The sequence below is a fragment of the Pygocentrus nattereri genome, chromosome 6, assembly GCF_015220715.1.
Source record: "Pygocentrus nattereri isolate fPygNat1 chromosome 6, fPygNat1.pri, whole genome shotgun sequence".
Lineage (NCBI taxonomy): Eukaryota > Metazoa > Chordata > Actinopteri > Characiformes > Serrasalmidae > Pygocentrus > Pygocentrus nattereri.
This window is the reverse complement of record NC_051216.1, coordinates 26,810,216-26,864,605: the sequence shown is the minus strand read 5'-3', so window position 1 is coordinate 26,864,605 and position 54,390 is coordinate 26,810,216. Positions and strand designations below refer to the sequence as shown.

The 54,390-nt window shown below is 39.5% G+C and overlaps 3 protein-coding genes across 4 annotated transcripts; 1 reads left to right on the top strand and 2 right to left on the bottom strand.

Moving 5' to 3' along the window:
* The first annotated feature begins 1,319 nt into the window (after window positions 1-1,319).
* Window positions 1,320-4,580, top strand: si:dkey-4e7.3 (uncharacterized protein LOC402865 homolog). 2 transcript variants are annotated; one of them, XM_017704656.2, is made up of 7 exons: window positions 1,320-1,443; window positions 1,716-1,819; window positions 2,060-2,253; window positions 2,844-3,023; window positions 3,146-3,257; window positions 3,418-3,554; window positions 4,035-4,580. In XM_017704656.2, exons 1-7 carry the CDS (start codon window positions 1,361-1,363, stop codon window positions 4,380-4,382), a joined length of 1,158 nt encoding a protein of 385 aa, XP_017560145.1. In that variant the 5' UTR covers window positions 1,320-1,360; the 3' UTR covers window positions 4,383-4,580. The 2 variants fall into 2 exon arrangements, with proteins under 2 accessions (XP_017560145.1, XP_017560146.1); XM_017704657.2 differs by having other exon boundaries at window positions 1,321-1,443; window positions 2,008-2,253; window positions 4,035-4,382.
* A 623-nt stretch (window positions 4,581-5,203) lies between these two features.
* LOC108431472 (cytochrome c oxidase assembly factor 5) lies at window positions 5,204-6,608 on the bottom strand. Its single transcript, XM_017704658.2, has 3 exons — window positions 6,063-6,608; window positions 5,569-5,652; window positions 5,204-5,411 (listed from the first exon to the last, which is right to left on the bottom strand). The coding sequence occupies exons 1-3, from the start codon at window positions 6,162-6,164 to the stop codon at window positions 5,370-5,372; spliced, it is 228 nt and encodes a 75-aa protein (XP_017560147.1). The 5' UTR covers window positions 6,165-6,608; the 3' UTR covers window positions 5,204-5,369.
* Window positions 6,609-8,374: 1,766 nt separating this feature from the next.
* mgat4a (alpha-1,3-mannosyl-glycoprotein 4-beta-N-acetylglucosaminyltransferase A) lies at window positions 8,375-53,588 on the bottom strand. Its single transcript, XM_017704655.2, has 16 exons — window positions 53,384-53,588; window positions 52,251-52,676; window positions 37,325-37,492; window positions 35,686-35,826; window positions 29,346-29,479; window positions 27,850-27,896; window positions 26,502-26,615; window positions 21,757-21,832; window positions 20,914-21,028; window positions 18,955-19,085; window positions 17,989-18,096; window positions 16,752-16,945; window positions 15,303-15,381; window positions 14,863-14,923; window positions 13,185-13,297; window positions 8,375-11,917 (listed from the first exon to the last, which is right to left on the bottom strand). Exons 2-16 carry the CDS (start codon window positions 52,342-52,344, stop codon window positions 11,891-11,893), a joined length of 1,602 nt encoding a protein of 533 aa, XP_017560144.1. The 5' UTR covers window positions 52,345-52,676; window positions 53,384-53,588; the 3' UTR covers window positions 8,375-11,890.
* Between the last annotated feature and the right edge of the window lie 802 nt (window positions 53,589-54,390).

Below are 54,390 nucleotides of genomic sequence, written 5' to 3'. Positions count from 1 at the left end.
GTGTGCCAATTATCGGGGTATCACACTGCTCAGCCTCCCTGGGAAAGTCTATGCAAAGGTGCTGGAAAGGAGACTCCGACCGATAGTTGAACCTCAGATTGAGGAGGAACAATGTGGATTCCGTCCCGGCCATGGAACAATGGATCAGCTTTTCACCCTCTCACAGATTGTTGAGGGGGCATGGGAGTTTGCTAACCCAGTCTACATGTGTTTTGTGGACTTGAAGAAGGCTTATGACCGTGTTCCTTGAGATATCTTGTGGGAGGTCCTCCGGGAGTATGGGGTGCCGGGACTACTACTCCGGGCCATCCAATCTCTATACTTCCGGAGTGAGAGCTGTGTCCGTATACTCGGCATTAAGTCAGGCTCTTTCAGTGTTAGCGTTGTACTCCGCCAGGGTTGTGCTCTGTCTCCACTCTTGTTCGTGATATTCATGGACAGAGTGTCAGGGCGTAGCCGGGGTCAGGAGGGTATTATGTGTGGAGGCCGGAGGGTGGCGTCTCTGCTATTTGCAAATGATGTTGTTCTTTTGGCGGAATCACATGGATGCCTCCAGCGCATGAGCTGTGGGTAATGACCGAAAGAACGAGAACACGAATACAAGCGGCAGAAATGAGCTTTCTTCATCGGGTGGCGGGCTACACGCTATGCGATAGAGTGAGGAGCTTGGTCATCCGGAAGGAGCTCAGAGTAGAGCCGCTACTCCTCCGCATTGAGAGGAGCCAGCTGAGGTGGTTCGGGCATCTGATCCAGATGCCCCCTGTACGCCTCCCGGTGGGGGTGTTCCAGGCACGGCCTACCGGGACAAGACCCCAGGGTCGCCCTAGGACCCGCTGGAAGGATTACGTCTCCAAGTTGGCCTGGGAGCGGCTTGGGGTCCCCGGGAATGAGCTGGAGGAAGTTACGGGGGACAGGGTCATCTGGGATTCTCTGCTCTCCCAACTGCTACCGCGACCCTGTCTGGACTAGCGGTCAACGATGATGGACTTTGTCTGACCTGTCACCTAGGACCAGTTTGCCATGGGAGACCCTACCAGGAGCTTTTGCTCCAGACAACATAGCTCCTAGGATCATTCAAGCACGCAAACCCCTCCACCACAATAAGGTGGAGATCCATGGAAATAATATTTTCTTATTATTTTTTAAAATTTTTATTTTTATACTGAAAATGCCGAAATAACTGAGTGTCTCTGGTCCCGAATGAACAAGCTGTTTCAATATTATGTTGTTATGTAATTTAAATTAAGTAATTTTTAACTGGCTAGATGTTATGTATAAATTTGACACACTAAAAGCCCCCGCCCCCGCTGTCTACGTCATCTGCTCCTCTGTGATAGGTTGCAGGGCTGAGATCTTTTCAATGGCCGCTGCTCCTCTGTTCAGAAAGAAGTCAAGGATACTGTTCGCATTACTGAAAACTAGTCATACAGCGAGGAAATCAAGGTATCTTATTTTACCGCAGAGCATTTTATAGCGGGATTATTAAAGCGACAGGATTGCAGTTCAGTCAGGTTAAACGCTAATGGAGGCGCTGTGAGCTTAAAATCTTACTGCCAACGGGAGACACAATCACAAGATCCTCTACACCGAGCGCCTATGCGCTTTTCTGTATGTCTCTCGAAGGTGTGTCGGTCAAAGGTCAAATAAACAACTTAACGGTTCTTTTCGTTTGTCCTCTCTGACTCCTCCTCCTGAAAACTGGAACGCCTGCGCAGCGCGCGGAGGGCAGCGTTAGCCTGTAGCTCGCAGCCTGCGCTGCCACTGAGAGGGAAGCAGAAGTGTTTCGGCCGCTTTTACACAAACCAGAACTTCAGCAAAGGTAAGCAGAAAATCATAGTGGCGTCCAGCAAGGGCGCTAACAGTTATGGAGCTTTGTTCTCTTTCTTCTACTGTTTATTTTACTTATGTAAGTATCTTGGTGCTCTGACTTTCTGTTACAAAAGTTTTTTGTAAACAAAGGCTTTTTTTCTTTTTAACTCTTCTTGGAATATCGCTTTCCGCCCGATGACCCCTGGATGTGTGTGTGTGTTGGAATATCTGTCCCCACATCACCGGTCAGGACCTATCTCTACCATGGTGAAGAAAGTGCTGGTTGATGTGGACTGTGGAGTAGACGATGCCCAGGCCATTATGATGGCTTTGGCTGCCCCTGACGTCCAGATCCTCGGCATCACCTGTGTTCATGGCAACACGTGTGTAGAAAACGTGTGCAAAAACGTCTTGCGCGTCCTGAAAGTCTGTGGCCGGCTGGAGGTACGGCAGGCAGTTATTTTCAGCCACAGCAGTTCAAAATAGAGCAGCGCTCATGGCAGTGAAGTAGAACCACGGAGTAGCTTCCTTGGCTTTGACAGTCAAGTCCAATCCAAATACCAAGACACCTGGGGCTGGATTCATAAAAGTTTTCTTAAGAAAGATTTGGTGCGTCTCATTTCAGGATGCCAAACAGTGCTTTGTTTTAATCATTTCAGCATAGTGTGCAGTGTAGGTTTTAGCAGGCTGAGACACATTCACTGTTAATATGGAACATTTATACACACAAATAGTGATAAATTAATGGATTCCTGAAAGTGCGTCTGAGCCTAAAACAATGTTTTTTCATTTAAAAAAAATCAAAAAGCAGCTCATAGTGTATATATAAAGAAAAGCTGAGGGAAAGACGTCTCAAATTTAACTGAGCGCTGTGCTGAGATCTAGCAGAAGAGAAAAATCTGATAATAGTGATTCTGATCAAGTGGCTGGTTGCCTTTAGTAATTGACTCACAAGACCTGAATTTAAGTCAAAATTTCTGGTTTATGTTCTCTTGTGCTCTCTTGCCAGTGGCATGTTTTGATGTATGCTCCAGATTCCTGTGTTCAAAGGGGTATCAAAACCACTTCTGGGGAACGTACTGGACGCTGGACACTTTCATGGAGCGGATGGGCTTGGTGATGCTCCAGACCCTGACGCACCTGGCCTGGAACTAGTTCAAGAGGAGGGAGCAGTGTCAGCCATTATCCGCATAGTCAGTGAGCATCCTGGAGAGGTTAGGTACATTTTGTGGTCGGAGCATAATTAGTGTTTTTTTTTTTCTGTATGCTTCTATACAAACTTCTAGTTTGAAAAGCTTTTCAATGGAGGGTTTAAGAAAGCTGTTGGTTCTTTCAGGTGTCTTTAGTGGCTACAGCTCCACTGACAAACTTGGCAGTGGCAGTAAAATTGGACCCTACCTTACCACAGAAGCTCAAAGGCCTGTACATCATGGGAGGCAACACAGACTGTGGGTACACTACCTGTTCCTTTGTTGTTACATCATTATCTTTGGTTAACACAAGTGCTATGTGTTTAGCTTGGTTTTGAATGTAAAGAATGCCTGTATAAACTGAGTATTATGACTGATGCTTGGTTTTGAATGAATGACTGTCTAAACCTGTCTCTAGCTAGAGGTAACACTACCATTTGCGGAGAATTCAACTTTGCAGCAGACCCTGAAGCAGCGTATATTGTGCTGAACGACTACCTGTGCCCCACTTACATTGCCAGTTGGGAGTTCACATGTCACAATAAACTAACCTGGGTAAAGTTCACATTTTCTCATCATAATATACATGTATCCTTTGTGTGGCCAGCAGACCTCACTGGAAATTATTTGGAATTTGAACCATGAAATCAGGTTTTTCAGAAGAAAAAAAATTAACACATCTCCATTAAACTATAAGCATAAGCAGAAGAAATTATCATAATATTGATGTTAACTTAATAAAAATGTATCAACAATGTGAATTACTTGGTTGCAACAGTTCACTGCACTTATGTCCCAGCTTACTGCAACACAGATCCTGTTTTGGAGGAGCACAGTGCTGCAAAACTTTCCTTTTATCCCACATACTCAAGTCAAGAAGAGCAAAATTAATGAGTTTAGCATGAAAAACACATTTTGCAGTGCTGGGACCCTCCAAGATCAATGAGCACCTCTGATTCATCTGATATTGTAGAACTGTCAAGCAGTGATTCTGACTGTAGCAGAGAACATTAATGTTTTACACTCCCTTTACAGGAGTTCTGTGACTACTGGCTGGCTCAAGATACACATAAAGCTCAGTTCATGAAGAGGATCTTCCAACATAGCATTGACTCCTGCTACAGTGAGAGAATTGAAAAAGAGCTGGTGGCAGGAAATGGATTCATTTCCTGTGATTCTTATGCCATGGCAGCAGCCATTGATGACAAGTTTATCATTGAGAGCGACCATAAGGCTGTCACTGTGGAACTCGCAGGTGTACATTCCCGAGCAATGATGATTGTAGATCACCTGGAGATGCTCCCGAAATCTCATAAAGCTTACATCTTGAAGAAAGTGGACTTAGAAAGGTTTAAGGAGCTTATGATGAATGCCTTGAAGTAACTTTATAATGACAAGATTCCACAGTGTGACTGTGACTGAATCCCTTCAACAAATCAAATCTGTTTAGAAAAGAGAAATGTGCGTTTTGTAGTACTCCTTTGTAACTTGCAAGTGGGTTTTTTTTTTTTCCTCTCAATGTAATTATTTTGCAAAATCTTTTAATTAACACATCTTTAAATAAAGCTATGCTAAAAGTTGTGTTATTTTAAAAAACATTATTTTTACAAATTACAATGTCATAAAAATGACCTAAAAATATAAGCCTGCTTATGAGTAGTGGGAATGACATTTGCTAATCGTGCTGGCAGCACTTGGTGGCTTGGGTAAAATTTGTTGTTCTGCTGTGGTTGGCCAAAACATGAATGTTACTTTCTACTTTGGGGCTAGAAAGTGTCTACTGCAGACTTTCCTGGAGAACTTGTGATATGCAGGCCCAGCAGTACAGCACAGTTTTGTGTTTTCCCTGCTGATTCAGATTCAGACAATAATTATGTAACAATATAAAACAAAACAGTGAGTGTGCAGAACAGCTGGGCCTCTCTGCCCAGTAAATGTAGGTTTTACAGTGCAATCAGTAGCAAATATGATATTCAGAAAACTGCTTGCTCTCCAACAACATTGCAACTCTAACTGTGGTAAGCTAATGATTGGTAGGAGTATTAGTAGCATTGGTAATGGCTCTCTTTTTAATAACTAACTGTTTGAATCGTGATAATTACAGCCCTTTCTGATGTCCTCACAGTACAAATAGCCCATGTCAAATTTTAATATAGTAACCATTGTCTCATTACCATAGTCCATGTTTTAAAGCACTGTACACATTTAATTTACAATAGTATATTTAATGTTGACAAAAGCATAACAATTATTAGATGAAGTCCATGACAAAAGCATGTTGAGCAAGTTTGTTATTTACAACTTAGGAGAACATCCTCATAGTTCAAATCCATGTACTGGCACCAAATAAAATTATATGACAGGATCCAATTAGTAGCCTTTTCTGCCTCTGAATCGAGATCTTGTGTCCAGCTACAAAAAGAAACGCACAGTCAACTTATATTGATCAACAACATGAACTTTCCACACACATCTATAATGTTGCCTTCATTACTTAAATCAACAAGGCGTGATAGACACTGCAAGTAGATGACAACACTGCACTTTCAGATTAGACTACTTAACCTACCATTGATCTTTTGCATTCAAAGAAAGTAACTTGCAAGTGTTTGCAGTGACCCTCCTTCAGACACTCGCTGGGCTTCTTGCCTTCCTGAAATCAAGCATAAATAAAAGGTCGCTAGTCCTTGGCAGCACGAATACAGTCACAATAATTTAATACAAAAATAACACCACACCTGGCTCAACTAACTAACCCAGCTCATTATAAATAGTGTATCACAGAAGAGAAGATTAATCAGGGAGCGGTGTGAAGCGACACGGAGTGACAGACTGGGAGTTATTTAACTGAAACACATCAGGGCACCACAGTACGACCTGGGAACAGCATTAACATGCCCGTTACGATGACTTCAGGCTTCAGAATCAGCCGTCAATGGGCTAAATCACTACACAAATGAATAAATCTATAACAATTACATTTAAAAGACAGTGGCTCGTTTGAAGTGGATGGAAACGGGCCATTATTTGCGTTCACCGAATGCTCTCAGTTCAGAAAGTTACCTTCACTACGCAGTCGTGCTGCAGCAGACAGGCTTTGAAATCTTCTTTGATTCCAGCACAAGCGCGACCGTCCTCCTCTTTCTCTTCGTAGTATTTGGGCATTGTGTTCAATCTGCACTGGACCGAGTATAACTCGCTGACAGGACCGAGTCGACAGCAGAATCACCGACCACTAAAGCGGGTACGCCAAGTGACATGACTAGCGTCACACCGCGGCTCTGAAAGAGGCCATGTTTTCTGAGCAGTGCATTCTGGGAGTTTCCGTAGCAAGGCTCTCAGTCGCGCGCGCAAAATGATCGATGACCACAAGATGGCCCTGCATCACCGGTCATCCTTCAGCGTAGCGGCTGCGTTAAGGCTTTACCCTGAACCGGGTTAAGCCTGTTAAACGCCAGAGGGCGCCAGCGAACGAGTCCTCAATGAATGGAGATGAACGAAGCTAAACGGCTAAAAATAAAGTTAAAAAGCAAAAATAGATTCTAAGCACTAATCCAAGACCTTCTCTTCATTTTAGGACGTGGAAGAGAGTCTTTCACTAAAAAGCCGAGAAAATGTATCTGTATTTGTAGGTTTTTTCTACAGAAAACGGGTTAGAGGCAGTAGGACCCTGGCGTTACTGCTACTGAGTGCTGGTGGGCGGGCATTTACCTACTTGTACTGAGAGCTGATTGGCTGGTCTTACTGCTATTGGGTGCTGATTGGCTGTCTTTCCTGCTCCTGAGTGCTGATTGGCTGGCAAGTAGAGCCGCTCACTGGCTGAGTGATGCCTTTTGTGCTAACACGTCATGAACGTACATGAGGCGCCGTTATGAAGCGACTGCAGCTGCTAAGACACACAATTAGTAATAAAATTAAAGAAGTGTCACATAATCTTATACATAAAATGTACCCAGCTAAAAATGACTTTAGAAAATGTAAACATCACACTGAAACGACCTGTTCATTCTGTAGCAACTGAAGACAGACGTGAACTTATTGGGGCATTTTGTCAGTATATAAAAACTATTTAGCAAAACCTGTGCCTTTATTGTTCATAATGTTGAAGTATTGTTTATTATGGATTCATGTATTACTTAGTCTTTTGGAAAATCACTGAGGTAAATGTATACATGATACATTTATACTTTTAATGGCTTAGTTGTGAATTCTCAGGTGAAAGGGCATTTTGGTTGCCAAGGAGATGGAAGATTATATTGAATTAATCTAGCCCTCTTTAAAACAAAAAAAGCTATTAAAACACTGTTCAAGCATGTATATACTTCAGGATTTTGTGTAGTTATGTATATCCACCTTGCACATTTACTCATGTATGTGTTTACTGTTTTATGTAGACTGCTTATATGCATCTGATGTTGTGCACAATGTTTTGCTTCAACAACAAAAATAATTTAAAAATCAAGCAGCTTTCAGAAGTGCTCTAAAATATAAAATGCTTTACGCTGTTCAGGGTATGAATGTATTCTTCCATATAAAAATAATTTTCAAACTGATTTTGCTCAAATGCTCCATACCCATTTTGGACTCACTCGGGAGCGCCCTCTAGCGTTTAACAAACCCAGAACACATTAATGAGCAGCAATATTCCTCTGCAAATTCTCTGGTTTACCTTATAATCTTTGCCTTCAACATCAGCAGATGATAAATTGTGGTGACTGTAATGAAACCGGTCATCAGGTACAACGTCAAGTTCTGCCCAATTCTCCGCTGTTAGCTCTATCAGTTTGGACCATCAGTGCGCATTTTGTCGCATGAGGTATTTTTCAGCCAAGATGTGAAGTGAGTGGAACGTCAGTGTGGAATCGAGTTGACTAAATTGTCAGATGCTAGAAATCGAGGAATCGATTCGGTGTCTTGCCTGAAGGTCCCGCTCATAATAAATTCACACTGGCACTGTTACGATCTACATATAAAACAATGTTAGCTAGCTAGCTAAATGCTGCTGTCTGAACTGTGTTTTGTCCAAATGGCCACCCCCATCCAACAATTCAAAGTAGCTATAATGCAAGCTAGCAAGCGTTTTATAAAGAGCAGTACTTCAGCCAGCCAAAAAGCACTTTCTTAGTAGTCACGTAAATGTTTTTCAATCCAGTTCATTTGTGAGGCATCTGAGTAGCGTTGGTAACCAAGTGTGTATTTCAGCCGATGGAACCGCTCAATACCTGCCGAATCAAAAAAGTTACAAAACAGTCATAGATCTGGTTGCACGTGTGAATTTAGAGTGTCCAGTCTAAAATGTGTCTGAAATGTCTGTGACATGAGTAAAACAAACTGATTCATGTTAAGACGGACAGAAAACTGAAAACGGCAAACCATGAATGTCAAATTTGATTTATTTCTGTACTCTCCATTCAAATCAATGTCAGCTGGAAACAGATGCACAGATGAAGGCACATGAAAGGCTGGGATGCACTAGACAGGGGGAATCTTACTATGGGGAGGAGGGGGTTTAAAAAGACTAAAGGGCAGATAGTTCAGAAAGAAATGGTCAGCTTTCTGAAGATTTAAGCCTCATCCTCTTCTGTCATGATGCATAATTCAGGCATTATGGAGGATAAAAATAGTATGAACTCTAACCTCTGCTAGCCAGTTGGATTTCATACCATGTCTCCGCTAGTCCAGTTTGTTCATAGCAGAATTCATGTCAAAAATGGAAACAAAATGATCAGCCATTCTCAGAGTATGCCAATACAGGTAGCAATACAGGTGCTCGTTTGAAGATCTGAGTGTTGTTCTGAATTCAAAATCAGAATCTTTAAGAACATGTAAACATATATCTTGACATTTATTCAACAAACATTTCTAGATTTCCCCTGTTCAAATTCATCCCCTCATAGATGATATGTAATTGAAAGTGATATGCACAGAATGTCTTTCTCTGCTTGACATGCTAAATGTGCATACAGTAAATGGTCATATAATGGCATGATTTTGCAAGGTCAACTCACATTTCTAGGAACCTTCTAAAAGATATATACAATCAAATGAGATGAGTGCACTTGGGAAATATGTACAGTAGTTACCCAGCCTCCTTCTCAGCCAGTTACACTGACAAACCTGAAAGTCAAAAACCATAGAATTCAAACAGACCAAAAATTTCTAAAGATATTCTAATTAAAATGGCACAAAATTGTGCTGCTACTCACTTCACTACAGTCACTCAGTGCTCACACACACACACAACAGTAGATTAATTCATTTTTCACTGTGAAGTACCAAAAGTCATTTATCAGCTATTCAGAATTCTATGGTTTTTGCATTATGTCCTGTCCATAGCCAGCCTAATATAATAAATTTAAAGGCAGGTCACACCCAGAGCCAGCTATTGTACAGCACTGAACACAGTAAGGAGACATCAAATAGCAATGATACAGGAGTATTTGACAGACAACATGCCAGTGGACTGTTCAAAATGGACAATGAAAATGTATTTCAATAGCCAGTTCTTGGAGCAAACAGACACATGTATTCCTTTGACCTGTTGGGCCGTAAGGGGAATTCCACAGATTTTTCAAAATGTCTGCATAATTAAATCATTAAGATGTAATTAAAGGAATTCAGAGTAGTTTGATGAGAAATGCACCATCCTAGAGAAACTTAAGAGTCCCAGATGTTTAAGTGGCAGTGAAAGGAACCAGATCTCTAAAGTGTTTAATGATTCTGAAAGTACTTTTAAAAAAACATTCATGGAGCGATTTATGCAGGGTGTTGTAAAGCAAAGTAGTCTCAAAAGACGTGTTGGTTCACGGGTACTTGTGTTGTAGACATCACAATCTCTGCTTCCTATCAGCACCACTGAGTCAGTATGTTTCTCTACAACAAACTACTCTAAGTGACTGTTTACATCAACAATTGAATTTTGCAGAATTTTTGAAAAATCTTTGGAATTCCCCTTTAGGAAAAACATAGCATGCTCTGAACAGGAACTTGTCAACCAAATTAAAAAGAAGTTTAGTTAGCAGTTTCCAATCTCAATCTGGATTTTCACCAGTCTCCACAGTTTAACTGCCCCTGATTCAACACAGCCTTTCATCTTCAAGCGGAATCAAGCTGTTAAAGCCAGAAACAGCTCATCTATGGCCAAGTTAAAAGCTGAACAGTGGGTTACCAGTACTGGGGCTGGGAACTACACTCTTAAAAATGTGGTTCTTTAATGGTTCTTTAGTAAAGAAAATGGTTCTATATAGAACCTTGAACACTCACTCAAAGAACACCTTTTGGTACTCTTTTCAAAAAAGTTCTATATAGAACCATCTACAGCACATTCTCCATCAATCTGATGACCCTTTGATGATGCAAAGAACCCTTTTATCATGGAAAGAGATTTTGCGAGTTCGTGGTTCTATATAGAATGATTTTCTTTTTTAAAGAGCCCTTGAAGAACCATCTTTTCAAGTGTGCTGCTTATAGATTCAGTCTTTAGGAATCCTCAGCTCATCTAGGTCATTGTTATAGTTCACAACAAACCTGGGCCATGTAACCAGCATATTATAGCCATGGATTATCTGGTTGAGGTTTGATGGTGAGCAAAAAAAGTGGTCTGAATATGAATCCTTAAAGACTGCCCTGGAAACTTCTTATATAAGTTAGTCCTGTGTGACACAGGGGCTTTGACACGTAGAGGCAGTCCCTTTCCAGTCCCCTAGGGGATACTGGACATTAAGGCACAAATGTGGGGGACCTGCACCCATTGGAACTATACACACACACACACACACACACACACACACACACACACACACACACACACACACACACACACACACACACACACACACACACAAAAAAAAAAAACTTGAACCAGATTCTTTAAGCCACAATCACTAAAAAGCAAGTATTTACTCCAAATATTTATCAAATCAAATATTTACTTCTCCTGCACTTTTTTACTTTTCACAGCATAAAAAATAAAAAATTCTCTCTTGTACAAATTAAAGATTTATTTCAAATAAGTTAAATTCACCTTCATAGATCGTCTAAATAATAATAGTAATATATACGTATATCCCTTCGGTTGAAAGGCCATGGTTGATTGGTTTACGTCAAAAGACACTGAAGGGAAGAAAGGCCTTTCCTGTTATAGAAGGAGGGTTCTGCAGTACGGTTTCTATTCTTTAGAAAGTTGTTTCAAGAAATATTTTGGCAAAGTAGTCTTTACAACAAACTGTTTCATGGACATAAATAAGTTTAAACAGCGTGCCATGCCCTGGCACTTAAACGTGAGAGGTGAAAAACAAGACCAACCGAAGTAACTTTTTCTTTAACACAAAATATTTCAAATGATTTCTCTTCTGATAACTTTGTGTAAAGTATAAAGCACTTATTTGACCCACGGTCAAAGTCATTTATAGTCCATAATGATACAGTACTCATAACATTCTCGTTCGGTAAGGGCCGTCACCTTCTCTCCAGCATTAGCACACAATCCTGATGTCAAACCTTCGTGATGGCACTGATTGCAAATCCTCAAGGCATTAAATTCAGTTTCCTTGTTCCTTCTGAAAACCTTTTCTTATACAGTAGTATTCACATTGACAGACAGAAGACAAAAAGATGACCTAACAAAATGAAATCCTCAAAGGGAAAAGAACAGAGTGGACAGTAACAAAAGAGAACATGCGAGCGAGAAACAGGAGGGAGAAAAGGAGGCAACGAAAAAGAGAAAGAAAAAGGGATGAAGAGTTTGTAAAAACCAGCAATCCTTAGAGTGACACTGTGATTGGTAGCGTCCATGCGCTGTGATGGTGTCACTGTTATTTTGGAATGCTGCAAGAGCTTATACAGCACAGCTGGGCCTTGTGGGACCACCACCAGTGCAGGTTTACACACCTTTATCCAGCAACTCTCTTTATGTGGATCTGAGAGGAGACATAAGAGCACAAAATGCAGGCATCAGGAGCATGTTTTGCAGTATTTCTTAAATGCATGATGAATCTACATAAAATCTACATGCTAATATGTTGTCACTGTCAGGACAAGACCTCACATTTTGCTTTCAAAGTTGTGTGAAAATTTTACAATGAATGTACAGACAGAAATGCTCTATGAGGATGTTATATTAACTTCCATAAGTTAAAATGTTTTTTCCTTATAATGAAAAGCAACCATTTCAAAGATATGGGGTTTTCAGGCAGCCTAAGAATGATCTGTCCATGCACAAATACATGTTCCACACTATTCATAATAAAACCATACATATGTTTTTCATTAATCAGATGTATGTTTGTTTTTTTTTGACTGCCAAAATTTACTAAATCAGCTAAAGCTTCCACAATAAGCTCAAATTGATCAAACTTAACAGGGAACTCAAGATAAAGGTAATTCCCTTTTAAATATAAAAATAAAACCAAATAAAAGCTTTCTTTTCCCTCCTCCCTGGTGGAAACAGGCTTTCATACAAAATGCGCGTGAGCCAAAGAGTTATATTGCACTGGTCTTATCTTAAAGCTAAACTAATATATTTGGAAGCACTCTTAAAGAGTATTCAAAGAGAACTTGGTGAAAGATGTGCCGTCTGAGGATGAGAGTGAATTATCTATAGTTATCATACCTTCATCAGTATAATGTTCATTTGGCATTTGGGACCTAAATATCAACCTGGATTTTCTTTGTGAGTCTGTGTGAGATGTAAATATATAATTTCTAATTATTAAATTGCTTTCTAATCATTATCTCAGCTATTTACAGGATGATTTAGTCCAGACACCATATTTTAGCAATTTTTCCACCTCTTGACTTAGTGTCACCTGTATTAATTTTCTTAATAGATGACTGGCTAAATCACCCACCCCCACCAGTGTTAAGTGTCTGCAAACTGTCAGTAACTAACACTTAGTAAATCTGTCCCCAAGACCAAATGTAGCTACAAAATTGCTACATCTGGTGACCCGTTTTTGTTTCTCCCTCTAAGGTTTAAACTGAAAAACTACACTATTCAAATCATAGTGTATACAATGCAGTCAAAGTGTTATTTTGTCATTTGTCAATTAAAAATATGAATAAGCCTGTGTAAAAGTCTGATTTTGGCTTATGTACAGTACACAGAACCTTTGAAGAGAGGATCATGATGCATCTAAGAATCTATTGTTTTTGCCATTTCTAAGTAAGAAGATGCACAAGACTAACCTCACTGATAATAGCCCACACAGCAGAGTCCTTTAGGACAGTGAGACGTACAGCAGCCACTGGGTTAAAGGCAGGGTCAACTGTGCCCTCAGCTGTTCCTTTTTCAAACTCAGCTAGGGAGGGACGGAGAGAGAGAGAGAGAGAGAGAGAGAGAGAGAGAGAGAGAGAGAGAGAGAGAGAGAGAGAGAGAGAATTCCTTTTATATGCAGATGATTTGGTCTTGCTAACTCCTACAGCACAAGACGTAAAAAAAAAAACACAAGCTTTTTAGAAGAATATTGTCAAAATTGGGCATCAGACATCAATAAAACCAAAATTATGATTAAAAAAAATAAATAAAGCCACACATGTCAAAACTCCAATTTACCTTTGGCGAGACTATATTACAGTACACTGCAGAAAGTAATTGCTTCAATACATCTGGTAACTTTAGCAAAAAAATGAATGCATTGGTAGAAAAAGCAAGAAAAGTATATTTTACTATTAAATGATTAATAAACCTACTCAACCCACCAATCCAACTTTGGCTTTAAATAATTAATTATGTAATTAAACCCATACTCATATGGCAGTGAAGAATGGGGACCAATAATTTATCAAACAAAAAAAAACACATTGTGGGACATGACTCCAATAGAAAAAAGTTTAATTTAGAATTTTGTAAAGTCATCTTAAAAGTACATTACAATGCAACCAATTTGGCATGCAGAGTAGAGCTGGGCGAGTTTCCTGTCTCCCTCCCCTATGATAAAACGAGCTTTAAAATTTCACTGTCACCCATCACAGGCACATACAGAGTCATACCACCACACAGTGCACCTCAGCAACTGCACACACCCAGAAACAGATCCCCTCAGACCCCTCACAGATAAACATCACCTTCAAACCACAGCCCAGTTCACCACCTCACCAACACAGATCAGAATGATCCACAAAACACACCAAAAACAATACATCAACAATTGGACCAATGAAATTGCCACAACTGCAATGCTACAGATTACTGAACAGAGAATACAAACTAGGAGATTATCTGATCAAAATAAAAACCCCAAAGAAAGAAATATCATAACAATGTACAGACTGAGTGATCATAAATTTAGAAATAGAAAAAGGGCGCCATACAAAAACACTGGAGTTCAGGACAAATTGAAACGGAGCAACACTTTCTCTCCTCATGTAACAAATATGAAGACATCAGAAAAGATTATTTCAACTCAGTTAAAACTTATATCCCATCATTTAACGAGAAAATTATTAAAACTGATGAATTACTACGTGTGTGTTTGAGAGACACCAAAATGTCTTGAACCATCAATTTAAACATATATAACTATGTTTACAGCTTCCACAAATGCAGAAAACAGGTGACACAGCACCTTAAATTGAAAACTTTAAAATCATTTATTTGATTTGTGTATACATGTATGTGAGCATGTATGTACATATACTGCATCTCTCTATTTTCATAGGTGTACAGATGTATGACTTTACAATGTGTATAGGTTCACATGAATATTTTATTTTACTCTTTTCTTTCAAGTGAATATAGTTATTTGAATTGAACTGAACTGACCTGAATTGACTTGAATTAAATTGAATTGAGAGAAAGGATTGAACACAATGATTGGCTTTGGAAACACAAGTCTCAAAATAAAACATTCAAACAGCACCTTACCAATTCTGTAGAAATGGTCATCTGTCCGTTTGTATTTCTCTTTGGTCTTCAGTGCCGTATCCTGCAACCAAGTCAAGCAAGACAAGTGATGACCTAATAACATAAACAACTTCTGCTAAAGTGTGCTAAATATCAAGCTAAATATCTCATCCACAAGCTTATGACTTGTTATGCACTGTAACAGAGCTAACACGAAGCTCACACCAACGGCAAACCATTTGCTAGCATCAAAGACTCTAGTAGACTCACTAAGCGCTCTTTTCACAGCAGGGCTATGAGCTCCAACCTCATTATCAGAACAGCTCAACCTGCTGCTGTCTAAAATTAGAAGCAGTGACAGCCTACAGTAGAGCACAGACATATCTGAAACTAGTAACAAATTAAAACTGCTGTTAACACACAAGCAATTAAGCTAAATCATGAAACAGACTTTTCCTTACCGAGAAGGGCAAAATTTCTACTGTAGTGTTCTCAATTTTGTCGCCTGGGTGCTCCTGATTACCACTGCGGAACAAGAACCTGTCAATCAGATAGTAATTGTTAATGAAAATGTATGTACAGGCACAGATCTGTAATTTGTGTACAGATAAAGCCACAGGAGCATACTTCTACACTAGTGTCATTGGCAGCCCAGTAGACACATACACGCTCAGATAAGGACACACCTAAACAGCTCCCTACTTGAGCTGAGTTTACATCAGTAAACTGAGACTTTATCCTGTTAATACTGCCCTAGACACAAAACAGCAGAGGTCAAAGAGGGAGAGCACACGAACAAGACAGAAAGAGGGTGCATGAAAGACAGAGAGAGATATGCAAGTGACAGCAAGTGCGTAAAAGAGGTCTATTAGCCATCAGGTGTATTATCACAGTCTGTTAGCCAGCGCTGGCTTGCCTGCCGGCTGGCCGGCTCGTTTGTCCTCTTTCTCTCTCTAATTGGTGTGTCATACATTTTTCCCCCAATTTAACAACATATCCCTTTTATTTTTTTCACTACTTACTTCCGCTTACCCCAACTCACTCACATGTGCTGTCTTTTTCCTTCACACTGTGCCGAGCATGTGGGAGGCACAGGTTCGTATTTTTAGTAAATTCCGTTTAGCTGGGCCCATTTCCCAACGAGGACACAGAAGCGTGGCAGACAAATCTGAGCATGCCTCTGTATGTGTGTGTGTGTGTGAGTGTGTGTGCGCACGATCTCTTGATTAGCATTCTGAGAGTGAGTGCAAGTGCCTATTTGAGGCATATGAGGAGCAGAGGAGCACACGTGAGTGTGTGCTGTGCTGGTCTCTGACTCAGAATGAACAGAGTATGCAAAAGACTCAAAAATGAATCCCTAAGCATGAACAGCAGAGCTACATGTGAGAATACCTAGAGCTTGAAAGATTTGTTAGTGCGCAGATTTACTCGCGTTTTATGTCACAGCAAACCCTACTTTGGTTTTAAAAAGTGACAGTCTTCTATGCTCTATCTAAAAAAGGGTTTTAGAATTAAACAGGTGAAGTCATCCTGCTATCAGCACTGCACAGCATGAGAACAGCACACTATGAAAAGTCCAGACGTGTTAGTGTAGAATTTAAATGTCATTTCAAACAGCTGATTGTTATATTGTATCATTTTTTTATATAGTTATTGTCTTCTATATAATTTTGTTTTGGACAGAATTTTGTTGAACTTTGGTTCATTTCAGACTGAAAACATAATGATGTGCCCAGGTCAGGTTTAGACTGACAACTTGATGTAGTTTTGTTTTTCTTGCAATCGGAAGTTTAGGAATTTCTAAAGCCATATTTGGAGCAAAATTTCAAGCCTGATCAAATCTCAGCACTCGCACTGATACCTAGATGTATGTGTGATGAGAGAGCGAAAAAGAAAGAGGGTGAACAAACTTCTCAATGCTGACTGGACGATCAAATTTGAACAGCACATAGTCTCCTGCCATAGGGGTGATGGCCCAGAAGAAATCCTCTCCCATGTAAGCTTTTTCCAGTGTATGGCCCTGGTAGACCTTAAGGGAAGTGGACACCTCTGCCGGCGGGTTCACATGGATTTTATGCAGCAGCGGCTTCAGGAAGTCCTTATCCTGAGACACAGCAACACAGATACTTCACTCAGCGAGCCTGCACAAAGCCTACCTGTTCATCTGTTCAAGCAGCACATTATACAAGGGAAAAGTCAGAGCTAAAGGATGTGCCTCAGGCCTAAGGAGAGGTGACAGGAAGCTATAATTTGTCTGACAGGAAGAGAAAAATGAAACCCTGAGGGTTTTGAACTATTTAAGTGTAACAGGAAATCATTTGGCAAGAGGAAGTAAGTTTATGTTGTCTGAGGTCATTCAATGTCAAGATGGTTTTAAATTATAAAAAAAAAAAAACAACAGATACTGATACCAGCTTTGGGGTCATTCCAAATCTATGCTCTGACGCATTCTATCTGGATCATTAATAAGGTCATTGACAACAATCTCATCAGACACTGTACAGTAATTTTGACAGTAAGTACAAACACTTGCTTGTGACTTCGAATTAGTACCAAGAGCAGAAAGATGGTATCACTGCATGTTCAGAGAAAACCTTTGTGTTTAGACTTAAAGAGCTATTCCACAGTTTTGACGTAAAACTATTACATGAAATAGTTACTAATACATTGTCTGATGCCTGATACATTGTTGTCTGATAACTTTCAGATAAACTTCTGGCCTAAAACTTTAATACATTCCAGTTGGAGAAGTACATGCAGGATGTTACAAGGCAAAAAGCACTCAAAGTGCCACTATTTTACCACTATCAACATTTCGTTTAAAAACTCATATGACGTGTAGATTCACTTGTTGATTTTTACATTTAAAGAACCAATATATTTGTGTTGGTACCCATTATCACCATTGTAAAGAAATCTGTGTTGGCACGTTTGCCTACATTGAATCATTTCACATCAAACTCTGAAAGACTTTACATAACAGTGGTTAAATAATTCATTTTAAATCAGTCATTTTGATAGACAAGATAGCGATACTTGCAAACATACAAATGACAAAGAAAGTTTTTGCAGTCCGCAATCCCATTTTGACCACAGCCTAGCCATATGTTTGTTTGTGTGCGTGCGTAAGAGAGAAACAGAGTTTACCGTAAGTTTCTGAATTTTCCCTGCCAGGGAGGAATGCAGGCCGACATGCTGAAATAAAGAGGGTCTGAAGCGGATACGTAGACTGGACTTCTGTCTCTCACAGTGTTTCTACAGAGGAAGAAGGAGATGCTGAATTAACTCGAGACAGAATTTCACTGCAAGTACAACTACTGTTTTTCAGCTTAAACATAAGATGCAATAACTGACTAATACTACTAAAGTAGTAAACAACAATGCCCTGTATTTTACAATTTTGTAGTAAAACAGTCAAACTCTGAAAATGAATTCACATAGCTGTGAAAAAAGCCTGCAGCCTGTTTCTGCTCATGAGTGACAGCACTGTTACTCCACTACACAAGAAGCCTGATCTACATTAAATAATCAGATGACCCACATGAAGAGGAGCAGGAAAAACAGTAATGATAAAGAATGGAGAGCCAAGGTCAGTGAGGTGACAGTTATACCTGATAAAACATTTCATAGATACTGATGGGTGGCCAGGGTGTATTGACCTTGGTTTTGAATCATAGCACTCAGCACTACTGAAAAGGGCCTGTGAAGCACCTGTCCATGATCTTTATATGCTGTATCTGTGACGAGCAAGCCTTGAACATAAGGCTTTATACATCAAAGCATTGTTCAGCATACCAATCAGCCATAAACTAAACTAGAGAGGGAAGAGCACACATTGGAGAGAGGGATGGAGTGGGGTGGAAGGGGACAATAGTTGGAGGGCTTGTCTCTGAGTGGAGGGATAATAGGAAGGTAAAGGTCAGAGCAGTCTCTCAGTCTGCCATTCTCCTAGGTGTGAAAAGCCTCTGCTGAGCTGCCCTCAGCAGCTCAGAACGCTCAACAGCACAGAAAAGCTCTCAAGAGGATTTGAGGGGGAAAAAAGAAAAAAGAAAAAAAAAACACAGCAATCAGAAAAGACAGGATTTGTGTAAACACAAAACAGTGATGACTTACAGCATCTTTCTCTGGATTGCAAACTTTCACCCAGAGAATGTGGTCCAACAACCAGTCTATAGGCTTCTCCTTGTAGAACATAAATATGAACTCCACTATAAGATTCAGATCAGGAGCTTGAAACATCTTACCTGAGAGAGAGAGAGAGAGAGAGAGAGAGAGAGAGAGAGAGAGAGAGAGAGAGAGAGAGAGAGAGAGAGAGAGAGAGAGAGAGAGAGAGAGATTAAATCACAATGTGTGCATTTCACAACAATCAAATATACAAGCTCAAGCAAAAAGGCCATGAGAATTTTAAAGCTTGTCAGCCAGACAAAGCATGAACACCCATGTACAGGTCATACTAGTCTCGTCATACTGACCGTATGATGTTTACTGCACACAATATAATCTTTTGTTACCGCAAAATTAACAATGCCTTAATATGTCATTTGTTAACACAAAGTGATAAAAAGTTTGTGCTACATGCACAGGCAACACACGTGCGATATGGGGCATTATGACGCACATAGTCAACTCCAAAATTATTAGTACCTTTCATGAAAATGAGCTAGACTCAATACACTGAAAACCACATAAGCTGCATTTTTTATTATTTATTATTATTACAATATTTGACAGTGGGTATCAGGTTCTTTTGATTTTATGCAGTCCCTTTTCTTCGCCAACATGACATCTGACCACACCATAGAATTCTTCTGTGGAACTCTCACTCTGACAGTGGATTATAAAATTTTAAAACTCCAAGATTCAAAGATTCAAACTGTGCAGTTATGAAACTATGATCTGCAGGTTCCTCTGCCTCATTATATGCGCTGGCAGTATGCTCATGTGTCCTCTTTTTTTATGATCCAGGCTTTTCAATGTTGCCATGAAATGTGCTTATTGGTCATTTTAACCGATTATTAATTTTTTCAACATTTATCAACATTTAAGTTGACAGCTCTTTAGTTTTACTCATGTTGATGGATGACAAAAGGATTTTACTTGTATGCAACCTCACATTTATACTCCAGAAAAACAGATAATGGTCACAGACAACGTAGATTCTAAAACCATTCAAACAAATATGCAAAATATTATTTAGGGATGCCAATAATTTTGTCCCATATTTGTTTAAAAGAATACACTATTCTTATAATAAAACAATACTCTTTATTTTATTCTATCAGATGAATAGTAAACATTTTCCCCCAAGATTTGAATAATTCCATGTATTGTTTATTTCATATGATTATATATCATATTTCATATGATTGAAACTCAACCTAATAATATATGAACTGCCTATAAATGAGATACAAGACCAATTACAAGCAACCAAACACACATGCACATCCTATAAAAAGTGGAAAAATAATCACAGCTCTATTCAACAGAGCTCTAACTACATATACACACTACACAGATTGGTTTGGCTCAGCTAAGCAAAAAGTATCAAAACATCAAATATGGAAACAAACTGAAAAAGTTGTCTTTATCTGCACTGCTGTGTGTGCACTATCTTGCAGTGATTTTTTATCAGTGAGATTGGTAACAAAAGCTAGATGCTAGCTAGACACCAAGAACAACCACTTTCTTGCTCTGCACAGCTTAACCGCAATGAACCTTTCTGAGCAAGAAGTAGGGACTTGATTTTATACAATCATGGCACTGCATCTTAAAACATTATTTAGTATTTTATTTGAAGAATTTAAAAAAAATTATATCCTTGCATGTTTGCTAAACGACTAGCCTCTTTTTTAGCACTGTTTTGACATTCATGAGCTGATCACAACATACGACTTGGAGCAATCACAAACAATCAAACACACATGCTGTGTACATGACAACTCAACCAGAACTGGCAGCCTGCCTGCCCCTACACATTATGCAAAAACAATGGTTGCTGTCCGTTATTTTTTTTGAGTCATTACTGGCCACATTTAGCAACAAAACCCACTTTTGATACTATCGTCATACCAATGAAGCCTAGTTGGGAGAACTCCAAGATCATCCAGTCTTCAGAGGCCAGCTGCAGGGCAAAGTTCTTCATAGTAGCAAAGTAGTTGGGCTTTGCAACAATATCATCCTCCAACTAGGAGACAAACAAGCAAGTGAGGCATGCAAGGTAATACTGCAATTCAGTTAAAAGCTGTCTCTCTCCAATACATAGACCAACATGGGTAGATTTAGTTAGATTTACTAACACCCCTCTCTCTCGCTCTCTCATCCACACACACACAAACCTAGAGCTTATTATATTGGTGGCTAACATGACCTGGTATATGGACAAAACAAGAAAGTGATACCTTCACCCTCTCCTAAGAGAGCATAGCATGGAAGGAGAAGACAGAAATGGACAAGCTAAAAATACTAAATGACACAAATGAGAAGAAAAATCAAAAGAAACAAAAATGCATTTGTGAATTAAAACAAAATATTAATACATAGGGAGAAAGCTGAAATGGCAGGGTTGGTTGGGTGGCATTTCCAGTGGTGTAAAGGGATGAGAATGAGAAGGGTGTGGGGTTAAGACATGACATGACAATGGAGATGTTTTTGTTCTTCATGTCAGTTTCAGGGCTGGACAAGAACCAGCATAGTGATGCAAGAGATTCCACTAAGAATGCAACACTATCACACAGTCTGTCTCCACACACAGGCACACACACCAAAACACCCAAATACGCTTCCAACAACAATGGAATTCTACGTAGACTGGACATGAAGCGTTAATGACTGCTTGGGAAGCTGCTTAAAATCTTCTTACATGAGTACAGAAGGCCTAACTAGTGCTTCTTAAACTTTGTATTCTGTCCTTACCTGGACATAATAAACTCCTTTGCTGACTGCATACATCATGAGGAAAGAATAGTCCAAGTTCTGCTTGGTCCGCCATCTGTAAATGTACAGGATAACTGTTAAACAGAAACACTAATTCAATACTACTAGGGATGTGCTGATATAGAAATTGAAATATTTTGCTCAAGGTTAAATAGGCAATAGCTAAAATTGGCACGTTTGCAAAGCCTCAGTTCATCACTGTAGGACAGTCACTTTGTTATCTACATTTTCTTCTATAATCTATCAATGTTTAAAATGGCCTATAAGACTGTCTGACATACCCACAAATTTTTAGGAAAGTAAAAAGATTTTTCCCCTTTCTCTCTCAACCATGTAACCCATAGTAATCATATAGCACTTGCTGTCATCACTGAACAAAGCTTTAAGCAAACCTTGTTGTGCTGAGTCTGTTATACTCTCCAATTGACATATACATAGACTAAGCTGCAAACAACACTGCTTGCTCATTATCCCACATCAAGTTCAGACCTTATAGACACTACATAAATATTTAGGAATCCCACAACCACATGTATATGTATGCAATATAAAAGGGGCACATAACAAAGAAGAACAGAGAGCTTCAAAATAGAGAGATGAATGAATAATGAGAAAGGAAAATGCAGAGAGAGAGAGCGAGAGAGCGAGCGAGCGAGCGAGAGAGCGAGGTACATAGATAGATGGACGGACACCTAGACAGCATGAGCGCTAATGACCTCTAGTCAAAAGTGGCTGCACAGAGATGTACAGCCTGAAAACAGAGAGCAGCAGATGAAACACATTTGGAGAAGGAAGTGGATGAGAAAGAGACTTCTAAAGTGTCATCTTGGATAAAGAGAAAGGAAAACAGAGAAGAAGGAGGGGGCGGGGACAAGGTGAGCAACAGATTGACCTTGGTTTCACTTTGAGAACATCCGATGAATACAGAGTAACTGACTGTCTCTCATGCTCTGCCTTTTTTCCTTCATACTAGGTCTCTCTATGCTGATTAAATTAGTACTCTAACAACTTACAGATAAACTGAGTAATCAGATTTTTTTTTAACAAAGCCAATCAAATAATAATAATAAAAAAAAACTTAAGAAGGACATAACAGAACATTAACAAAGCATGCACAGCCTTCCCAAAAAAGATTCCAGAACACTTTATTGTATAAAGACAGTATATAATGTGGCAAAAAAGGGATAAAAATCTGTCAATCAGGTCATGTTAAGTCAGGTCATGAGTAAGAATGGGCTTTCACACGGAGCACAAGGGAACGTTTTAAGCTGCGTCAGACTGCTCTTGCTAAAGTCCAGCTTGCTACCTCAAACTAACTAACGCATTTTAAGTGCTGTTTCAGACGGTTTCGGGCTAGTTTCGGTCGGGGGGCATGGCAAACCCCCTCACGTACACACTCGCGGCATATAAAGGCAGTCTGGTCGCGCTGATCTCCCAACACACTAACAGCTGTTTGCAATTTACACTCCTATTTACCCCGCCCAGTCACTGAGGCGTCAGCTGTTGTGTGAAGACCCCCTCGTGTGAAGACCTAACTCGGGTAAAGACCTGCGAGTCTACCTGCGCGAGTCTACCTGCGCGAGTCTACCTGCGCGAGTCCACCGAGCAAGGCTGCCAGTCCTGCTGCCTCCCAAAATGTGCTTCCAACACATCCCTGTTATCTGCGATATGCACAGAAGGCGCGAAATAACACACAGGCGCCAGAATCATTCTAACTTAAGGCCACTATGGCAAACCACGCCCACTGCTGCCTCATTCTCAGTTGGGCTGTGGAACTGCCAGTCAGCCGTTAACAAAGCTGACTTTATCGCCTCTTATGCCAATCATTTATCATTACAACTACTGGCTCTGACTGAAACCTGGATTAAACCAGAAAACACTGCTACTCCGGCAGCACTATCAAACAATTATTCCTTCTCTCATACCTCTCGTCCCTCAGGAAGAGGAGGCGGGACTGGCCTATTGATTGCAAATGACACCTCTTTTGAGTATCATGCCACGCTGGTTAATACTCCAGCTAAACTTGGCATTATTGTCATCTATCGTCCTCCTGGGCAAATGGGTGAGTTTACAAATGAACTTGATATGCTGCTTTCTTCTATCCCAGATCAAGACTGTCCCATGCTTATTCTAGGTGATATGAACATCCACCTTGACAGTCCGTGCTCCACAGACTTCATATCCCTCATGCACTCTTTCGATCTGGAGCAGGTTCCAAGCCCTCCAACTCATAAAGCTGGTAAAAATCTGGATTTCATTTTTACTCGCAACTGTGACACTGATTCGCTAACTGTCACCCCCTTGCACCTCTCGGATCACTATTTCATACAACTCAATGTGTGTATTGAGAAAAAACCAAAAGCTGCTCCAACTATGGTCTTGTTCGGCCGCAATCTTAGAGACCTCTCGGCCGACCAGTACTCCTCACTGGTCACTGATAATATGCCTCCACCAGGCTCATTTTCATCACTCAATGTAAATGATGCCACTGATACACTCTGCTCTACGCTAAGCTCATGTCTGGACGACCTCTGTCCCCTAACTACTAGAGTCATGTGCTCAAATAAACCACAGCCATGGCTTAAAAATGATACAGTCAGGGAAGTGCGCTCCAGGCTCCGGGCTGCTGAAAGAAAATGGCGGGAAAAACGTATACATGCAGACCTAAAGAACTACCAACTGCTCCTGGCTTCGTTCTCAACCTGCCTCACTACTGCAAAAGCTGAATTCTATCACAGCAAAATCAACTCTCACTGACTCCCGGAAACTATTTGCAATGTTTAATACGTTGCTCAATCCTCCACCTCCACCTCCGGCTACCTGCCTTACAGCCGATGCCCTTGCCTCTTTTTTCACTGGAAAAGTGGCGGCCATAAGCAGCCAGTTCACTGATGCAACGTGTAGCAGTCCTACTACATGCTCTGCTCCTCTGTATCCCTCGACCAAAGGTGCCATCTTCTCCTCGTTTACTCCTCTCACTGAGAGCGAGGCACTGACTCTTGTAACATGTAGCCGTCCTACTACATGTCCACTTGATCCGATTCCTACTGACCTACTACAAACCATTGCACCTGCTATCATCCCAGCTATCACACACACCATCAATGCTTCCATAACTACTGGTGTGTTTCCAACTTTCTTTAAACAAGCCCAAGTCACACCATTGCTTAAAAAGCCTTCTCACAACCCTGCCCAGGTTGATAACTACAGGCCAGTCTCACTACTACCCTTTCTTTCCAAAACTATAGAAAGAGCAGTCTACAGTCAGGTCTCTGGTTTCCTCTCCCAGAATGACCTCCTGGACCAAAATCAATCAGGTTTTAAAAAAGGGCACTCCACTGAAACGGCTCTTTTATCTGTGATTGGGGCACTAAAAACTGCCAGAGCTGCAGGACAGTCCTCAGTACTCATTCTGCTGGACCTCTCAGCCGCTTTTGACACAGTCAATCATGAATTTCTCCTATCTACTCTATCAAACATGGGTATCTCAGACAATGCGCTACTATGGTTCAGATCGTACCTCACTGGGCGCTCATTCAAGGTGTCATGGCATGGAGAGCTCTCCTCAGCCCACTCGCTATACACTGGGGTTCCCCAGGGATCGGTACTGGGACCCCTTCTCTTTTCTATTTACACCACCTCTCTAGGCCGGGTTATCCGCTCACATGGCTTCTCGTACCATTGCTATGCTGACGACACCCAGCTCTATCTGTCATTCCCGTCGATCTCTGTGCGGATATCGCTGTGCCTCTCGGACATATCCGCATGGATGAAGGAACACCACCTTCAACTAAACCTGTCCAAGTCTGAACTTCTGGTTATACCAGCTAAAGAAATCCATTCAACACAACTTCACCATAACCATCGACTCACTCTAACTCTCCCCGATAAAGGTTGCTAGGAACCTGGGGGTTATGGTAGATGACCAACTCTCCTTTACGCACCATGTTGCCTCGGTGGCTCGGTCCTGCCGCTTTGCGCTGTACAACATCAGACAGATACGGCCGTTTCTAACACTACAAGCCACCCAACTCTTGGTACAAGCAGTGGTCATCTCACGCCTCGACTACTGCAATGCCATACTAACGGGCCTCCCAGCCTGTGTTGTAAAACCACTGAAGATGGTTCAGAACGCTGCAGCGCGTCTGGTCTTTAACCAACCAAAACGGGCGCATGTCACCCCACTGCTCATTGAGCTCCACTGGTTACCGGTTGCTGCTCGTATCAAATTTAAAACTCTTATGATTGCCTACAAGGTGTTAACAGAGCAGGATCCTTCCTACCTGCACTCGCTCCTAAAGGCTTACAGCAACGCTTTTGTTTGTAAGTCGCTTTGGATAAAAGCGTCTGCTAAATGTAAATGTAATGTAATGTAATGTAATGTTCATTACTGTTGTCTTCATGCTAATCAGTGAAGATGGTGAAATGTAATAGACAGACCTTCGTATTGTCACTGTCAAAAACATAGTTATTAAAAAATTCTACTTCTATTGTAAGTTATTGTAAGCAGATTTTATGCCAAGCAATTCAGAGGCATTTTACTAGACCATTCATCATAAATTGTCAACTGCTCACTCAAATGATGTAGAAAATACAGAAATATAAAATATAGAAATATCTAAAATGATGTATAAATGTCAGCAAAAAAAACCTGAGCAGCACTGTATATTGAGTAAGAACCAGTAATCTCTCAGGCTTGATGTGGTGAAAGACTTCATACTCACTTCACTCTCTCTTTGGAGTCTCCAAAAGTCTCCTTCAGGTTGTTAAGGTCTGGATAGTAACTGGCAGGAGGAGAGATGACCTCCAACAGTCCTGAATTCAGCTCTGTGGAAAATCTGATGGATTCATAAAAACTTAAAATTAAGATATGACACAGGTCGGGAAAAAGTTTGTGAACACTTGAATTGTACATGAACAGCTACTAAAATAATATCTTTAATTGACAGTAAATAAACAAAAGTGATATACGTATCCATCTACTTTAAACCACTGCCTTAAACAACCAAAATCAGTGAGTTAAGTAGGAGAACCCTTATATGTGGCAGCTAGTGAAAGTTATTTATTGGCAATAACCTTAACCAGATGCTTTTTGCAGCAGTTAATCAGTTCTTTACTCCAGCCAGGAAGGACTTTGCCTATTCATCTGTACAAAACCTTCTCACTTCATGTCGTGAAAGGCCTGCTTTAGTTCAAGAGTGTTTCAGGGGATTAGAGTCATGAAGCAGAGTTTGGCATTCTGAATATGTAATTTCTTAAGTTTGAACTACCCTGTTGTTGATTTACTTATGTGCTTGTTCACTACTGTGCTGATGACCCAGTTTATTTTGAGTTGACAGCAGCCTGACAGTGAGGGAATTGCTGTAGAATTTCCTAGAACAAGGAGTGATTAATTGGTGGCACATTCCATGAAAAAGTTATTTTATGCATTGAAATGCTTTCAAACTTTTACCTTTTCTTTGATGGGTTTTTGACAAAAGTATTAATCAAAATAAGTGCCTGAACTACAGAAAATATTTTCCCACCTTAGGTTGTCAAATTAGATACTTCATGAGCCATTTTTAAACACATTAATAAGAAAAAAAAATATTATTTAACATTACATTGCTTGGAAATTAGGAAAGAAATTTATCAGAGGTTCAATGTCATTGAGGGAAAACAGCTCACACAAGTTAAAGGACAGATCTTTACACTTTAAACAGAAATAAAAACAGCAGCACCCATTTTATTGCTTTTAAAAAGGTAATAGGACATAAAATTAACTCAACAGTTGTATCCCATCCAGCAAATTAGATTCCCATTATACTCCCTCCACCATGCTTCACAGTTTAAATCAGGTGCTGATGTGCAGCAGCTTATTTTCTACAAACATTAAAGATGTCTCATCTGTCCTCAAAACACTGTCTTAGCAAATCTTAGACAAGCAACATATTTTCAGTATCAAAGAATCATGCATAGCAAATACTTTAACATTTATCAATTGTCTTATTTTTTTAAAAGGTCTATTCCAGTAATAAAACTTGTTTGAAACCATATGCTTAAACAGTCTGCAAGAAGATGGCAGTAACTCACTCTTTCTCAAGGCTTGAGACCACACTGTGCACATAATCTAAATCCGTCTGTGGGAAAGAACAAGGCACATCTGTTTAGAATACCCACAAATGAACACACTCATGTTACTATATAGATACACAAACAAAGATATACTCTCTTTCAATCTTTCTCTCTGTGTCTCACACATATAGAAAAACTTTGGTGAAGCTGCAAGTTTGTAAATGTGATAATTGCAAATTGTTCTGCCTAGAAAACTCTGCTAATGATCTGTGATAGAATACAAGCCAAGAGGCCCTTTTATTGTCATTATATTATACACATTCTAATTTTTAAGCAGTTAAAAGGCTACAGATATTAGAGTGGATATCTAATTGTTTATGAAAAATCACATAAACAAAAGGCCGATATCAGCATTCACGGTCAATAAAGTAGAACAGTTATAAAAGTGGCCCTCTTTTTATGCCTTATTATTATTATGCCTCCTTGTCGTTCCCTTCATTTGGCCCCACAGGTTTTTGACAGGCACATAATGGAGCAGAGACCCAGTCTCCTCCAGATCTCAGACTGAAAAGACCCCCTCTGAGCAAGCAGCAGACAAACAGCTACCCCCTGACCCAGTTTAACCGTCCAAAAACACATCCATGTGAGCTTTAAAGGAACTGTGGCTAACTCCAATTGGTTTAATAATATACTAAAGACCAAACATATTTTCAGGTATCCTTTCACAGTTTCCTAGCACTGTGTGATATATGGGCCACACCAGTGTAAACAATACTGGTGTCAGCCAACAACAATCATGTTGCACTTCTTGGGTTCTTCAGAATGTTTTGAAAGAACAGGTCAAAATACACACAAAGTAAATGCTTCTCAGAGTAGGTGTGGTGATCCAGGATCTGCTCCCATCAATAATGTACAAATCAGCCCTTCTACTGTGAGAAGCTTCATGAATATAGGCTCTGGTTTTTATGTGGTTACTGTTTTCAATATTGTGTAAGCTTTTGAAAAAATTTAAGATAAACAGAACAGACCAAAACAAGGTCTGTTAGGTCTTTAAGACAATCTTTCAGCAGAATATCAGTACTCAAGAAGCATGGGTTCATCACCTTTCTTTTCTTGTAAACAAATATTAAATGAACTTCTTTTTCAATACCACCCAACTCTAAAGCACACAAATGGAAAAGAAAAAATAAAGGCAAGAAAAAACCATCAAAACTATGAATCCATTGCATTGTATTTAAAATTTCACATATTGTGCTGGTCTAAATCTAATTCAACAGAGCTGTACTCTCTTTGAAACCACATAGGCAGTTGGGAAGTGATTAAGTACTATATCCATTATACACTCAGAAAATCATACTGTGACATAATTTATGACTATAACAATAAATATGGCCAATACTGCCAGCAGCCCTACCCAGCAACACACTTTGCAGCATGAACAAAAATCTGAGAAACATTCGTACAGACATTGTACACTTTCATCCTGTTTTTCCTCTCAAGCTGACAACACTTACCTCCCCTATGAAGACTATGATCACACAGTCAAGCTTCTCTTCAGGTGATAGTTTATCAATGAGCGAATGCAACGTCTCTGACAGGTATGACTTCACTTTCCGCTTCACTGTAGGAATCCCCATCACCATGGAAACTAAACAGGATAAAGAAAAGAATGAAGTATTCTTTATAATTTTTTTCACTGAATAAAGTCAAGTGAATCATTTATATGAACATTCCAAACAGGCAGAAAAATGTTCAAGTCAAGCAGTCACTCAAATTTGTAAAATGGAAAACCTGCAGCAGGTCCTGGACCGCTCCAGAATCTTTGACCGTTCTCTGAGGGCTTAAGGGCACTGTCTCTCTCCTGCCCAGATTAATAAAAGTGCAAAATACCAAGCAGGCTTTCAGGGAGCAAGGAGAAGAGCCCCTGAGGCTTATGCATTACACATGGCTATTGGACAGAACTATTCTGAAGATGGAAGGGGAGAAAGGAGATGTAAAATGGACAGAAAGTGTAGTGTACTGGGATAAGCTTACATGCAAATACAGGTCAGAAAGTGTGAAGAGCATGATGTCAGACACTCTGGCCAAAATATATATATATATATATATATATATATATATATATATATATATAGCACACACACACTTACTTAATTTTGATATAACCATGCCATAAACATGAGATGGAAAATGTCATGTTATCATGACAGATTATGTCCAGTAACTTGACTAAATAGCATAGTAACACTTAGTGGTAATAGACATGATGTAAAAATCTTTGATGTTATGATGGCTAAACAGACTGCACAATAAAAAGTATCTTAGGCATAAGCTGCCAAACATTTTATGGCATCAGCCATGACAGTGATGGTAACGTGACACTTATGTTACTGTATATGAATTGTCTTGACAGATAATAACAGCATATGACGCCATAAGTTTACGGAATGGTTATGTAAGCATTATATAGCAAGGTTTAAATAAAGTGTTACCACTTAAAGCTCTGTCATTGGTTGGGGGGGGTGGGATTAGTGTAACTTTCCAGCATGCCTAATTGAGTGCCCTTACGAGCCAACTTTGCTCTTCAGGGCTAAGAACGCTAAGAAGCCCTGCTTTTAAAAATAAAGGTTTCTAAATGGTTCTTGACTTGGGTGTATGACTCAAGGAAAAAAAAAAAAAAAAAGAGCATAGAAACATTTCAATAAGTTGGTTCTCTGAACGTTCAAAAAGGTTCTTTATACTAACAAACTTTATTTCCAAAAATGTTTTTTAAAAGAATCTGCCATTGAATGCATCCTCAAGGAAGTAGTTTTTTTCTATGGCATCGCTCCAAAGATCCCTTTGTTATTCTGAAAGGTGTATACACAAGCTTGTGATGAGCTTCTTGTTCTCATGATAATGTTAGACAAAAAGGATGATATGAGACATAAAGCACTACCACTCACAGGAGATATGCACACCAGCATAAAATGCCCTTTAAGCTGAGCTGAGAGAGAGATGTCAGTATGTTCTGACATGTGAGCTATCATTTTCATGAGGGTGCAGCTGAGCGTCTGTGTATTTTAGTGAAAAACACTCACACTTCATCGACATAAAACATGGAAATCAAATATGCTCCCATTTTGTATCATCTCTCACTGCAGAGGAACACCAGGCAGCCAGAAAGTAAAGTAGGTCGCGGATGAAAGGATCAGAAAGAGCAAGAGAGTTGGGGTAGACCATGAAAGAGAGAGACAGAGAGAGAGAGACAGAGAGAGAGATACGAAATAAACATGCCCTATATCCTTCTTCAGAGGAAGAAGTTGATTATTGATGCTGTTATAGCGACAAACTTGCGTCTAAAATGGCTTACTACAGGTTTTGTTTCTTTTCTTTTCATTTAGTCTTCCTTCACCTAGTCTCTCTTAATCAGGCTCTGCCATTTCCTCTTTCCGTGTCTGGGGGAACAGGGGTGAATGTAGGAGATTGAGTCTCAGGGGCCTGGACAAGCGAAGATGTCCCAATTTACATACCTAAAAATAGCTCCTCCTAAGCCATGATCTACTACAGACTTCAGAAGGAGTGGGGAACATGCACTGTCACTGTGAGAAAGAGAGAAGACAGCACAGAACAGCCCATGAGGAGAATCCATCGGGAGTGTGAGAGTAAAGGGGCAAAGATGTTTACTTGGCCTGAAGGGGAATTGGGTCTTAAGGGAAGTGGAGCAGAGTGAATGGGTGGGCTCCTGCAAGACAATCTCTAGTAAAAACATTACCAGAGAACATCTTGCACAGACACAGGATGTTCATGACATCACTGCTGTTAAGGAGAAATTTCACTTATTTTTAAAATTTGCGGCATAATTCAAACTCTGAGTTCAACTGCTCAACTTGTTCAGAGTGGTATGATTTGACAAACTTAATATTTTCTTTACAATAGTGGTGAAAGGAACGAGGGATAATATAAAAAACAGTTTATTTCTTTGCCAAAACAATCAGTCATCCTACAAGTACTTTTCAAGTTTTTATACATAAGATTTTTTCTTTTGGTCCATGTACCAGGCTATGCCCTGCAAATACCTCTCAGTCATGCTGGTTTACACAGTCAGCATCAGTCTAAGCTCAATGCCACACAGCAAAATGCCTTCGGCCACAGGATCTTTCAATCTTAAATTTTTATTTGTTTAGTCATTGCAGGGATTATTCACACCAATTCAAGTTTGACAGATTAATGCAGTGGAAGTGATTTTTAATGCACAGAAAGCATGCAAAGTTAGAGATGCTTTTGATATTAACACTTTATCTATATCTAGAGTCGTTTGTTGTTTTGGTTTTTTGAGCCAATGTGATACCGGTCCCGATTTTTGTTTACATTTTAATGATTTAAAAAAATATTTGAAAAATTGGTTGAATTCTACTTTAATTCAAACTCTGATGCCATGTTTAACGCAGTCACATGATATCACTGAAGTAATTACATTGTCATTAACCTTTTAATCCAAAAAGAGTGGCCATTCTCTTCTTTGTTAATAACATGATGCTGTTAGAACATTTACTTTTATATGCAAAGGACATGTTCTAACAAAGTCCAAAAAATCTGATTTGTAGAAAAATGAGAATACTTTTCATACACAAATGGTATTTGAGAAGTATACCCTATACTTATGTTATTTTGATGAAAGTCTGAACTGTTTATCTGAATTGTCTTCTGAATGTGAATGTTGAGAAGCATCTGAATGTGAATGTTTACAAAGCATCATGTTTCGTCATATAGTGACAAAACAGTAGAAGACAAAAAGCTTCAATACCAAATACATTTTACTGCACCAACTGTGTTGATACAAGTACTGCAAGTATTCTGGAGGCAGATTTTAATGAGCTAAACGGGACTCCCAGCACAGGACTGTACAGTAAGACAAGCTTGAGATTAAATGAACCTTATACAAAAGAGCAAAGCAGCTCCAGGCTTAGGATGTCACAAAGCTTTATCACTGAATCAGTGATGCTAAAGGCAGCCTAGACAAAAAGAGCCTTTACTGACAGGTAATGGATACACACAGAGACGCAGTGGAAAAGCATCAGGTCTCCCATTCTTATCTCCATTTTCCTCAGACAATTCCCTTGCGCTGCTTTCATCATTCAATGCACAAAAATAGGATGGGTGTTACTGCACAAAGAGAGACTAAAGGACATGCAGCCAGAAACACACATGAAAATTCACTTGCTGGGCCTCCCAACCCTCAAGTTCCTGACCCATGAAAGGTCCTTTTGGTCAACATCACTGTACTCACAAGTGGCCTAATCCTCTTATGAAATTCTGGCATAGCTGCTGAGGGTGTCCTCTGGGGACAATAGGTCCTTAAGGTTTATGCTACTGGGAAACCTCTGAAGTAGAAAAATAGGCAGGGAGGAAAAGAAGAAAGTCTTGAGGAACGTTTAGTGCCATGAGAGGCAGTGACTGGCAGGAATGCTAGAGGAAAAAAAAATTAAGTAATGTGGTTGTATAACTCATTAGTAGAGAAGCACAGTCAAAGCATATAACACCTGCAGAGGTTAGAGACATTTACAAGAGTATTTGGGGGATTTGAATCATAAAGGTTTTGTAAAGACTTTAGTAAGTTGTTGTTGTTGTGTGGCACTAAGGGATCTTGAATCCTGACTATACAACATGCTGTTCAAAAGGACAAACAGACGTCAAGAGAGAGAAAAAAAAAAGAGAAGGTACACTTGAAAAGAAAGTCATATGTACTGTAGCGCTGCACCAAAATAAAAATTCTCAGCCGAAAGTGAAATTCAGGACACAATGGAAAACCAAAACTGAAAACAGCTGAAAATAAATGATGTAAACTCGTTATTTAAACTTGCTAAAATTATTACTATACATGGGAGAAGCAGATTGCCTTTCAAGCACGTGGTACTAAGTCGACAGTATCCAAACTTTCAATGTACATACTAGCCTCTTTTCTGACAGATCGCAATGACTTTATAATTCTCTAGCACAGAAGCAAGCATGTGTCTGGATTCACCCACCCCACTGCACACCTGCTTTTTCATGCGATTTTCAAGTCTGTGTAAGCAAACTACCATTGTGCTTTCGATTTTCAGCTGGCTTCAGTTTGACTCGCTGCACTAAAATCACAGAGCTAAAGTGACTGGGTTTTATCCTAGAGCAGCTAGCTCTAGACCTGGAGAGAAAGTTCTTCTGATCCCCGACTACAACGAGGAAACAGGATTTAAAAAAATAAATAAATAAAAGGTAATAAACAATATTAAATAATATGATCACAATGTTTTATTCACTTTTCTGTCAAAATGCCAAGTTTAAATGGAGTCTTTACAGTACAGCATCTGTCTGCTACATGTCATTACTGAATAAAATATGGAGTATTTTAGTGTCCCAGTCATTAGTTGAATGTATGAAAACATGACAGAAAATTGTAATGACAGAAAATTTAAAGCCTTATTTCTTATATTATAATTATATTATTAAATTATAATAATTATATTAAATATGTGTATTTAGTTTTTTTAAATTAAAGCAGGCAAAGTTCAAAAAAAGCATATAAACTAAAAACAGAATACTAAGTGATCAAAGCCGCTGCATTTGTTGGGAATGTGCACATAATTAATAATTACAATTTTGCAATTAGAAATTGTGTCAATGTAGGTATTGCCCTGGAAACGGACCATACAGCTTACAGATTTCATGGAAACAAACAAATTTGTTCACATGAATGCCGGATAAGACATGTTAGCTGTATAGTTGGTCAAAGGTACACGGCACTCATTGTTCCACTATATGTAACATACAGCACGTACCACAAAATCAAACATTTTTAACAACTGTTCATCTAATTCATTTTATTATTTAGAAGAGTAAGACTTAGCAGTGTTGTTTGTGATTTTTTTGTCATTTCAAAACTGTAGCAAAAGATGCCATTAGCATGCTAGCAGGAACATTCCATTCTGATTCTGTTTGGCTATATTTTGTATATTGAGAGGGATGTCGCTATTTCAAGTTGAATCAAATCTATAGTGGAGAAGTTCTTGTTCTCCCTTTTAACATTTAGAATAAACAGTGATTATATAGTTTGTCAAATGTCTCACTTAGACACCGCAAAATGGCTCAACGCGGGCAATAATCGTGTTGCTCTGCTGATGCCGTTTTAACACACCTGCGCTAACCAGGAACAGGAAAGGAAAGAAACAGCTTTTTAAATTATGTTTGTTTTTGTTTATTACGATTAGAGTTTTGCTGATATGGTAAGCCTAGCTCTAAATGGCCAAAATTTCAGTGCATCCCTATTAAGTAGTAACGAGGATTTTACACATACATGTTAATAAGTCAATGTTAATTTTATTCATCATGACAAAACATTTTTTTATGAATGACATGCACTTAATTTCAAAAGGTTACACAAGTTCTTATCACAAAGCATAATGTACGCATATTTTTGGTTCACAACAATAATTTAAAAAAGCATTTTCAAAGCCTAAGTAACCCTGAGATGTGCTACGCCAATAAACTGTGCTAATAAGACAAAACTCCACTTGCTGAAAGTTGCTCAAAAGGAGTGGGCGAATGTTGTTCTCACAGCAAGTCTGCTGGCATTAGTGTAACACAGTCAGCAGCTGCTGAATAATAAACTACTAAATGAACGTTTCCTCCAAATGTGCAAACAAACGAGGGGGAAAATTATCCGTTGGCTTGAAATTTTATTACTCCTCTGACATTACTAAACTTTCCTGAAATCTTGCAAAAAAGGTGACCTCTGCATGAATCCTACATCCATCTTATAGAGACGGAGCAAAGAACCCTATAATGTGACATGAAGACAAATGTGGGGCATGTTTATAGTGGGAGCATGCTGCTCACCTCCAGTGCGTCCCTGGCCCACCTGGACTGCAGGGTGCAGGCTGCCCTCATTGTTAAGCAGGTGCGGTAAGTGGTGGTAGATGTTTGGCACTTGGAGAGGCTTCCTGTGAGCCAGCTCCTTCAACAGCTTCTGGGTTTCATCTAAAGGAAAAACACAGAACTCCAATATAAGTAGTACTGGTACGAGTAACTGGCACCTCAGGTACGAGTTATTAACCATATAATCATTATACTGGTAGGCCACAGATAAGCACAGAGTACAGACAATGTGATGTACAAGCAGAGCAAACCAAGCTAATGTTAGCATGTTTAGCTGAACAGAGTCAGGGATGTTTCAGTTATGTTTCAAATAAAAATAAACACATCACTCAATCACCTCCCACTGTCTAGTGTGTTGCATCTGAAGTAATCTACTTTGTTTTCAAGGCAGCAGACATAAAGGAATAGCTGGTCTTTTGGGTTTAACCTTAACCTAACATGAATGACTTAAGTCTGACTGCATCATACAAAGCTATACTCTTGAGGTGACAGGGTTTGCACAACAAGTCATGAACCAGCTGGTACCAAAGTGTGAAGGAGTAATATTTTCTAAATTCTAGCAGAGTCTCATGATCAGAGTGTTTAGGAAACACGTACGAGACGAATGACTCCAGAAATTTGACAAAGCTGAAGTCAGCTTTTTATGTGAATTTCCTGTTTCACCTTAAAACGCTACAGCAGTTTGTGTTTAGTCTAAATGTCCTACGGGGAGGGATGCACAGGGCTGTGTGGTATTATAATAGTACAAACTTAGAGAACAAAGTACAAAACCATTTTTTTGTTTCATGTTAAGTATTGTACTTCTACATTATATGAAGAATGCTAAAACCACTAAGAGACAACACCCAACTCAGCTAGCTGTTATGCTAATCTAAAGTGTGACATTCATACTCAATATTTTTCATTCATGTGCTTTAATTCTATATACTAAATGTTTTTTCTTCAAAAATGTTTAAAGGTATGCAACATTTTTCTGCTGTGAATAAGTATTCAAGAGGCCATTTAAGTTTGACTAGTGAGTATTACACCAATAACAGCTTTTATTAGGGATGCACAATGATGTTAATCATATCCACATTAGAAATGTTTAGATATGAGCTATATCGTACTACAGAAGTGATGAACATTTAATGCTGGGCTACTATGTTACAATGTCTGCATTTTTGTAATTTTACCTCATTTGTAACCACACAAATGTTTTTTTTTTCTGTATTGTAATCTAGGTGAATTCTAATCTATGTCAGCATCAGCACACAATTCTCATATAGGTGCATGCCCTCTCACATCTGAATGGTCACACTGGTAACTAACTATGCACATGCACTTAAACATTTATTTATATATTTAGCAGTCACGACTTGTGTCTACATGTAAATGAGGCTTGAATGTAGCTCTTATTGTACTGCTGCACTTTAGAATGATTTTGTTGCTGTATGCTATACTTATAGGCGATTAAGTGAAAATGAGAATCATGTCTCAAGGTATGACTTTTTTTATATTTTTATTATTATTATAATTTTTTTAATCACTCTGGACAAAAGCATCAGACAAACAAAATATAAACAAAGTGAATTTATCTGTGCAAACAATGTGCAATAACCTGAGAAGTTGGTGAGAGCATCCTTGCTGCCGTTGGTCTCTGCGATGGCGCGGCGGAACTGTTCGAGGATGTTATTCAGCTCAGAGGAACGCTGCAGGGTGCGATGCTCTGCCACACGCAACCGCTCCCGCAGAGCATGAAACTCCCGCTGATATGCTACCAACTTCTCTACAAAGACAAAGACAGAGATATATATATATATATATATATATATATATATATATATATATATATATATATATATATATATATATATATATATAGATAGATAGATAGATAGATAGATAGAGAGAGAGAGAGAGAGAGAGAGAGTTCGAGAGAGAGAGTTCAATACACCTCTTGTACAACCAGTGTTGCCATAAGCTGACCAGTTAATTAGGTGATTATGACCAATATTGTGATGACCAAATATAGCAGTCAGGCTCATATGCTTTTCTGGATGTATCATTTCGTCTGGTCTTGAAGTACACTGAACAAATAGTCATGTTCAATTGATTTTAGTTCAGTGCAGTATGTGAAACAATGAATGGAAGTCACTGTATTCACAGTTTTTGTTAATCATTTTGTTTATAATTTGTTTCTCATTTCAACTTTAACTGCAGAAAGCTAATTATTGAGATACATAATGCATCCTAAAAAATCCCTGAAGTAGAGCTCGGCGCCATGGCCAAAAACGTTATCACAACAAACAAAATTCATATCGTTCGATATTGATATATATCCTTATTTCTTTCAAGTTTGAAGGCAGATTTTTGCTCCTTGGTGGTAAATTGCTATTTTAAACTATCCTTTATGGTCAGAACATGACAAACATTCACCAAACAGTGGAACATTTCAGAAATCTGTCATAGGAGAGTGAGAGAAAGCACAGCTGCAGTTTTTGTAATTGTCATAATTTAAAAAAGAAAAGATTATTTATAGCTGTCAAGAAACTAGTGTTTTAGCTGAGGAGTTCTAGGCTATCCCGTTATAAATGCTAATCAAGTGGCCAACAACAGTGCTAAACTGTTTAGTTTCTCAACAACGTCAACTTGGTATGAACAACAAACATTAGCTGGCTCGGTATGTCAGTGACGGATCACACCACCTTACTGCTATCATTCCTACCACATCTGTATCAGAGCATATCACAGTATTCAAACACCAGCTAGCATGGACGATGGATTTCTGTATCATAGCAGTTTAAGGGGTGAACCAGCAGAGTAGTGTCACTTTCCTTGCAGTAGAAAACGCCACCAGGGCTTTCGCTACAATGTGGAAGTGTGAGAATGCTGTATTTTAACAAATATTTATCAAACTTTTCTTATCGTTCCATTGAGGGAAAGTTATATTGCGATAATTATCATTATCATTTTATTGCCCAGCCCTACCCTGAAGTATGGCAATATCATCTTTTTGCCATAGTTCTCCCTGCACATGTCTTCACATTTTAATGAACAATTGCTGTTTATTTTCTGACACTTGACATTTCAGGAAAAAAACAAGCAAAAATGTGGCCTCTGCCAAAGATACAGCACATTTTATATTTTGTTAAATTTTTGAATTAAAATATGTATTTTAACATATTCAAGCTTGCTCACTGTAGAAGATTTTAACTTATTTTTGCCCAGTAAATAAAATTCATAATGTGTTCTATACCAAAGTGACCCATAAAATATCAGAAATTCTGTATGTTGCACATTGTAGAGTGGATATCAGTATTTTTTTTTTGTTTGTTTTCCTTCATGGCTTGCTCCATTTCTCATTACTTCTAATCCTACTATGGCAACCAGTAGCAACAGGAGACTGTTGTACCTCTTGGTTGCTGAAACATGCTGTCTGTCAATGCTACAGTGGCACCCCTAGTATATATGTGCACAAAAGAAAAGAGGAAGAAGGGGAAAAAGAAAAAGAAAAAAAAATGCATACAGGGTATAACCAATTACACGTTTCTGACAACACTATATTGTTGTTCGTAATGCACTCAGCCACACCACACACACACACGTGTGGCCTGTGATAAAAGCTTACATTACAAAGGAATCTACATCTGCACAGATACTGTAATTACAAGCACTAAGCATTTCTCCATCACACATACGCTACACAGTGTAGATGGAGGACATTGCTGAGGGCCTAAGGTAAAGTATTTGTTGAGTGGTAAATGAGGCAATAGAGAAGCTCCAAGAGAGCTCCAAGAGAACTCCAAGAGAGATCAAGTAGATATTTGTGTGTATGTATGCACATCACATGAATTAGGGAGGCAAATGACTAACTGATTAACAATGCTGAACCAATGCTATCAACTAAAAATAACATTAATTTGATTTTATGTTGATAAATCATGAAGATTATGGAACCTTTTTTTTTTTTTTTTTTAATTGTATGCATTTAAGTTGCAATAGGCAGTTAGTTTTGCCAAGCAGGTCTACAAAAAGAAAAAACTACAATGATGTATCATATCACTAGCAAACATTCACAAGAAATAAGACAACCTTTTCTTCCATGTTTTCTAAGAGACCGTGTGATGCACAGAGGTGTAATAAAACCACACATGGGTGTGGAAAAATTGCAAAGATGTTTTATCTTTGGCTAGTATAAGAGAGTTTTAAATAACTTAGAAAAATTCAGAACATGTAACTTTCAGCAGCCCAACACTATATATTCCAGTCATTTTGCCAACTGTTTTTGGTCATACAGTGTTCCCTAGGATTTCTTTTAGCAGTGGTGGCCGCTTGGTTTCAACAATACCAGGGGCTGTATTACAGAAACGTCCTATCTTTTTGTCTTAAGATCTGATAGGTCCACAAAGGTCCAGATAAGATTTTTCACAAATATGCATTATAGAAGCAAATCTTATCTTAACTTGTCCTACAGCATCTTACCTTATCTCAAATTACAACACCTTAACCTATTCAACTGAAGTTAACAACTGTCATGTCTGTTACCTAGCAACCAACCACAGGCATACAGCTAACAAACACTTTCAGCTACCATTGCCAATGCAAAAAGGTAAAAACAAAACTAAGAAACTGAGTGTTTCCCCTGATGTTTATCAGTGTGTTGCTATTCCACACTTTCAGCTTCCATTTTAAAAACATTTTAAAAAGTCTCGAGTTTTAATCATCGTTAACAAAAGATGGGACAGTGGTAATCTGTAAATCCCGTCAGCAGTGTCTGGGATTTTTTTAATTGCAGAGTTAGAAAAGAAAAACATCTCACAAGGGAAACCACCATTTTGCAGTAGGCTACAAATAAATGTAACATAATTATGTGACAGGAAGCTTCACTCAAAAGAGGCCCCAAATACTGTGTAATAACTCTTGCTGGGACAAAGCAACCTGAACGAAAGAATGTGCAATGTGCTCCTCAGTATATGGAGCTTCAAAGAAGCCAGGATGCCGATGTGTTGGAACGATGAGGTAGGTGCCAGACAGTCGTTGCAAAGTTTAACCTTTGTTTGCAACTTCAGGGTGAATACCTTTGTGTGTAATCCTTCATGTGTCTGGGAGAAAACAGTGATCAATTCCAGCATTGCATGTAATGCAATCGATTACACATACATCAAGGTATGTAGTGCATTTCTTTTGGTTTAGATTGCTTCACCCTGGAGTATGATAAGATTACGAACTTAAGAACTATCATCTATAATAGCTGCGGTCCTAAAATCAACCCTAACTGAAATGGTCACAGTAACTAAACAGATAAGATTTCACAGTTTAGATGTTTCTGTGATAAGACCCCAGGTTCTTACATAGATAATAGTTTAATATTGTTTTGTGTGTGCTTAATACAGCTTCGGACCATGTAATTCATATATACCCTCATGCTGGGCTATCAGTACTACATTCCATGGTCGATACCCTGAACATTTTTAATATCTTGGAACTTTGCTGATGTATGCACTCATAAGAATGTGTATTTCAAAAACGTCTTCGAATGCAACTCTGCAAATCAGATTGCATAACTGACATCTTGATGGGTAGCGGTATTAATTTTAGGCTTTCTGGTTAACTCTTAGTCGCAGACTGGATAAAGTCAGTTATCAGTCAAGAGTGTTCTCCAAAATTTGCAACCCCATCATGAATGCCTGTGGTCTGTGTTTAATAAGTTATCTAACTGGTCTTTATAAACAGCCCAGTTTAACACAGCAACCTTACAAAGAGTCATTTTTTTCTCTGTGAGTCCAATCATACATGCAGGGGTGTCTGCCATTTTTCTGTCCAGAACAGACACTTCGCTTCCTCTCTCTTCTTCTGAACTCTTTCACAATGACAATCTGTCATGAAGGGCACCCAGCCCTCAAATGATAATTATCTCAGTGCAAGTGCTCTTGAGTCACATGCACCAGATATCTGGTGAGCCTGCAGCATGAGTAAAAAGATTAGCAGATAAACTGCTGCACATTTCTGTAATCTTGTTATCCATCTCTGCTGCTGGATCCCAGTCTCTGGTCTTCTGCAGCCCAGTCAGCTCCAGACATTCAAATCAGAGTCAAGTCCTCAATCTAAGAACATATTGGAGGAAAGCTAGTGACATTGTGACATTGTGACAGACTTTCAGATGTACAGGAAGTAGGATACTCCCTCTTCCCCCATGTCTACCAGTCAGAGTGTGCTACACGCACATACTCCCACCTTTACACATTCAGTGCAGGGGAGCTGACCTGAGACAACTGCAACCAGTATTTGGTTTTGACATCACCTCCTTGAATCTATTAGCCTAGCAATATGTCTATTTTTAAGTGACATACTTCATTAGCCTTATGCGGTTCTATCAGTTCAAAGATCCATAAGCCTGTGAGCTGAATTTTGCAGCTGACACACAATTTGTACATTCTTCAGTGGAAGACAAAGAAAAGCAAAAATTGAAGCAATTCATAATAACAGATCTCTGAAGTCATGTTCAGAGCCTTGTGACCATTTTAGAAACTCTAGGTTTAAGTGAATTTTTTTTCTGGCAAAAATTAATGGGATTTTCAAAAACTGCTTTGGTACAAAAACCCAATACATTTTATCCCGCATACAATTTTCCACTAAATGTTACTCAACCCTCTGAATTATGAGGTCATTAAGGAGCCAAATATGAGGATACATCCATGCTAACAGAAAGTTAACTCTCCTGTACACTGAAATGATGTGGCATGAATGCATGTTATTATTAAACTTCAACATTAATATATAGCCAATAACTTCTGCTACTCCAAATGTACTTACCTACTGATAAAGCAACTTGAGTACCACAATGGACAAACCTTGCTGATTTGTTGGGTATTGAGTAGTTGCCCATCTCACAGTGTCAATTTAGTGCGCAGAAGTATTAATTCACAACTAGCAAAATTCATATTTTGGCTCCTTAATGACTTCATTAACTCAGAGGATCCAGTGACATTCAGTGGAAAAATGTAAGTGGGACTAAACGTGTTGATTTTGGAACCTTTTGTTAACCACAGGGTGTAAACGAACACACACACGCACGTTTTCAAAGCTGCTTCTCCCTCAGGGTCGCGGGGGGGTACTGTATATAAGGCAGGTTACAACTTGGACAGGTCACCAGTCCACAGGGTGGTGTGAAAACAACAATTTTTAAAAATCCCATTCGTTTTTCACATAGAGATATCCAGATTAGACCAGGAGTTTCTATTATGGGCATAAGCGAAAGCACAAGCAAGAGAGCAAAAGAGAAAGAGAGAGAAAGAGAGATCTGTTAGATGCTGTGAAGCTACCGCAAGGCTCTTCTCCTGCTTATTTTACTTCATATTAAGTTCAGCTTGAGTAAATGGAACCAAAAATAAATGTCACTGCTACATAATTTTAGTTTCCTTTATTATTTCTGTTTAAAAAATTGACGTATAACGGTAACTGTTTCTGCTGTGTGTCATGTACTGAATAAAATTTGCAATATTGGTTAGCTAAATTATGAAAATGCCACTGAAATGCCTTTATTAATTTGTAAAGCATGCGGATGTGCCTTTGAAAATAGCTGATGTTCTCTAACAGGGAGTGCCATCACCACACAAGTCTGTACATAATATTATAATATTATTCAATAATATATATTTAACATGTGGTTTTAGTAAAGCATATTACACTAAAACCAGAATAGTAGGTCAGAGCTGAAGTGGACCATGTGTATTTAGACTGTTTACTGGACAGCTGAAAAGGAGATTTACTGCCGCATCTGTAGGCCAACATAAACAGATGGCTTATACGGGGTTTGATCAGCCTGCGCGTTTCAGCTCAGTTTCAAAGTCAGGATTTGACTGACCATTTTATGAAAGATACCAATTAAACATGTAATTTAGACAAAAGGCTAAGAGCATCATTTTTTTTATTACTGAGTAGATATTCATTTTGGTCAGAAACACAATACAACATGCCAGTGTATTTTAAAATTAAAAAAAATATCCATATTTCTATTCAAAAGAAATGTCTTTGTGAGACATGAATGCATGAACAAAAAGAATATGCACCTGTCTCACTGAATTTCGCACCACCTGCAACCTGTTTAAAGGCACAAGCAATGAATTGTGAGGAAATCCTGAGCAGTTCAAACACAGGCGAGTGCAAAACATGGCTCACCTGTCACAGAGTACAGATGCGCCCGCACACAAACACACATCAGAGAGTCATTAGAACAACCTGCTTTGTTCTGTCCTGCGACAGAGTTGCACTACAAAGCTCTGAAGATGAAAGCCTACAGGCAGTCCCATCCCAGACTGCACCCAAAGCTGGTTTGGCCTTGCTCAATGAGTGGTAGTAAAAATATGCTTAAAACCAAACCAGTCATAAAATATGTAACAAAGTGAGTGCGACTACTGCAGGAACACAGGTTCTTTTGTTAACGTCACAGGTCCTTCAAGGCCAAGGACCTTGAACTCCAACACAAGGAGTGTCACTGTCTCAAGAAAAAAATCATTCGGGCTTAAAAGGTCATCAACTCAACCATAGAGTTGGCAGGCGCTGTTCAGGAATTTACGGTTTCTAATGTACTCAATCAAGAGGGCTACTCCTAACAACCGTAAAGCTCCTTCCATTTAAGAGATTAAGTTCTTGAAAAAAGATCACTCTATAAGATACAATAGGCCAAAAGCATGTAAGCAGAGCACAAAAAGTGCCTTGATGCGAATGCAATATACAACCACAATGCATCTAAAATGAACACATGGTTTACTATGATTCATGTTTACAATGCAAAAGAAAAAAAGCGAAGCCTAGCACGTTTCCTTCAGTGACACGAACCACCACCATCACACTTTTTCAAACAACTTTTTACAACAAACCTGACAAACCGTGTGTGGATCCACCACCCCAGCCAGTTCACCGAGCATCCAAATACCAGCGTGACAGTACTAGATGGCACATGTTAACCAAAAGGGTAAATCTGTTTATAGTCATGGAAAAGCGGTCGCTTGATACAGAAGAAAAACCAGCGTTCAAAGGAATGTTGTGGAAGCAGGGAGTCAGTGTAGAACTTGTATAGCAGTACAGATTTACTGTCATCTGAAAATAACTCAACACACAGCCATTACATTAGTCCACCTCACAGTGAAAACGTCCAAATTGTGCTCAACGTGTCAAGATTTTGTGTGACCACCATTATTATTTAGCATTGCCTTAATCCTCTTGGGCATGGAATTCATCAGAGCTGCACAGGTTGCTACTGGAATCCTCGTCCACTCCTCCATGATGACATCACAGAGCTGTTGGATGCTGCACTAAACTTGTGCTCCTCCACCTTCTGCTTAAGGATGCCCCACAGGTGCTCAACTGGGTTTAGGTCTGGAGACATACTTGGCCAGTCCATCAACTTTACCTTTAGCATGGCAGTTGTCATCTTGGAGGCGTGTTTGGGGTCATAATCGAGTTGGAAATGGAGGGAAGGGGATCATTCTCTGCTTCAGAATGTCACCGTACATGTTGGAATTCATGTTTCCCCTCAATGGCCCACAGCTCCCCTGTGGCAGCAGCACTCATGCAGCTCCAGACCATGATGCAACCACCACCATGCTTGACTGTAGGCAAGAGAGTCATCTTGGTACTCCTCACCAGGGCACCACCACACACAATTCTGGGTTTCCCCTTTATATTTTCAACCTATACTAGGACATTTGCACATACTAAGACAGACATACAGCTAATACATCCAAGCGTTACATCAATGAAATGGACATAAAATGCTGTGGCTCCCAAGGTGGTCTGATTTTTGTTGAAATGGCTCTTCTTAACATTCGGTTTGCCAAACCCCTACTTAGGTAGCTGTACCACTACCTGCTATGCTGTTGTCTTTCATGAAAGTCTCTCAACAACATCTTACTTATAGGAACATATTTAAGCCTTGTTTTTAAAAGGTGAATGAAAATCCACATCAAAATGAGAGAGTTGCTCAAATTTTAGTAAACTGAGCAGAACATGTAATCTCCACCCATTTTTTAGGCCCACATTTTGCATAACTCTCACTCAAACGTAAATACAAGGAGGAGAGAAATGCAATTGGCGTAAGACAACATGTAGCCAGAATGTGTTCAATTTCACCTGAAACTGACGCAAAAAGGCTCATTACATCTGGCCAGTGTGTGTATCGCTAGAGCATAAAGGTGCAAGATTTTAACACAACATTTTACAAGAAAAGAGAGAAGGGGTCAAATCTCACTCTCTTCAGGTAACCTCATCTTTTAAACACTTTCATTCCATTCCATTCTTGATAGTTTGCACCAAACAGGTCATTGTTTGGATTTTTGTTGGGTTTATTAAGATCACCAGGCAGGTGACTGCATTCTTTAATCTTATGCTTTGGTTTGATCTTTAACTTCTTGCCCTTCATGATCCACCCTTCCACCCTGTAAGTAGGGGCAGCATGGTGAATGGAGAAAAGGAATAACCTTGAGATAGGCTTCCGAATGCTTCCACTTTTTTAGGATCTGTTCAGGAAATTAAGACTCACTAAATAGCAAACTCAACATTAAAACTGAAAAATGGAAACAAGAGGTGACAAAGTTGCAGGACATGAGCACTGACACTACTAATTATAGCATTGTCCCCAATATTTTGACAACTTTGAATGCCATGCAATAAAAACAGACAGAAAAATAAGAAACATGAACAATTCCAGATTCATCTAGAAGGTAAATTTTAATTGCCCAAATTATTTTAATCAATTAATTGTGACAGCCCTATAGGACATGACAGCAATTACAATGAGAGACACTAAAGAGAAATGTGGAATGTTAAGGCCTGTTCAGTAAGTAATCATCTGTTGACCAACATAGATATTACATGGGTGAATTAGTGCTCTGTCTGCTAAGCAGAAGCAAGGCAGAAAGAACAGAAGACAATAGGTCGATGTTAATAAGGCCAGTCAGGGCTAGGAGAATAATGCATCGTCCTCATCCAATTCCCAGGACCCATCACTGGATAAACAAATGAGAAAAAAGGAATTGAATGAAATTAATTTCAGCATCAACACTATAATATCTCTAAAATGCAATGCTCTTAACCTAAATCTCTTCAGAACACAGAAATTAATTTAATTGCATGTTTTAATCCATGCAGAGAGAGAGTCAGTTTTGTGTACAGAAATGGACTAGGTGATCAAACCCTGTGTATTTGCCCTCAATTTTACTCACAATACAGAACATACCTGTGTGAAATTAGCTCTGCACCTAGATACTATCCGGATTACAAAACTACCACTGAAGAAAAAAAAATTGTTTTAGACATGAAATCAGAAAATAACACACAAGACTACTGCAGCACTGTTGCTGAAAGATACAAGTTGCTTTCAACATGTTTACAACAGAAGTTAAACGTGTGGTGATTACTGGAGCGTCACTCAATTCAAACCTACACTGATAATGTTCAGTACACTTCTAACCAGAACAAATAATTAGAAATCACAATTAGCTTAGGCTTTCCTAAACCAGGAATGGTTAACATGCAAGATGAAATATAGAACCTGACAACAAAACTAAGTTTTGTAGCAACAAAACTAACAAAAAGTTTTAAAACAAAAAGGACACAAACAGCAGGGGGCTGATGCACTGTACAGCCTTATAGTCTATCACTGAACTGCTGTTGCAGTACTGGCCTTTGCTATATCAATATCAAAGTCTATAATTAATCATTTAAACTGAGACATGCTAACTTTGAAACTAACTATGTGTTTTTTTGTTTTTTTTTTTAATTGGATGCTGTGAGCATCCTGAACATCCGCCTTCCGGAAGAGTTTCTGTGCTTTTATGACTCAAGCTATTCATAGGATCCATAAATCTAATTTTAACCAAAACAAAGCAAGTAAATACTTAACCATGCTATCTATAGTGTGCAGTTCTCATCAACTAGATGGTAAAGCAAAAGAGCTAAGAAGTGTCAAGACTTGGAGCAGCACACAGACTCCAGGACAACAGTCCAGTTTTCATGCCTAATATGGAGCAAGAATGTCAGAATGGCAGGGAATGCCACTGCAAGTACGCTACCTCAATAAGTGTCTGTCAGAGAGACTGAGGGTTTCTTCTTAGTGTGGAATGAGAGCAGGGGGAAGAGAAGAAATTAAGCTATTAAATGTCAGTCTCAAACCAAAAGAATGTGCATGTTTAACAAGAGCATGACTTACTGAGCATCCCAGGCCACAGGGATAAGTCCCTACTTCCTATGAGCTTACTGCAAACACCCACTCAAAACCATTATAATCCAGATATCTTTCTGTGTCAGACTCCTCTAGATCTCCGTCCCCTGCTCCCCTCTATCCCTCCGCTGTACTCAACTGACAACATCAGAATTAGAGAATACCTAGATGAGAAAACCAGCTCAGTAAGAGTCAGGAGGAGGTTTTACATTTTCCAATGAGAATAGGCAAGAGAAGGAAATTTAAAAAACACTGACATCAGTACAAGTGGGCAATATGAAAAATATATGACATCAAAATACTTAAACATTTGATGATACAAAAATGATTCATGATATGTAGCTTGTGCATGTTAGAACGGACAAAAAAATGCATTAGCAAAACAGTGACACCATATTCAAAAAAAGGGTTCCACAGACATTAGCTTCTTCAGTCATATGTTTACATCATATGTGGAAACTGGCTGAACTTATGATTGTGAAAGACCTATTTTTTTTTAAAGGGGGACAAATTTTGTGAATTTATGTATTCTAAGACAATAATGGACTAACATTCAATCAGGTGCTTGTTATTTCTCATTTATGTAGTTAATGCAAGCTGTCTGTTGATGGCACTTTTTGAATAATATATATACTTATCATACATAAGAAAAAGCACATTGTGATGCAAATTATGATGATGACGATAACATTACTCACTCTTAAATGTCACTTTTCACTTGAGACAGAATGTGGACAATCTGCTTTACTGAGCAGCACAGAAACATCCTTGTATAAGCTCACCAAAGATGCCCTAATGCCACTTTTCCCCTTCAGATACCGATACCTAACCCTTTAGTATCTACTGACATCAACACTTACTCTATCTAACCTAATTCACATACATCTCCTGATATTTATACAATTACATTTTTAAAAGTCAGTTCAGCAAATATCACCATCATTCATGCTGTCAGTATTAACGACTTAGTGATTTTTCTGGTTAGGTTGAAGCAACGGCCCCAACTCTACCCACTGCTGAGTGATACAGTTGATTGACAATGGCGCACCACAGGCAGGGCTAGTGGACGCACAGGCCTGGCTAGTGGGCTCCTATGCTAAAGGCTAAATCAAGACCAAGGGCCATCAATATGCCCAGAATCCGGCAGTTGCTTCCCCTCTTAAAATCACGTTAACTCAGACTTAAAGTGACCACACCGCAGACAACTGACTACTGAAAGGAACAGCTCAGCCATTTGCGTAAGCGGCTCTGTTCGTGTGCTCTTTACACAACAAACTGCCGCTACAGATTCTTCCATTAGCATTTTTACTGCTGCTTGTAGTCCCGAACCACTGAAATGCTCTTTTTGCTCGCATGCCTGCACACATCACAAATTGTTTTGTGGTGTCAGTCAGAAGGTATCTGTATCCCCATCATCCGGTATACTGCGTTTAAGTGCCAGTATCGCCGCAGATACTGATTACAGTATCGGTATCAGCACAACACTAAAGTTTACTGAAAATAAGCATCTCACGTTCTTTTCCTTCTCAGTTAGACAGGGCAGCACAATCCAGCTCAAAACATCAGCCCAGAATGCAAAGTTAAGCACATTGTGGTCTACAGACTGCCTTTCTCTTCCTTCTTCTCCAAAGGCATTAACCAGGAGACTGCACCCTCCCTCCCATGCTTCTTATCTTCTCTATGTGCAGGATAATGACGCATTTCACCAGTCAGCTATTTTTGGCCCATTGTGTGCTCCAAACACCCTCAGGATGGAGATCCAGCAAGAGAAATCCACCCGCAAAAAAACAAGGGATGAACAATGATTGGTGGAGCCCATTTTTACAGTTGCTGCAGCAGAGAGATGTAGATGCTCGGCAGAGAGAAGCACGAGAGATGCATCGCATCTCCACAGGGCACATTTCATATAGTGAGTGAAAGACAGGTGGAGTGCAAGCTCTGTTGTGGAGCAGTGCTGACTCTGGCCTACATGAACACACACTGCTGTACCTGCTGTCTGAACGCAGAACACTCCATTTATCTACATAATGACTGTTCTTGACATTAAAATGGGGTAGCACTTTAGCAGGATTGACCGACTGACCAACATGTGTGTTGGGATTTACGAGTCAAATTGTTTCAATTCCCTAAATAAGACAGCATGAAGAGCAAAAAAAAAAAAAAAAAAAAGCAATAGACAAGAGCAGAAATATGGAGAGGGTCCAAATTAACTTGGTCCTGTCCACTGATATCTCTTACCCACTCTTCTTCTTGTATTTAATATAATCACTGCTTTATGCTCACTGCAGCACCATGTAGAATTTTACTGAAGCATACACTCTATTAACCTTGCTTTTTAAAATGTTTACTACCTGTTGCACCTTTAGAAACCAGAGAGGTAAACTCTTTTGTGACATTGTAGACTTGGGTAGAATTGACAAGTATTATAACTAAATTTAAATTGCTATTTATTATGTTACTATATGCATATTTTATCTTATTGTATTAAATTATAAATTACACTAAAGACTGCTCCAAAATTACTACATAGCTGAATCTCATATCACATGTTTCAGAGATAGTAAATAAGAATAAATGTACACTAACCAGTGCCCTAGACCAATCATATCCCTAGAAGCAACAATGCAGAAGTACTTAGCCCATACACAACCCTTCTTACACGGCCCAATAGCAGAAAACTCATGAAATCTATTGATTTGTTAATGAATGCTGCAAGCATTACTAAGCAGGGCAATCTCAATCCATTTTCTCATCCTAAACTCAAACTAAGCCTACTGTCTGAAAGAACACCAGGGAAGTCCAAGCCAAAGGAGTTCCACTGCGAGTTAAAAGTTTCTGCTGCAAATAACCAATTATTTTACTCTTATATTTACTCCATACAGCTCTGCAAACAGACATGCGAACACACCAGTTAATCACCAAAGGAACTTTGGGTGTAACAGGTCACTCCTTAGAATCAGACCTTAAAGAAAGAAAAACACATAACTACATCTAACTTTTATTCATGCAGTCACCTTGTACAGTGGAAAGCAGTAGTAGATGGACTCATGGAACATGACCAACAGCCAAAGTGCACTTAACATTAGAAAGTGATTTTCCACGCATCTTTCCGATTTTGTCCCATGCCAAACATCGACACAACACCTGGAAACACTAACAAAAATACAGTCACCGTATGCTCTTACGAAAGCTAAAAGCAGTACACAGCTTGGAAAGCTGTCACTGTTACTTAGTTTTGAGACCAAGACTAGATATTCATTACTCATTTCAATTACTTTATGAATCATCTAGTAGTTTGCAAATGTGAATTCTGTTTTTTTTATAGGCACGGTCAAACTTTCTCACACTGGTGATCAGGGGAGTAGCTGGGTGTTGAATGATAAGGTAAATGCAATGCTGGTCACTGATTAAAACGGGTGTAGCCCAACAATGCTGACCTCCAACTATTAAAAAGGTGTGATGGAAGGACCTAGTGTCACAGCACATAAAACTACTATAATTAATAATATAAGAAAGTCCTTTAGTGTTGGGAATGTGCCATTTAAGCTACTCCTCCCAGAAGCACTAGCAGAAGTCTTGTCCAGCTCTATGCATTTTCCATTTATTAGACTGTTATCTGCACTTTCAGACACAGACAAAAGCTTATGAGGCACTTCCAGAAAACACAGAACTGAAACTGGTGTCAATGCTGCGCTGAAAAAGAACAAGTTTACCAATCTATAGGCAGAGTGATGGCAGGATTAGCCACTCCCTTCTCTGTCATTTACACTGAGATTTCTTACCCTAGGCAAATCAGTCATAAACAATACAGACGTCCTGTGGTAAACAGAGAGCACCCCACCTCCCCATGGAAAACTGATCCCATCCGAACAGGGCTTAAGACATCTCTCTGTATAAACTGACCAGAACATGGCCATACTTGCACGAGCTCCTGAAGGCAACATGACAGGCCACTGACAAAATATATTCATGTCCAAAAGTCTATAGATACTGGATCATCCCATGCTTCTTTCGAAATCAACGTTTCGATTCTAAACCAGCCCCCTTTACACTGTGATGGAACACTGCTGTGAGGATCTGATGGCATATATAACTGACATTTGGCACTGGGCCAGGTGTCATTAGGCTGCTCCTGAGCATCCCATTATATTGACAAAGCTTTGCTATGGAGATTATTCAAGCTGGGTGGGCGCAACTGACAGCCCATCTCAGCCATGGGTGCACCATAAACTATCTGAAATCTCTAATTAAGAAGTGTATACGGATACTTTTGGACATGTACTTTATTTCAGCGCACACTGAGGGCAGGGGGCCGTTTACTTACCCTTTCCATTTTGCCAGGCCGTGTACCAAGACAGACTGAGAAAAGAGGTGAAGAAAATAACTGCAGTGGCAAGAGTTCCATTTCTGAGCCTCATCTCATTTCAGCGCTCTGCTGCTCGTCCGTGGCTCCGCCTGCACACGGGCTTCTCTCGCCGGAGGAGAGGCAACTCACACGGGGAAGGAAAGACTCCCTCCTTCGGTCCGTGTAGTTCCTCTCTGCTTATCCTTCCTTTGCTTTCCGCTAATTCAAAACCGGCGCTTGAAAGTCACGAAACGAATCAGCGGACATTCACCGTTTCAGATACATGTTTATCGCGACCAAGCCGTGCCTTCATCCTGACTGGATAAAGTCAAAAGTGATGGTCGTACAGCTGCAGTTAAGTGAACGGCACCTGCAACGTCCAAACAGCAGGTTCCTCTTCAACTCCTGTAGTGGGGAAGAAAAAATGACCAAGAAAAAGAAAATTACTGAAGCAGCTCGGACAGGTGAGCTGCATTTAAAATAGGATATTAATTAAATAACAGTGGAGATTCCGCCTTCTAAGCTAAGCGAAAAACAGGAAACCTGCTTTAGCCACCAGTTGTGAGCAGCCGGTCTCCGGCTAGCTGGCTAAGGGTGTTAACGTTAGCCAAAGCTAGCTAGTTAGCCAGCTGAGGAGCTTCCCAGCACCAGCGGCTTAACAAACAGCTAGCCGGGAACCAGATTAGCTAGCGCTAGCCGCACAAATCACTGCGGCTGACCATAGGTTAGGCACAGTATACAGGCAGAAATAGCGCTGCCATACGTTTTAACACGTAACTACAGAGAAACGCAGTGAATCTCTGTAGACTTAACGGACAGTCCGCTCTCTAACTCCGCTGGTACCCGTCTGTCGGATCAGGCTGAAGTTAGCCAGCTCCTCATTCCAATTTCCCGTTCCATCTTAAATGATGCAGCGGTCGCTCTTTGAATGTAAACGCCGCAGCATTTAAGGTGGAACGGAAAATTATAATTTATAATAGCCTAACTAGGCTAACTTTAGCATCGTGCCTGCATGTCGGGAAGACCCAAAATATGTCAGACACAACAGGCGTGTTTAGCTTATTGCCATAGCTACAGCAAAAATACCAATAAAATCAACTTCTAATACTTACAGTTATGTCCACGAGAAATAACATAAGCGCGCTCGCTGTTCCAGTAAGACGCCAGCGACAGCTGACGGTGTTAAAAACGCATTTTTGGCAGTCTGTAAAACATCGGACTGGCGGCAGTAAGAGCACACGGTTACTGATACTGAGCTCTCAATCAACCTTCACACACTCCGCCCTCCCACACTCGCTATTGGCTACAGTCGATCTACAGGCGCGTGCGTAACAGCGGATGAGCTGCAAACTCGAAACATCTTCACGAAAACATCTCCACGACGTTGTCGTTGATTTCTCTCTGCTTTAAAATGTGCTTTTTGATGTTTCCAATCTAGACAAGAATCAGCATCTATCTTAATAATAACTGACTTATTATCCTTGTTAAATTCTGTATTCAATGAAAGCTGTAATCACAGAAAGGCTCTTAACGCCTCTTCGTAATGCATACATTTCACTTGACTCGTGTGTCTCTCGATATTTCTTGCTTATCCCTGTATCTTTTGTGCTTCACTGTATTGATATCGATAAAACACGCATGTATCATCGCCATAGGTATCATCTAAATTGTTTAAATTGTGCTGTAAGTGCTGCAGGAAGCATATTTTCATTTTTATTTTCTAATCTAATATCGACCATCCGCCAGATCTTTTACACCTTATTAATCATTAATAATAATAATGTTGTAGGGAAGCCCCCCCCCCCCCCCCCCAAATAATGCAACGTTGTGGCTCTTTATTACATTTAAATATTAAAATTTAAAAAATGGAATATTTAAGATAATCTGGGAGATTTTTTCGCAGGAATTGTGCATCTGTTTGGACGCTAGAGGGCAGACTGGCTCATTAAATAACTGGCCAGTCACAAAAGTATAACGTACAATCAAACAGTGCACTCAGTGTCCCATAGGGGGATGTGCAGCCTATAGCTGAATCCCAAACGCACCTCTACAGTGCTCTTGTCTAGAACATCACTGATGGAATATTATCTAGGACACAGGTAGAAGTTTCAAAGCACGT

Coding starts and splice junctions, on each gene's coding strand:
- mgat4a (XM_017704655.2), bottom strand. CDS start 52,344: ATGAGGCTCAGAAATGGAACTCTTGCCACTGCAGTTATTTTCTTCACC. Junction 21,833..26,501: donor GACTCCAAAGAGAGAGTGAA/GTGAGTATGAAG, acceptor GTACATTTACAG/ATGGCGGACCAAGCAGAACT. Junction 16,946..17,988: donor GGAAAATTCAGAAACTTACG/GTAAACTCTGTT, acceptor GCTGTGTCTCAG/GATAAGGACTTCCTGAAGCC.
- si:dkey-4e7.3 (XM_017704656.2), top strand. CDS start 1,361: ATGGCCGCTGCTCCTCTGTTCAGAAAGAAGTCAAGGATACTGTTCGCA. Junction 3,024..3,145: donor TCAGTGAGCATCCTGGAGAG/GTTAGGTACATT, acceptor TGGTTCTTTCAG/GTGTCTTTAGTGGCTACAGC. Junction 3,555..4,034: donor GTCACAATAAACTAACCTGG/GTAAAGTTCACA, acceptor CTCCCTTTACAG/GAGTTCTGTGACTACTGGCT.
- LOC108431472 (XM_017704658.2), bottom strand. CDS start 6,164: ATGCCCAAATACTACGAAGAGAAAGAGGAGGACGGTCGCGCTTGTGCT. Junction 5,653..6,062: donor AGCACGACTGCGTAGTGAAG/GTAACTTTCTGA, acceptor GCTTGATTTCAG/GAAGGCAAGAAGCCCAGCGA. Junction 5,412..5,568: donor TTGAATGCAAAAGATCAATG/GTAGGTTAAGTA, acceptor TTCTTTTTGTAG/CTGGACACAAGATCTCGATT.